The following is a 72089-nucleotide window of genomic DNA, read 5'->3' as shown; positions in this document are numbered from 1 at the left end:
AAGAAACCAAATGTAGCCTTTCATTCCAAGGCTAGCCAGAAGTTGGCTTTATCAAAGTGAATATTTGTTCTGCTTGCATCATCACCTCTTCCATAATAGGATTTTGACTGACAGATTTTTGCGGGAATATCCAAGAATATGACTGCTAACACACAGTTTTGTAATAGCAGGCTGCAATCAGGGTCTGAGTTCAGCTAGAGTCATCATTGTTTACGACTGTAAGCCAAAAGCATTGGAATCTTTATTTAAGAAGAGCTGAAGATTTTGTGGCATCCTTCTGGCAATGATAGTGCAACAGAGGTATATCTTCAAGACTGTGTTGGCAATCATGTCGTAACATTTGTGGTAGTGACTTGACAATGGAAAACCTTAGGGTGAATTTTCAGCTCATAAATAAAACAAAAAAGGACTCATACTTACACAATCATGGCTGTTGAACCTGGCCATCTGTATAATGTTCCCGCTTGCAATGGCATTCCTTAAGATGAGCAGTCCATCATTATGGAGCAAACACATAATTATGGTTACAGACTTGTTTTGACAATATTTCCATTATTGCAACCTGTTCCAGAATTTCTTTATGTAAGCTGGTCTCAGAAATTTCACAAGTGACATGTTTTGTAAACATATTCAGCTGTTACGCTATCTCAGAAATAAGGGTGTTCCAGCGTCATTTATTAGAGTTACTAGAAATGATATAAACCTGACTTTGCTTTACACTAGCAGCAATGCTAGTGCCTGAGTTCCAATGGACAGAAGACTTTTGATCTCAGTCATTTTGAGAATACAGGCAAATCTCTGAAAGACATTAAGACACTAATGCTGTCACTCAGTATTACCCAGGGTACTCAGTTCACTGCCTGCACTAGAGATAGACCATGCATAATTAATCAAGTTCATTATATATAGAAATATATACTTTTGAAGTGCAATACTTACTTCATTGTAGGAATAGAAATTAAATCTTTACATTGTTTTGAGGGGAAAATTCTTATTCCCTGTGAGATACAATAATTTTTTTTGTTCTGTTCTGGAATGAAAAATAAATAAATAAATAATGATCAAAACATCATGAAGACCTTTATAAATTTGTATAACATCATGTGAATGTTTTTCATAATGACTTACAGTAATTAAGAAATAAAATTTCAGTAGAAAAATAGCCCCAAGTACATTTTAAGAGATATTTATATATTTGTAATGTATTTTTTTTCTCTGGTTTAAGAGACATGTAAAGACTATTTGACATTGAGTTATGACTTAAGTATTTTGTTGGTACTTGCAAAGAGTGAGTCAGTCTTGATTTTCATAGAACCATAGAATGGTATGTGTTGAAAAGGACCTTAAAGACCACCTAGTTCCATTCCCCTGCCATGGGCAAGGATGCCACCCAATAGTTCAGGTTGCCCTGTCCACTCTCCTTTTTCCAGCTCCAAAGCATCAAAAGCATATGTAAAGGCTCTTATGGGGCTAAGGGGAGACTCCTCTTCCTGCTTTGATGCAGGTCCAGTCTCCTTTGTCTGTGAGTCAGTCAAGTCCATCAGCTCAGGGTTCAAAGCTAGGCTGTGACAGCACACAAAACCATGCATCAATCTCTCATTCAGATTCCTAGATAATACACTGCCTGGCAAGCTCCTGTTGCAACACGGCAACTTGCTTGAAAAGTTCATCCAGCTGATTGCCCTTGTACCCACAACACCTACCTCAGGCCCTAGGGGAACTTCCAGATTCCCTGCAACTGAGGACCCAGGCAGCTCTTTCAGTCCTCAGGAGGTCTGTTTGGGTGTAGGCATCTGTTTGGGGAGGTTGTGGCCTGTTTGGGTTTCAGCCTCAGCCTGGAAGCTGTGGCAGGTGGACACTGTTTTTGTTTCAGTAGAAGGCTGTCTTTTGTTGCTCCCAGAATAAAAGAAAGTGGCTTGCCTTTGCCTTCCCTACGTGCCTTCCATGTGCAAACTGCCATGCTACACCCTGGCTGACATGCCAACCCGTGAAGATATTCCAGACTCATGCAGTGGTGTTTTGACAATGCTAACATTCCTAGCAGCACTGCTAATATCAGCGTAATAGCTTCTTTTAATCACTTAGGTTAATAGTATTTATCTTTTATATATTAGCTTATGGATTTGATATACTATTTTCTCATTGTTAATCTAAACTTTTCATTGCATACATGCACATTAATGTACAAGAGAGCTGTGCCTGGGAGATACACATATTTTATATAAATATGTATGTGTCTCCATACTCTTGATCCCTTTCTTATATCCAAATAATTTTATACTTAAAAATTATTTATATTTTATTAAAGTTATATTTTAAAATCAGAAGCTACAGTCCTCCATCATCAAATAATTTAAGACTGTCTAGAAAAGCAATGCTTGAAGATAATCCACATGAATACAAGATAAGTAATTTAAAAGTCAGTGTATTAGCAGTTAGTGTTGTCTTTTTTCATAATAATCAAAAATGTATCTGTTTTATTTTTAGTAGTTTTTGTTGTGAATCTTACAACTTTCATTCATGAACTTCTGGATTGTGACACTTCAAGTCATTTCCTTATTGTACAGTAGGCCTCCGAACTGATTTCCTGGCTCAAAATTCTTGATTTTTATTTTTATTTTAATTAAATTGCTTTAGCAGTCATCAACGTTTTGGATGACAACCCAAGAAGTGTGGAATTCCAAATTTAAACACCTCCCTGATGGATCCAGGAGCCTCTTGCCAATCATAATGGCATTTTTCATAGCAGGGGAGAAATTTTTTTTCAGCAGGAACTAAAGATCTCAGCTTGTTTAGATCTGATTGTAACTCACAGCTAGTGATGTGGTTATATCAACTTGCCAAGCCATCACTTAACCTTTATCCTTTTCCAATAAAAATTCCAGCATTTATTGTTAACAAGCTACTCTCCTTTAATTAAAGATGGCCTTGCAGACAGCCTTTATGAAAGACAGGGCTATCCATTTAAATGCCTGAGGTTTCTGCTAGTAAAATATACTTACTTTTTGGCCTCTTTTCTGAGAAGCTATTACACTGATATTAGCAGTGCTGCTAGGAATGTTAGCATTGTCAAAACAAAACAAAACAAAACAAAACAAAACAAACAACAAAAAAAAACAGTTTTAAATAGTGTATAGTTTTGTACATGATTTTATTCAAATCAGGCAATGCTGAATACTGGCCACCAGAAATTTCTTTATGTCTTTCAGTTATTCGCTCTACCAGAAGTAGTGATCTGGGATATGACAAGGTGCTGGAATGGACCTTCACCTCTGTACAAATAGAAATTTACTTACTAACATATTGCATACACCTTTGCAAAATCCATTACTTAAAAACATAATAATAACTCAATAGAATGCATCTATATGAAATGATATGTAAGTATTTCTGATGTATTGAAATGTGTCACTCAGCTTGTGATATCTGTCTGGGAGTACACTGGCTCTTTTATTAGAAAACAAATAAGGTATTTTAAGTTCATTTAATTTTAAGGTCTTCTAATTTAAAATGGAAGACATTTTAAGACATTAAAGATACCTTTAAAGTTAAAAATAATCATTTTCATGCAACATTTTCTGAGCTAAAAATATCCTTTCCAAAGCTTTGATGAAGCAATTTGCCAGCTTATTGATTGATAGATTTTGACATGCAAGAATACAGTCATACAAAAATTGTAGTTATTATATGGCTTTCGTCATGTGATCCAATCTTACTCCTTCAGTTACCTAATACTGGAAACTATATAGCTATTGTTTTGTACTTATCTCAGGAGATCTTTGTGAGGATTCAATTACTGTCTATTGAGTTTTTGGAACATACAATCCCATTATCATTTCACCTAAATGCCCAATTCTTTGGTTTTGTTACTATTATAAAGATGGTCCTTTACCAGCTGTGTTGCTGTCACCCTTGCTGCTACATGCTCTGTATGATCTAGTACAGCTTTCCATGCTCATTGAAATGTTATAATGGGGTTATATACTTAGTACTCTTCTCTACAGACAAGAGAACAAACAAACAAACAAACAAACATAAAGAACACACAGAAAGCACAGAGTCAAATGGACAGTAAAGCAAAAGGGTAGAAGGAGGGTATCAGAAAAGATCAGAGAGGAAAGATCTTAAACTAGTTTACCTGCAAAAGAAAATGATACTGGAACTAAAACACAAGATTTAAAATATCCTTTGTCAACCTGCAGGAAGAACACTTTAATAGGATAATTATTTGTACATAACCTGGTTACAAAGTAATAGTGCTTTGGATTGCTCTTTATGTTTTAGTGATAAACTTACATAAAATATCCAAAGAACATCAAAATTTCAAAAGTATCTTCAAAAGAAAAGAAAACGTTAAGTGACATCAGAAACAGTCTGAGAGGGCAGGAAGGTGGAAAAGAACATTTTAGGACTGATTTCTGAGTAATTGGATTAGTAATTTGCAGAGCTCACCTGCAGAGTAGGACTTCACATCAAACTTAGAAGGGAATTTACAAGATAGAATATAAATGGCAAGCTTGTCCTCCTCGTAAGGATAGAGAAAAACAAGATGGCAGGTGTCTTACTTAAAGTCAGGACCCAGGATTATGGCTTTTTGTCAGTCTAACAATTTTTTAACTGGATACAACTGGGTATTTCCCTTAAGCTCATGAACAGGTGTGGCCCAAAGTATTTGTTTCAAAATATAAGAACTAGGTTTACATTTTGCAGATTATAAATTTTTTGTTTGTTTGTATGTTTTCCCTTCTTCTTTCCATGTAGTAGTAATAAGATAATTTCAAAACACCTGGCAGGCTTTCAGACGCTTATCTTCAGGGGCTGTCATCTTTCTTTTGTAGGAACCAACATCCTGAAAAAGGACCAAGCAGGTGAAGAGTTTGTTGAACACTCCTTTGCTAAACTGTCAGGATTTGTGTGGGACTGTCTGTCGAGGGAGAGACTTGATACAACATCCATTGCTGGTGTGAAGTGAACAAATGAGGATACGTCTTGGATCCAAAGGGACACACATGAGAGTGTGCTCAGAACAGGAACCCACCCAGCTGCTCTGCTCCTGCTCATTGTGTCTTCCCTTTTGCATGAATTTTTCTTCACTGTACTGCTTGAAGTGAGATTTGAATGGGCAAGTTTGGAAATGTGTTAGATCATCGAAGGAAAGATGCAAAACAGAATGCTTCCCACTGAAAGTTAAAATGAAGAAATTCATAAAATATATACTATGAAATCCACCCATTAATTCAGAAAAAAAAAAAAATAATAATAAAGTGTTTGTATATTTTAAAGGACACATGGAAAGAAATATAAAGGAGAAAAGGAAATCATGAGGTGTAGCCTCAATCAAAAATGGCATAGCTGAGTTTCATTGAAGATGCCTGGCCAAAGAAGATGACAGAACAAAAATTTCTGAAGTATTTCTGTAACGTGAAATTCTTCTGACTAGGACATTTTCAGAAGCATGACATCACACAATGCAGCCCTCTGTAGTCCTAGGGAGGAAAAGGGGCTTGCTCAGCCATGGCACCATTACACACCGCCTTGCGGTGTTCCATTACAAGAAAGAGTGGAAATTCATTAAAACACATGGTGGTCCAAAGTGTGCACAGAAGGCAGTCATAGAAGGAGCTACTTTTATTAGGAGTAAAATTTTCTGTGTAATATAATATTTCCCAGCATCACTACCAAGAGGGCAAGAAGAATCCAAATGGAAAATGTAACTGCATTCTGTGTGCCACATTTGTGTGCATGTGCACACACTCTCACTCATTACATGCATAGAAAATAGGGGAAAGAAGTTAACACATGGGAAATATAGTATTTAAAAGGCTTATTAGCAAGGGTTATTCAACATCTGTGGAAAAGTTGACAAACTCTGCAGTAATGGTTCTGTTTTATTAAAAGTTTGATTTTTTTTTCAAATTTGCAGGCTACTCTGGGCTTATATAACAGGAAAAAAAAAAAAAGCCATTGCATTATAGGGTATAAATATTTCAAAGCAAGGACTATAATAGAAGAAAAAGGATATAAATGGTTACTTCTTGATGCTACACATCTTACAGACTTCACTCACAACATATGTGTTTACATAGATGTCCATTCCCCACACATCAGTGAGATTTTTTCTCTCTCATTGCTTACAAGAAAGCAGAATGTTAATCATGCTTTTTGATACATGAATTTTAGCTTTACCTTTTTTATGAGTATACCTATACTGACAATTAAAAATCCTCCATAGTAAGATTTCTTGGCATTCATTCATCTGCTTTTCAATATAGCCCACAACCTCAAAGGCAAATAATTACCTTAAGCAGCAAATCACATAGTTTTAATGCAACTCGGGCACTGCTGGGAAGCAAATTTGGCAGCAAAATTATTTACTGTTTCATGAAGTCCCAGAAGATTCCCAGGTATATATGTGCTTCATTATTTATAAAACTTCTTTGACAGATTGGAATAGTTATGCAGTTTTCGGTAGGCTCAGGGTTGCTTTTGAGTTCATGTTTGCAAATCGGCAGTCTGGCCTTTGTTGGTAGATCTATGATGTTTTTTGTCCAGCATAAATATGATATTTAATGTGCACATTTTTATATACCAATGACTGTACTATTTTAGCAGATAGATTTTCTTTAGATTTTATCTTATTCAGCCATGCATCCCCTAATGCCATACTTTCCACCAAGACCATGTTTAAGACCATGTTGAGATAACTCTCTGTACTGAAATCTTTGTTACACAGGAGAGTTTAAAGCCAGTCATTAGTTAAAGCCCTGCAGAAATATTGCCTGGATATATGATATATTTCAAGTTCCTTATCTATAGAGCTTTGTCAGTGGAAGTGATTCTAACTCCTTTTGGTATGTTTCCGTTTTGCTGTCATCCTGAGGAAAAGGCCTTTTCTATTTGCTGGTGGCAAGGGCAGTGACGAGGCTGTGTGACTGCAAAGTACAATACAATTTTCAACAGTAGAGAGACTTGGTGTTTTTGGATCAGCAGAATGCAGAAGCCTTAAGGCTCTTCTTTCAGGCACTATCAGGAAAGCTAGAAGACAACTAAAATTCATGTGTTTTTTCTCCCAGCAAAGTTTAAAAAAAAAAGTTGTTGGTTCTAAAGTTCTTTTCTATAAGGACTCCATCCCATCTGACCATAAGACAATGAAATAGAGACTTTTCCATTAAGAGAGATGGAGCAGCTCTTGGGCATCATCCACATACGGAAGAAAACTATAAAGCAAACCCTAAAAGAGGTGGATCTTCACATTTTATAGTCTCCCGGTCTTGGATCTTTTCAAATAAGTCTTGAGATAAGGGTGGATGCTGCCCTAATCTAAATGAAGAGATGCAGAGATAAATGGAGAGATGTAACAATGCAAATATAACTGCCTCTTATGTTGTGGGTAAATGTATTGAATTAGAAATTTTCAATCCTTTGCACCCATTTTCATTTCATTTCATTTCATTTGCACCTACTTTCATTTATTTTTTTAAAAGTACTTTAAATATAAAATCTCTCTAAGAAATCTTGTTATATGATCAGCGGCTTCCCCTAGACCACATTGTCAGATATTCAGTTGATAAATTCTATTGCAGAAGGTCCTACTGTGTTCAGTTCATTATCCTGATTGCAGATATGACTCATAGTCATTTTTCAGAACCAGCTTTGCAATAAGGTTAAAATTCACAAAAAAATAAATTCTCAGATCATTTTTACATACTTCAAGCTCTAAAAAAAAAAAAAAAATAAATAAATAAATAAAATCCCAAAAAGTAGAATTTTAAAATATTTGAAGTATGAAAATACCTGTTAGCTGTCTTTGCAAACAAATATTTTTTTTTTTACTATTTGTGCAAAAAGTAACACTGTGACCATCAAAAATTGTGGAGTAAACTCTAGATGAGTGTCTAACTCTTTTAAGTTTAGATCTTTGTACCACAACTTAGGGGAACAGTAATTGATTTTCAGCCATCGAGCTCATTATGTCAGACTATCTCTTTCACAATTTTTTATTTTTTTTCCAAAAAGGTTTATATTTAACAGAGTGCATGAGTTTCTGACTGTGGAAAATCTTGGTGATTTGAAGAAAATGGGTGAAATTCTGATACCAGTGAAGTCAATTACAGATCTTATTTTGTGCTAAAATTGTTGACTGAGCCTTCTATTGGTGGCTTTCTTTGTCAAAATCATTTAAATACTTGATACAAAAAGGCTTCTTTGTTATACCAGATTGTCTTTCTGAATTGAAGATTATTTTTAACCTTCTGCCAGGATTCAGTTTTCAAGTTACAAGGCATACAAGCCATCTAAATGTAAAATTAATCAGCAAATGGCATGGTTAATTCCCTGCCCCAAGCCCTTGCCAGTGGAACTTTTATTGATATATTCATTGGTAACATTTATTTTCTGTATTTACTTGCCAGCACTTGGCTTTCCTGACTTCAAAGACAGAGGGGGAGAAGGATTTTCATGATTCTTTTCACAGAGCTGAGCACAGGAAATGGGGGATCAGTGCATTTTATCAACTTGGCGTCTGTGTCACTGTGGCACAAGGGGAGAAAGAAATGCCATGATATCTAAAACTGAAAGTCCTAGACAAGTAGATGAGCCAGGAAAGGATAACTAACAATTCATCCTAAAATGAACCCTTGCTTTTCATTATGATTGTGTTGAGGAGAGTTGAGAATTGAAGTTTGCTTTAAGACTCCAGACTGCAAACTGTTACAGCTGTGCATCTGGAGTCTGATTCGTCTTCCCCTGGAATCCGTGAAAGGAGTCTTGACATTGACCTTACTGGGCATAGGTTCCCTGTGTTCCTCAGTGTTGACATTTATCCTACTAATAAATAAACAAACAAATAAAGAAAGAAAACAGGATAAAAAGAATATTGCTAGAAATAGGTAAGTACCCTTCCCAAAAAAATGACACATCATGTTAAGGGAATATGAGACTATTTTAGCTACTGTGATTTTACTGTACTTCTGAAACAGAAAATACAGACAGTGTATGTGATGGTCTCTTATTCACATGATTTGACTTGTGTGATACCTACATTGTCCAAAATGCTTTAGGAACCCATATTAAATCTTCAAAATTATATTTAGACTTCTAAGAACCTAACTATGAAAAATGAAGTCAAGTTACCTCCACTGTTTGGGTAACTTGTAGTTGTAATTCTGTAATTTCTACTTTCTTAATTACTGTTGGTTTCGTCTCAAACACATTTAAGTTTTGATTTTTAGTCTAAATCACTTATCTAGTCTCCCTCAGCAGCAAATGAAGAAAGGCAAGAAAATCCATGGCCATGAAAGAGAACTTTAATATCAGAAAGCAAAATTATCTTCTGGAAATAAGTATCTTAGGTGACTGAGGGGGTTGCAGTGCTTACCTTCAACCAGACAGTTAACTTCTAGACAGCTAAAATTGGAGGACATGAAGTATATGTGTATATGAAACAACATACTTCAGAGTTGAGTGTACCCATTTCCTGTTTTTCAAGTGTTTTATATTACCCACGTTCAACTGTCTTTGACTAGAGCAATATATTTGCCTGAAGAGGCAAGCAAAGACATTCCAAAATATATCCTGAATAGCGCTTAGCACAAAGTCATTATTTCCTACTGTGAAATCCTGTATTTCTATGTGAATTCTAACTTTGATTAACACTGTTTTGACATGCTTATTCTTGGAAGACATTTATACTCTATTGGAAGTCAATCTTTAACCCTAAAGTGAAACTAGCTTGAGGATTCTTTTGTCATTTCTTAAGGGATGATATTAAGTAAGATTAATATACTTTTTCTTTGTCACTCAAGAAATGGGAAAAAGCAGGTATGGATAACACACACACAACAGTTTTTGATTTCTCATAAACATTTTTGACAGATTCCTTTACACATTCCTGAAAGAAATACCTTCATATTTAAATTCAAACCATAATTTAGCATGTCAGTTTTTAGCTAAACATTTAGTTCATGCAAAATAGATATCCTGAAGCAATCATCTTTTAGATTAGATTACTTTTATATTTTTCTTCATCTTAGACACTCCAAATGCTAATGTCTAATTCCCATAAATAATTTAATTCTTTTTCATATATTCTTAAGTTAAATTCACCTTATATTTTGAAGCAAGACTTTTTAATGCTGCTCAGTTTCTCTAACCTGAATATTGCCCTCCAGAATTGCATTTCCAAGGATCTGGTTTGCTTTCCTTCATTTCTGTTTCATTGATAAACTTACTTCAGAAATTTTTGCTCTTTTGACTTATGATTTTACACATCATCTCCCAGACACATTTAAGAAAGCTTTCATTATTATATAAATACAATAGACTTTGTATATATACACTACATATATATAACATATATATCATATATATAAATATAATGACTTTATATATTATATTATATATAGGAATTTATTTTATATTTATATATATAAATATATATATATATTTCAAAAATACAATATGTATTGTATAAATACAATAAATAATTAACTTGATACATAATATTAAGCTTCCAAAGTGGAATTATGGTTTTCAGTTGGCAAATTTATGTCTTACTGCAGAGAATTTTGCTATTTACTAGTTTAGTTCATTCTAATGATTGATAAAAATTTTAGAAATTCTCTGCAGAAGAACATGTCATCTCAGATGAGGGTAGTCTGTGTGCACATTGCTCTAAGGCTGCACTCTTGTGGATCCTTAAGGTCAACCTAATACTATCAACTGAGTATAAGAGTGAGAGAGTGATACTTTCACTTGTGAGAGTATCATTCTGCCTGGTCATCAAAAATCTTTCAGGATTGGTGGAAAGATAAATGTTAGAAGAAACCAGCCTCCCCCAGTGAAGTTTATTGCTTGAAAGACTTAATTGCTTCAAAGACTGAGTTGTCTGTTCCAAAGACAATCAAACCCATATTTCATACTTAGCCACCAAGCTAGAGAGAATAGAATGTATTCCCTTGCAGAAGTCAATTGAGGATTCACAAGATCACCTAGAAGGAATGTGACTGGTTAGTTTAATGCTTAAGGTTATTTTCTGGTAAGCAGAATCCCAGGCACAGGTGCTTTCCCCCAGCATTATGTATTGTGCAATGATCACTGCATGCAATGGTATTTCTCCTGTTACCATGCAGAAACAACTGTGCTTTTCTAGGCAATGTATGGGGAGCATAATGCTTAGCTCCATCTTCTTGGTTCCTCTATAGAAATTGCCTTTAGTAACAAGGAACAGCCATTATCCCATAATGACAAGGGCTTTCAACTAGATATTACCTGTTGGTTGCCCTGCTGAAATCATCTCAGACTGAAGGTAAGTCCATAAATGCTTAGGAATGTTTGGACACAGAGGGTGGTCTGGCATCATCACTGTGGGATACAGTACACAGCACTACACTGACTGAGTCCCATTGTCTCTCAGTAGTACAGTATACAGAGAAGGTGTAAGTCAGCCCTCCTTTTTACCAACCTCATTCATAGATGGGGTGAACTGGCTGTGGTAGGCTGCCCCCCACCAAAGGGGCACCAGCTACTCTCCTCCCATGTGTGCCCAGGGGCTTTGGGAGCACTTGTGTTTCCCAAGGTCAGGTAAACTCAGCTCCCTCTTGAGCAGGGTTGTGGCTTCACTGCTAACCATAGCCTTAACTCCTTGGCTCTGGACAGAAACTTCAATGTAGAGAGGTCAGGACTAAGCCAATCTGAACTTGAAACCAAGTATTTAAAAACTGAGGGGATGGAGAGTACAGGGGGAAGGGGGTTGAAATTACTGCTGTCATATAAATACATGAAACCCCATAAAAATATTTACAAGACACAGCTAATCTCAAGATAACATTTTTTGGCTCTTGTAAAACTGACTCATCAATATAATGGAGTGTATTTTTGGTTTCTTTATTTTAACTTTCTTTTTTACAGTTAATATTTACCAAGTCTCTGGGGCCTAAAATTACCTCACCCTTTTGCTTCAGGTCTACAGCTGCAGTTTCTTTCCTCACCATAGTAACGCCTGGAATGCAGCATTATGTTTCCTTTTCTGCTAGAAAAATAAAGGAAGCTGAAGTAGCAACTACCACCAAGAGACAGATAAATTTATAAATGACTTTATAAATGACTAATTAATAACTTAAAATTATGTTACCGGGTAGAATGTAGGTAACTTTTAGGTACTTTGATACCCCAACAGGTAATAAGTAAACTACAATACCTGGTGTATCTTGTAGTGTCCTTAGCATATATGTGTGTCTGGCTTTATCAGATCATCAGCAGCTAAGATTAATTTTTCAGAGTTAGTTAGGAGAAAAAACAGTTGTACTTTCAAAGAGTCCAGTGATTGTAGCATTTCCTTTACCTGAAAGTTTGAAATAAAAACTACAAGAGATCTTAATTTCATCTATTCAAGTTGAGCACCCAAATAGCAAGACACTGAAAATCTTGAATTCTTCTTGACAATCATAGAACTTTTTAATTTAAAGAATTCTTAAATAGAACAAAAGCTGAAAGCCTCTGAGCCAAGAATTATATCTTTTGAACCACGCCAAGAAATGAGGTAGAATAAGATGAAAAATCTTGTAGGCCCAAATTTGATAGGACTTGGCTTTGAAACAGCTTCTCTGATCTATCCTATTACAGTGCCATATGACTGGAAGGAACTATAAGCACTGATTATCTTCCAATAGTTACACAATGACATATTTTTTTTTTACTTCTGTTACTATATATGAAAATTACTGTACCCATAATGTCATATTATCTATTTCTGGGATAGAGGTTATTTTCATGCTTTGCAGTTGAATGCAGGAGTATAACTAGCTGCTGTTTTTCCTTTGGCAACTCTGACAAAGTTATTACTCAGTTATGAAGACAGAACTTGGACACATAGTGAGTGCTGATATCAGAGCATAGTACTATGGAAAACGAGATTTCTAGGAACATAAAATACTACTCATTATTTACCAAGTCTCAGAGTTTAACAAGGGACAATGACTTATTACTGTATTAGAGGATCTCTAGCTGTTATAATAGATTATTTTTATGAGGTTTGCTTGAAGGAAAATGGAGAAAATAGTATTATCTGTGACATTAGGCGGGCCATTTAAATCGGGCGCCACCGCCATTTCACAGACACTTGTCGAGGCAATCGGCTCCGGGGCAGACGCATTTTGCAGGCAGGGCTCATTTTTCCGGCACCGAGCCCACTCGAGAGAACCGCCAGGGCCCGGCAGCCCGCGCGAGGGAGGGGAACGAGGCGAGAACGAGGCGGAGGCAGAGCCAGCAGCGCCCCCTCCACGGCCGGTCAAAAGCTGCCCCCAGGGAGCGCGGCGACCAGGACGGGCAAACAGCGCGTGGCGCCTCAGAAGGGAGTGGCGCGGCAGTTGGCGCAGGCAGGGCGAGCAGGCAGGGCAGAGCGCGCCCCGCCGCCCATACGAACACCTCCTCTAACGGCGGTCTACGACTAGCTCAGCTGCGATGGTGTACACCAGGCACAGTGCGCTCTCCAGGAACTCTGTACACACCCAGACCGACTGCCCGCTCAAAACTGCGGCAGTTCAGGTCTCCGGGTGCAGGGACTGGCTGAGCCTGTTGCTGCCACCTGCGGGGGGCAGAGAGACTGTGTGCGTGAGGTGCGAGCAGGTGGACGACCTGATCCGCCTCATGGCAGAACTCTAGGAGGAGGTCGAGAGGTTGAGGGATATCAGGGAGTGTGAGTGGGAGATAGACTTGTGGAGCGACTCCCTGCGCGGCCTGAAGGACAGGTACCGGGTTGAGACACCCCAAATGGGCATGGACCCCCTGCCCTGTTGCTGTCGGGCAGTGGGAGGGGACCTAGGAGTTGAGGAGGAATGGAAACAGGTCCCTGCTCAACATCCCAGGCAATGCCCTCCCCCCTTACCAGTCCCCCCTTCCCAGGTGCCCCTACACAACAGGTTTGGAGCCCTGGAGCTTGAGAGACCAGTAGCTGAGGAAGAGGTAGAAAGTCTACCCAGGCGTATGCCTAGGGCGAGGAAGTCGACTCCAAGCCTCAGGACTGCCTGTTGCCTTCAGGGGGCAGTGGCGACCTGGTTCAGGAACGGCAAGGTGACCAACCCCAGGCCGCTCGGTCCATCAGCTCACACACACCAATGTGGTGGATGGCAAATGGCATTTATTGTCGAGTCACATGGTGTTATATACCCGAGGCCCATAGCGTCACTTCCGCTTGCTTACATCACAGTCCATCAAGGGAGGGGCTCCACCTTTCCGTACAGCACGACATCTTCCAGCTGCCAGACCCTAACTACCCACATTTCCCCCCTCCCTATGCACAACCAAATTAGCTAAAATATAGCAATCTTAAGATGTAGACATCATAACTTAAATAAAAAACATAAGGCACAATAACCAGGAGAAAACTAGGAGATAACTGGTAACCCTGAGTAAATACACTCTTAAAGTAGTTGTTGGTGTTCTACCAACATAATGTTAACTTTCTCTAACCAACTTTTAACAAACAGCACAAGCTTATTTAGTATACAAGATCCAAAGATAAGATCACATAAAGGCATCGCAGCCCCCCACCCACGGAGGCTGCTTCACTGTTGTCTGGATTCTGCCAGTGTGGAACTCTCAGGCTTAGACAGGACACTTGCTGACTTGCTGTCTTCTCTTGTCACTGAGGTATACAGATTACGGGGGTGTCCGATGATCCATTCCTGTGAACAGAAACTCAGTTTTCATTAGTTTTATTCTGAGTCGCGGTCGGGTCACTGCGCCGAACTGGCGCCAGCGCCCGATCCACCGTGATCTGGCAGATAGTAGGCGAGTTGATCATTGCTTGAGGCAGCATTTTCCACTGGAAGTTGGGGCGTTGCCTGTTTGGAGCTTCTCTGGCCACACGAGTTGCCATAACTTCATGGGCCCACAGGCCCTGGGCTTGCGCCTGGGGGGTGATCACTGTTGGGTCCACACCCACTAGCCGCTGCAGGCTAGAGCCATATAGTGGGTGATCCGCCCCAGTTACTTGGGCAGTTGTCTCATACAGTTGTCCTCCCATTCTTGTTTAAAAATGATCATCCCCCCGCCCCGTCAAAAATCAGTCTACAAGTTTGTTTTATATCGAACAGGAGCATATCGTCTCCCCCGAAAACACCATCTATGAGGGTGGAGACCATTGCAGAATGAAGCTCTTTATCCGTAGTGGCTTTAACAATCGCTTGTACATCCTTAGTGTTTATTGGTGAGTGAACCCTCTGCCCCCCATCTCTCACCCAGACCAGGAACGCTAGCATGGCCAATAGAGCCCAGTCGGTGCACGCAATCTTAATTTTCCTCCAATCCGTGAGAGGAATTTCTCCCCCTCGCGGTGCAGCTTTATTTTGGTTGGGGATATTTTTGCTATCTGTCCGCATTTCCTCCTCCTCCTCCGAATTTGAATCAGTATCTGATCCGGAGTCAGAGCTCGACTGACTGACTGGTCACCTCCGAGTTTCGGTACCCTCCCATCGAGTTCGGGCCCCGCCCACTACCCTTGGGGGTGGGCCGCTCCCCGCTCCGGCCCCACCAACTACCCCTGCGGGCGGGCCGCTCTCTCCCTCATGGCTCGCCCCGCCACCTTCTCGGTGAGGCATTTGCCCCACAAGAGCGTTTTTTTGGATGGCCGTTCCGATCGGCTCTCTGCCCCTCTCTCGCGCTTCTACCTCCTCCCTGGTCGCTCCCACAGCCGTTCTCTTTCTCCCATTTCCACGTGTTAGTAAAACCTAGCACTTCATCCCTGTTCCCGCCAGAGGCTTCTTCACCTGACTCTTCGTCTTCTAGTTTGGCGCCGTATTGGGGCGCACATGGCGGTGGTCTCTCCCAGATTTCCTCAGGCTCTGGTTCCCCACTGGCACCCCTGGCTTCCTCAGCTGAGCCACCCCAAAGCTTCCATAATTTTGATACGACCTTCACAAGGGTTTCCATCTTTCTTGTTGGTCCGGGAGGGTCCTCCCCGCCGGGCTGATCCCGCCGCTCTGGCCGCCATTCACCTGAATCCAGGAGTTTTCCCGGGTTTCGGCACCACTTGTTGCCTTCAGGGGGCAGTGGCGACCTGGTTCAGGAACGGCACGGCGACCAACCCCAGGCCACTCAGTCCGTCGGCTCACACACACCAATGTGGTGGATGGCAAATCGCGTTTATTGTCGAGTCACATGGTGTTATATACCCGAGGCCCATAGCGTCACTTCCGCTTGCTTACATCACAGACCACACGCTACTGTCCATCAAGGGAGGGGCTCCACCTTTCCGTACAGCACGACATCTTCCAGCCGCCAGACCCTAACTACCCACACTGCCTCCACCAGGACAGAAAGAAGGGTGATTGTTGTGGGCGACTCCCTTCTCAGGGGAACAGAGGGACCTATTTGTTGGCCTGACCCAACCCGTAGGGAAGTCTGCTGCCTCCCTGGGGCCAGGGTCAGGGACATTGCCAGAAAGCTTCCCAACCTGGTTCGCCCCTCTGACTATTATCCTCTTTTAATAGTCCAGGCTGGCAGTGATGACATTGGAGAGAAGCCTGAAGACTATCAAACAGGACTTTAGGGGACTGGGACGGTTAGTGGATGGAGTGGGAGTACAGGTGGTGTTTTCATCCATCCCTGTAGTGGCAGGGAGGTGTACAGAGAGGACATGGAAAGCCCACCTGATAAACACATGGCTCAGAGGCTGGTGCCACCACAGAAATTTGTTTTTTTTTTTGACCATGGGGCGCTTTACTCGGCACCCAGCCTGATGGCTGCAGACAGGTCCCTATCTCTAAGGGGAAAATGGATCCTGGGCCAGGAGCTGGCGGGGCTCATTGAGAGGGCTTTAAACTAGGTGAGAAGGGGGATCAGGCTGAAACAAGGCTTGTTAGAGCTGTGCCAGGGGTAACAATGGCAAGTCTGGGAGAGAAGGCAATGGCCCAACTGAAGTGCATCTACACTAATGCATGCAGCATGGGCAACAAACAGGAGGAGCTGGAAGCCATCGTGTGGCAGGCAGGCTACAACTTGGTTGCCATCATGGAAACGTGGTGGGACCACTCTCATGACTGGAGTGCTGCAATGTCTGGCTATAGGCTCTTCAGAAGGGACAGGCAGCACGGAAGGGGTGGTGGTGTGGCTCTCTATATCAGAGAGAGTTTTGATGTCGTAGAACTTGAGGCTGGGAATGATAAGGTTAAGTCCCTATGGGTTAGGATCAGCGGGAAGGCCAACAAGGGAAGCATCCTGGTGGGGGTCTGTTATAGACCGCTGAACCAGGATGAGGAGACTGATGAGGAGTTCTACAGGCAGCTGACAAAAGTTGTAAAATCGTCAGCGCTTGTTCTTGTGGGGGACTTCAACTTCCCAGATATATCCTGGAAGCACAACACAGCCCAAAGAAAGCAGTCAAAGAGGTTTCTGGAGAGCGTGGAAGATAGCTTCCTGACACAGCTGGTTAGTGAGCCTACCAGGGAGGATGCCCCGCTAGACCTTCTCTTCACAAACAGAGAAGGGCTGGTGGGAGATGTGGTGGTTGGAAACTGTCTTGGGCAGAGTGACCATGAAATGGTAGAGTTCTCCATTCTTGGAGAAGCCAGGAAGGGGACCAGTAAAACTGCTGTACTGGACTTCCGGAGGGCTGACTTTGAACTGTTCAGGACACTGGTTGGTAGAGTCCCTTGGGAGGCAGTTCTGAAGAGCAGAGGAGTCCAGGAAGGCTGGGCGCTCTTCAAGAAGCAAACCGTAATGGCGCAGGAGCCATCTGTCCCCACGTGCCCAAAGACAAGCCGGCGGGGAAGAAGATTGGCCTGGCTGAACAGAGAATTGTGGCTTGAGTTTCAGAGGAAAAAGAGGGCTTACAATCTTTGGAAAAGAGGGCAGGCTGCTCGGGAGGTCTATAAGGATGTTGCGAGGCAGTGCAGGGACAAAATTAGAAAGGCCAAAGCTCATCTGGAGCTCAATCTGGCTACTGCCATCAAAGGCAACAAAAATGTTTTTACAAATACATCAGTGCAAAACGGAGGACTAAGGAGAATCTCCAGCCATTACTAGATGGAGGGGGGAACTTAGTTATGAAAGATGAGGAAAAGGCAGAGGTGCTTAAGGCCTTCTTTGCCTCAGTCTTTACCGGCAAAACCAGTTGCTGTCTGGATACCCAGTACTCTGAACTTGTGGAAGGGGATGGGGAGCAGAATGTGTCCCTCACAATGCACAAGAAAATGGTTGGCGACCTGCTACGGCACTTGGATGTATGCAAGTCAATGGGGCCGGATGGGATCCACCCAAGGGTACTGAGATAACTGGCAGAGGAGTTGGCCAAGCCGCTTACCATCATTTATCAACAGTCCTGGCTATCGGGGGAGGTCCCAGTTGACTGATGGCTAGCAAATGTGACGCCCATCTACAAGAAGGGCTGGAGGGCAGACCCGGGAAACTATAGGCCTGTCAGTTTTGACCTCAGTGCCAGGGAAGCTCATGGAGCAGATTATCTTGAGTGTCATCACGCGGCACTTGCAGGGCAAGCAGGTGATCAGGCCCAGTCAGCATGGGTTTATGAAAGGCAGGTCCTGCTTGAGGAACCTGATCTCCTTCTATGACAAAGTGACGCGCTTGGTGGACGAGGGAAAGGGTATGGATGTGGTCTACCTTGACTGCAGCAAGGCTTTTGACACCATTTCCCACAGCATTCTCCTCTAGAAACTGTCTGCTTGTGGCTTGGACTGGCGTACGCCCAAAGAGTCATGGTGAATGTTGTCAAATCCAGTTGGAGGCTGGGCACTAGTGGCATTCCCCAGGGCTCGGTACTGGGGCCAGTCCTCTTTAATATTTTATCGATGATCTGGATGAGGGGATCGAGTGCACCCTCAGTAAGTTTGCAGATGACACCAAGTTAGGTGCGTGTGTCAATCTGCTCGAGGGTAGGAAGGCTCTGCAGGAGGATCTGGATAGGCTGGACCGATGGGCTGAGGTCAACTGTATGAAGTTCAACAAGGCTAAGTGCCGGGTCCTGCACCTGGGGCGCAGTAACCCCAAGTAGAGCTACAGGCTGGGAGATGAGTGGTTGGTAAGCTGCCAGGCATGGAAGGACCTGGGAGTATTGGTGGATAGTCAGGTGAATGTGAGCCAGCAGTGTGTTCAGGTGGCCAAGAAGGCCAACAGCATCCTGGCTTGTATAAGAAGCAGTGTGGCCAGCAGGTCTAGGGAAGTGATTGTCCCCCTGTACTCGGCTCTGGTGAGGCCGCACCTCGAGTACTGTGTTCAGTTTTGGGCCCCTTGCTACAAGAAGGACATTGAGGTGTTCGAAAGAGTCCAGAGTAGGGCGACAAGGCTGATGAGGGGTCTGGAGAACAAGTCCTGTGAGGAGTGGCTGAGGGAGTTGGGTTTGTTCAGCCTGGAGAAGAGGAGGCTCAGGGGCGACCTTATCGCTCTTTATAAGCACATTAAAGGAGGCTGTAGCGAGGTGAGGGTTTGTCTATTCTCCCACTTGCCTGGTAACAGGACGAGGGGGAATGGGCTAAAGTTGTGCCAGGGGTGTTTTAGGTTGGATGTTAGGAAGAACTTCTTTACTGAGAGGGTTGTGAGGCGTTTGAATGGGCTGCTCAGGGAAGTGGTGGAGTCACCATCCCTGGAGGTCTTTAAAAGATGTTTAGATGTTGAACTTAGCGATATGGTTTAGTGGAGGACTTGTTAGTATTAGGTCAGAGGTTGGACTCAATGATCTTGAGGTCTCTTCCAACCTAGACAATTCTGTGATTCTGTGATTGTTTCACCCCAGTTAGAACTGAGACTATACTTCTGCCCTCAGCATGCAACCAACAGCTTCCTGAACACTTCAAAGTGTTAGTGTCAGGTTGAAGAAGCTCTGCAAATGAGATCTGTATTTGGAGTGATCTAACTGTCTTTAATCACAACAGGTCAACCTCCTCAGTATGCAATGCATCAGAATAAACACATGCAACCAAGCTTTCATGGTACCTTGCTATTCTCCTTACCTGTTAGATGGATATTGCTGTCAATGAACAAAGGACATCTGCTCCTTTTGAAATAAAAGCAGTTCCTCTGCTTTTGAACCATTGTAAATTTCCAAACCAGTATATAAACTAAAATTGAAGTCAGGCTGGGCTAGAAATCACAGGAGTCCAAGATCTGATTCATTTTTTTTGACTCAAAGGCAGCAACATCTGTCAAAGGAGCAAGACAGACAGCTGCAGGCAGCAAGAGATTCTAGATTTAATTTACTACCTCATGTCTGTTACAGTCTTGTTTTTTTCTCGCTTTCTGGGCAGAGCCTGTCTTTGGCTTTGGCTTTGGTTTGCCTTAATCAAACCCAACTCCAAAAACACAAATTTCTCTCTATTAACAGCATAGTGATGGTAATTGTGGAGTAGTGGGGAAATGCATAATGGCTTGCTATGAAAATTCTGTACACGTTAGACACACTCTTTTCAATAAATATGTATCCCTTCAGCCATGCAAGGGATCATTCTGTTGGTATTCTTCAACTTATCCAACATGAAAGCTAGCATGGGAGATTGGATTCACAAAGCAGTTAACTAGATCTCAACATTTCATTGACAGAAAGAATACAAAGGAGTTGCTTTAGCACACCAATCTCCTTAACGTGTTATATTTTTATTCAGATGGCTGGGGCAGGAAGGAGAGGAAGGGAGAGTGAAGGCTCATATACTTACAGTGCTAAACCAGGACCTCACTCATAACATCAGCAGAGTAACCTCGCGCTTGCAAAATAAATAAATACATACATACATACATACATAATCAGAATGGGGTCAAGCGGAAGGTCTTTTTCAATTAATAATCTAAAAGTAATAAATGCCTCATTACATAAAGACAACTAAAAATGTAGAATCAATAAGGTGGAACAGCATTTACTGTCCCTACTGTTTAAGCATTGAACATTTACATACCCCTGCCAACAAATAAAAAGGTTAAGCAAGCACTGGTATCAAGTACTAAGTCAGCTAGATCAGATCACTGTTCTGTAATAAACATATCACATTGACCTTAATTACCTATGATGTCTACAGTAATTACCTATGATGTCTACAGTACTGCCAGCAAAAGCATAACTCAAGTCACTCCATAGCTTGCTTGCCAAAACTATTAAAGTATTTCTTCTGTATTATACCAAATTTTGGCCTGGGGAGGGAGGGTAGAGAAATCACACTATATGGAATGATGTATCTTATTTTAACACAATCCTGAGCTGTAACATTCTTATTTTGACATACAGCATATGATCATATTTCTACTGGAACTAAAAGGAAAAAAAAAAAAAAAAAAAAAAGCTATTCCTATTTCAATTCAAGCAGAAAGCAATTCATACTTTGTGGACATGTCTATAAATAGATATCAACTGACTGAAGCTTTGCCACATTTTATTATTCACCAGCTAATCCAGATCTTCAAAATTCCATACAATCATTCATCCCCATCACTCTTCTCTGTGGTGCTTTCTTACAATTAATTTGGATAAAAAACAAGGCAGATAATCAATAATTAATAATAATAATAATAATAATAATAATAATAATTCAGAGGAAATGGAAGAGCAAACACTGGAGTAATATGGAGCTGGGTAAAGCCACCAAGTTGCTAGAGACTTACACTGGACCATAGATTCTTCTCATCACAAGACACAAAGGATCTCCTATTTCTTAACTCCTCTCTTGCTGTTTGAAAAGCTCACTGCTAACTACTTAGTTAATCTCCTAGATTACATTCTCAGTCCTAAAATGGGTTCTTACAAGTTTCTTGTCTTGCTGACTAGTTATTGAATAGACAGCTTCTTCCTTTCACAAATCCCTCTTTTTACTGAGGCGTTTAGTTCATGAAAACTCACCACTGGAATAGGTCTGTGAAGCAAAACAGCTAACCCTGTTTCTCTGTATGGTCCACTTTACATTGGACTCTTATCTTTGTCCCTTGTGTCTCAGAATTATGATAGAGGCTTTGATTACATGACCATTTAGCACTAAGCAATGGCCAAATATTTATCTTACGGATTTGAGCTAACTAGGCCAGAAGCACAGACATGTTTCCTACACTGATTTCAGTAAGTTATCAGATTGCACAGGTAAATAGACATCCAGAAATTTCCCTATCAGAAAGTCCTATCTTAATTCATTTTCACAAGGGATCAAAGCTAAGAATGGTATGGCAAGAAAGTTGCGGAACTCTGGTGAGAGGAGATCAAGGAAGGTGCCTGATGTTGAAAAAGTCTCATCTCTGAATTTCCTCACCTCTTCTGGCTTACAGTATTTCATATATATTCATATATACGAACATATATGAATATATGAAATATTTCTAGCATTTGGGGCTCATCTTCCTTTTTAAAGAAGCAAAACAAGGAAAAACAAGCAGAAAGGTAGTAACTTTCTATGGATCCATCTCTAGTGGAACTACACATTTTCTGTTTAACCTGAAGCCTGTTTTTTCTTTTCTCCTCTTCCAGAATTATTCAATATAAATATAAATATCAGCATACTCAAGATAAATAAATATATGCAATTTCTAGTGTACCCTAGCTATAACTGAATTCAATGAGCATGGTACTGAACTTACCTAACCTGATACTAAATCCTTTGAAGGTGCAAGCTTTATGCCTTTGTCTAGCTATCATTTAAATATATATAAATATTTATTAAGCATAACAAGGCAAATTATAATAGTCTGTAGACAGCACAGAAAAATGCTGTTTGGTCCTTTCCCTGAGACTGGCTGGCAGGTCTCCTGCCTGGGATCAGGGAGGAGAAACAAGGATAGACTCTGTATCTTCACCTCTGCCATCTCTCCGTTGGTACAGTTTTGGGCAAGCTGCCTTCCAAAAACTAACAATAAATAAACATCAAATCCAGGTTTATCCTTAATAGCCAGACAACAGGAGAATCTTCTCATTCCTTCAGAAAGATAAAAAAGTGCTGAATACTCCTTGAGATAACAATGGAAGTAGAAAACAATAAGGCTCATTTACCACAGCAAAGCATGTCTCAAAGAGAACAGTAGAAAAGGATTAAAGTCTTTTTTGATATAAAGGAATTCAAATGTAACTAATTACATTATATCAATGGAAAATATGATCCTTTTGAAGGCAACTGAGCAGAATCTGATATGGAGAAAAGTACTATGCTTATGTACAGTACAATATCCAAGTAAAAGCTATTACAAATAAAGCAGCAAAATTCCAGCTGATGCAAAAAGCAGGAAACACTGGGTAGCAGAAAGTTAAGTACATGTCAATTGAAAGACCTTTCTTCAGACATTCATTCATACAGAAAGTCCTGAGGAAAGTTCAGAACAAGAGATCTCCATGTGAGTTGACAGGAAGGGGGAAAATGTACCTCTGCCTGGAAGTCATGTTGTCAGAGAGTGCAAAGAAGTACTATAAGAAGTAATAAAAGGAAGAAAAGTACAGAAGGGAAAGAAAGTTTATCTGAGTGAGAAATGGTATAAGTTACACTGTGCATACACTGGAGTTTAATCAATAGTATTAATCAATCCACTTGAATGAAATATGAATTTGAGTGAGCTCTCCTGTGAGACGTTATGAAGGGCAAGCCCCAACATAAACATACAAAAGAGCTAAGAGGAGAAGGACAACTTCAGTATAGTGAAAGGAACTGTTTAATCAGTTGGTTGCAGGCCAAAAACTCTTATCATGAAAGGTCAATCTTGAAATAGTAAAAAGGTAGCAGTTTGCAGATATTAATTCTGGAAGAGATTGGAATCCCACTATTTAATGCGCACAAACATTGCATGTATTCCTTCACCTATCAGAGCAAATGTGATCTTCTTGTATGCTTTTTGTCATCACTGAAGTGCAAGTACATGACAGCTTACAGGCAGACATGGCAATCAGACAGCACACAGCTGTCACAGAGATGTTGAAAGAATGATGCTCTACTTTACATAGAGCAGAGAGTATCTGATTTCCATATTGTGCACTTCAACCCTGTGCATTTCAGTCAAAAGGAGATGATCTATTACATATGTCACTGGACGTTTATTTATTTTATGTCCTTTACTGTGTTAATCACCAAGGGGCACATTGAGTGCTAATACCTTCTGCCAATGTATTCAGCATACAAATTCTTTAAGACTAAGAAGGCATAACCTGGATTTTCTGGTTAAATCTGCTAACCACTGAGTTTGTCTCTTGAGTCTCAAAATGTGTACTAGTTTTCTTAAAGACCCTAGCCTGGGAGTACGTAAGAAAGTGAAAATTTCACTAGGCTCATTTGTAATTCTAGGGGAAAAAAAAAAAAAAAAAAAAAAAAAAAAAAAAAAAAAAGTATATGTATACATATATATAGAGAGAGAGATGTTTAATTATTAGATACAAATAAGTTGTAAAGAGTCCAGTATACAGAGACAAATGAAAAGAAAAACAAAATGCACAAAATGCATTATGCTTTTTGTCTCAAAATTCTGAAGGGCTAATTTGGAAACTAGTAGCAAGCTTGTCATCTCAAGTTTGTTATCTCAACGATAAGGCAAAACAGAATTTTAAAATGATGGATTTTAGAGAAAACCTATAATTTTATTTGGGAAAAAATATGTTTCAAACTACTCTACTTCTACTTAATTTTTAGGGAACAAAATTACTTGCCCCTTGGATGGAAGGGTGCTCCTTTCCATCTAATGTAAATGTAACGTAAATGTAAATAATAATATAACATAATTATTTATCTCTTAGGATAGCTCAGTTTGGGGGGCTTTACCACATATTTGTGAGGAATCAGAAAATATACTTAAGCTGTGAAATGACCAAAGTAACAATTTCATCATTTCCGTGTCTTTTCCCTCATATTCCTAACCAGTAAATTCACACTTAGAAATTTCTGAAGAATCTAGTGAAAGCTTTCAGTGTTGACATGAAAGTAATAATGATAATCCATTAACAGTGCTGATCAGAGGAGGTTAGTTTGACATTTTTTTCCGTTATGTGTTATAGCCAAGCAATAGCTGAATATTTGGGACATTGTTGCTGTATCTCTAATTTTCCAAAAGTGTTTGCATGAATGACTGAAAAAAAGGAAACAAACAACAATGAAAAACAAAACAAAACAAAAAAATAAAAAAAGAAAAAAAGAAAAAAAAAGAAAAAATACACACTGCCCTTAGGTAGATAATTTATTCTTTCCTTTATGAAAGAATATCACCCCAAGTATTTGCTCTGGTATGTAGTCATTGATACATTTTTTCTTTCTGATGAAGAAAAGGATTAATAAATAAATAAATAAATAAATAAAATTAAGTCTGACATGCAGTGTTGCAAAGAAAAGCTTTGAAGTGGGAATTGACCATAGCTATACAACTGGCATCTACCTGGGCCTGCAGAACATACCTAATAGCAATGGCAAAATCAGAAATTGGGGCATCAGTTCTCAAGTTTTACTTCTGATGTGTTAATGCTTTTACTAACTATTTCAGTGCTTTTCATTTTACTAAAAGGAACAAAAGGTTCAGTAAGCATCAACCTGATAGAAGCATAAGATTATGAAGTGGGAAGAAAATGCAGAGGGCAGAACAAATAGTAAAATAGATGTTTTTATTTTCAAATTAAAGCAAAATTTAAGGCATCAGTATTTTGCATCAGATGGTGAAATTCCCGTCTGTCATTCAGTTAACACTGCTGTTTAGAAGAAGTTGGCACTTTCAGCATTCCCATGGATTTCTGGTCAAATCACACTGCTCATGAATATAAGATCCACACTAATTTTTCAATCAACTCTAATTAGAATACTTTTAATTTACAAGGATACTTTGAAGATGCAGAACCAAATTAACTTCAGACAAAGTAGGCTCCATTCCCTGAAGACACTGGAAATGTGCCTGGTTCTAATAAAGGTGAATATGATTCACTACATTTAAACCTTTATAAATGACAGTCTACTGATTCTGTTATTTAGCCATCACTCAGCAGACACTAGCATTCAAACATGCTAAAAGACAAGCAGAGCTTCATCAATAATGCCAGCAAGTGAGTTAAAAGTTCCACTGTTTGTTCACGCTGAAGGAAAGCCTCAAAGAATTCAATACAAATTATAGCTGAAGATTCCCATGGCTCACTCTCTCCTAGTGCCTAGCAACAAAAATATGGTGCTCCACATAGTTGCAGGGCTACTGTGCCAACACAGATAAAGGTTAAGGGGTAGGAGGGTTAAAGGAAGGATGTCAGTCATATTTTGGACGAAAAAATGACAGCAGTGGCTCACCAGAAAGTGTTATAGCTGACAGTCTCCATCGTTATCTTATTTCTTAGTATCACAGGCTGTAATTAGATTGCAGCTGATGTGCTGAGAAATATCTTTTCCACTATTTACAGAGATGAGGGATGTACTTACTCAAAACCTAGTCAGATTTCCAAATGATTCAACTCTCATGCTAATTACCCCAGATATTTTTCATAAAGACTGATAGGCTTCTAAACCAATACTTTTTCTAATTTGAGTAGATATTACTATTTCAATGTTTATATTTATCAGCTTGAATAAATAAGTAAATAAATAAAAGCATATAGGTGTCACTTGATAAGAAATAATGTACTTGTCTTGTGAAATCCTGAAACTGCTGAGGTACAACCAGAATTTCATTTTATGTGGTATGCTATTAGAAATTATTTGCTTGACTCAGAACTATAAACAGATACGTATTTTATGTTACAGATATCTAGAAGCTTAGTTAAGCTAAGACCACAGTCTCAGTAGTGGTCTTTATTCATTTACAGAAGTCACTTTTGCTAGCAAACTGTTTTTATTTATATGGATATAATGTCATACCTGAAGCAGCAGAAAAAGCTAGCACAAAACACCTCAAAAACCACTACATTACAAGAGATGAGATTTATAGTTCCAGGGTGAGCTCACATAAACACAATTACCATATGAACTGTCTGACATGCAGATAGCACTGCCTAGGGGTATTATCAAGGGTCTCCTTACCTTTTTTTATCATGTCCCATACTGTATCATGTCTCACAAATAATGAGACCGCAGCAATCCCTACAGAGCCATTGAGACAAGAAAATAATAGAAGCAGAAAGCATTGGGAAATCCTTTTTGTTAGCTATAAGTTTTGCAATTTGGCACAGACTTTACAAGCAATGATATAATGAATTTTGTACTTACATGATACATGATCTGAAAGGAAGTCCAAAAGTTAAGAGCATACATCTTTGGGGGGTCAGGTTGTGGTGGTTTTACAGACCCAACACACAGGTTTAAATTCCCAGGATTTTCAAGACATGAAGAGTGAGCAGCCTGACTACTGAAATACAAAACTTAACATTATCATCATGCATATCCATCAATTCTGTTTGTGAACCTATTTGGAATCACAAAAGTTAGAAGGAGAGCCATGGTGAGCATCTGGCATGTACTAGAGCAGTCAAGGCATCTTCAAAAGGACCATATTTTCTAGAGTTCATACCAACTAAGATGAGCTAGAATTGACTCTTTAAAAATACAATTCAGTCATTAAGTGACTAATTTAACAAAATATGTGGAGTCTGCTTATGCCCTTAAGAAGCACTGATTTTATTATTCCAAGTTTTGAACCATGAAGACTCAATATATCAGACCAGCTATTCAATGGATTGAAGTTGGCACATGCAAATTTGTACCAGCTGAGTGGTTGTTCCAGTACATGTAGCTTTAGATCTGTGAGTTGCTATTCATCTCTCAAGCGATATTTAATGCTCCCTTAAGTCACTAGGAACTGAAGACACACATTCAGTGCAGGACCTCACTTCCACTCAGTAACTCACCAGGGCATTCTGTACTTAACAGTACTATTTGAACGTCTGCATAAGCAATTTATTCCATATAGTCAGTTAATTATCAGGGTGGAAATCACTTTATATTGCAAAAGGTCATTGTGTATATGAGTTAAGCCCTAATTAAAGAAATCCCACACATTTCAACTGCCTACATTTGTCTTCTCAGTAAATGGCCAAAGTCCACATTTGGACCTATGTGGACTTTGTATTTGTGGACTTTTTGTTTATTGGTCTAAGTAACTGCATAGGAAAAAGGAACAAATCTGGGGAAGTTCTGACATAGAATAGTCTTACCTTCTCATGTATTTTTTTTTTTTACTGGCTACTCTACTAAAGTCATAACATGTTGCATATCTGCCCAGTCTGTCTCTCATCTTGATTGAGTCAATCGTCTCTCATCTGCCTTTGAGTATGAACATGAGAGATCACATCTTGCCTCAGGAACCACTTTTAGTGCTTTTTCTATCTCCTCTTCTACAGATATCATGAAAGGTGCAAAAAAAACATACCAGAAACTCACATGTAAAATCTTTTCTCACTACCTTTTGACAAAAACCTCTTGAGGACACCTTACATGGATTACATATACTTGTGTAATTGGTGAACAATTATAAGTTCTTTGTTTAAGATGACTGCATTTTGTGCATAGTCTTTTATGAATAACTTTCCTTCTCTAGCTTGCTGAGAGGGATCCCACAGAAATTGACATGAGGGATTTAAATTAACTCCAAATCAAAATTTTGCAAAATCTTCTGACTGATCAGACAATATTTAATGTGGTGTTGGAAAAAATAAATAAGTAAATAAATAGATAGATAAATAAATAAATAAATAATACATTTTGCTGAGAAAATTAAAATGCTTGGGGGAAAACAAGTGTTTTGAGAGTTTCCAACCAGAATGCTATTTAATTTTTTGTTTTAGTAAAAACATCTTTTTTTCAAAATTTCAAAATATATCTTTTCTCCAGGTTGCATTTAGGCAAGACAATTCAGTAAAGTACACTGAAATCAAAGAAGATATGTACGATGTGATATATTTTTTGGTCCCTGAAAATCTCCCATCTTTACTTGAAATCTGAATTTACACTAAAATCAGAAAGTAAACCTCGTGTTTTTGTAGACTGAAACTGAACCCAGAGCTGTCCATAAATCATATCAAGCACTGATCTAGGAATTCAACTCCAAATCCTAATTGAATCCAAACTTCTTTAAATAAAACAGCTTGATTGGATTAATCTTTAACATTAAGGAAGTCATTGTTTCTCTGTTTACTCAGTGAAACAGTAATATGGTGATACCACACTCCTGGAAGACTCACCACCTATGCAACTAACAAGAAGGGATACAACAGATGAGAACATCTGCTGTTTCTGAGTTCTTAGTGTTGGAGAGAAAGAACTGGAGCTCCTAATATATAAAATCATAAATACTATAATTATGAACTTACTTAACTCTATCCATTTTGAAGGCAAATAACATCCAACTGAAGCTTTAAAATTCCACATGATTCAAATACAATATTTTGTTAGTTACATCAATATTATTGGCAAAGTCAGCTGCTTGCTGATCAGGGTGATAAGGAATGTCTCTGCATTTGTTTTTGACAATAAATTAGAATGTAAATAAAGAGAAGTCTTGCAGAATGCATTCCTGAGTAAATAAAATAAAATCACTTGCAATGTAAGGAAAAGCACCCGCAGGACTAGGACTACTATGGAAATACACCAATGAACAGAAGCAGAGATCACAGAAATGATAGAGATGCCTCAACAACATAGACTGCTTTACATAGGTCACACTGGGAACATATAGGAGCAGGTGTCAGCTCTAGGGAACCCTAAAGAAAGGTAGGATGCCTGCAAGGTGTGTGTCTGTGGGGGTGTGTGAGTTGCAAGTGCCCAAGTTCTATGGCTCTTCTGGGGTTGGTACTGGGTGGTAGAACCACTTGGCTGCTAGGCCTAAAATAATACTTCTCTTATTCACTGGAAATATGACATGATTTTTAATGTAACATTTATATTTCAGCAATGCCTGAAGGCAGAACTTAAGCCTGACTGCAGAAGGGCACTGAACAAAACATGTAAAAAGTGGCCTTGTCTCAGGAAGCAAAAAGTGTATTAAAGTTTCCTGTTCTCCTTGGATAATATTCTGAGGAATGACAAATAGCAATATGATCAAAATGTTGTTTATTTAAAAGTTCCCTCTGAATCCAGTCAAACTATTTACAACATTCCAGTCCACCACAATTATAACCTATTTTTCAAAGAATCATCACAGAACCACAACCCTTTCAGCATATATGTAACCCATCCAAACATATGCAAACAGAAATGTGTACTAGAGTGGAATAAATCCCCCTGTAAAGCTCCCTGTATTATCACTGGAACAAGAATTTATTCAAATGCTATGAGATTGTAACCCTACCTCTAAAATTTTCTTAACTAAATTAGATATCAAAGTCTCTAGCTTGTTTCTAACAGCTATGTGGTAGCATATGAAAGCAAAACACCAGCCCCTACTTAAGTCAAAATTCAACTTCAAAAGTCTGCTAAAATTAAGCTTTTGTTCCTAGGCTGCTTCTTTGGCTGCTCCTTCTATCCAGCCCTGAACATTTCTAGAGCCCTGGTTGTCTTTCTTAAGTTTAATCCAATCCTCACGGAGACTCAGAGGAGCCAGTGACTCCTTCCTCCCCTCCATTCTCTAGCAACTGTTCTAACACATACAAGAGCTGAACTACACCAAATGCAAGCCGTTGACAAAACTTCTTTTATACCTAAATATAAGTTAACTGCTCCATGGAATGCATAGATGCCATCGTGATGGGCACTTTGCAAATATGTTAAGCCAGAGTAATTTGCAGTATAAAAATGTTAACTATATTTGTCTCAGCTGGATTAACTGTACTGAGAAAGATATAGCTGTCGCCCTCTTGCATGTCTTCTCTCTTTCCTGAGTGGTTAGGCATAAAGCTTCATCAATGCTGTATGCGGCTGTAAAATATTGAGTAGAAATAAAAACTAATGTGCACGGTGTCCTTCATGCTTGTAGCAGCCTTATGTCAGCATGGTGCATGTTCCCCCTTATCCTCTCACATCCTAGCAGAGGACAAAAACGATTTTTTGTGAAGTGTTTATATTAAATAAAGTTCTGTGGTTATCATCAAAGAATGATATAATTGAGCTCCATTGGTTATACACAGCCTTGGATTTTACAATTTTGCAGTGAAATATCTGAAAGATAAAAATCTTGGTCAAAAGTCAAGTGCTTGTTCCTGTTTATAGAATTTCTTTTATTTTTTTGCCTAGAGGTTTATCTTGAACAATAATTCTGCATTCAAGGTCTGATGTGTCTGTTCTATATGTAATCTCATTATCTTCCTAACAGAGAGAGTAGGAATGTAAATATGAGTGATCTATGTTTTTTGACTTTAAAATAATGGATTTTGTCACTTATGTTTCTGAACTGTCTTGAATCTAACCCAGCATGTAGTGAACTTTACAATAGAAGTCAACCTGTTGAAAACCTTGTACAGTATTATGAGATCCAACTCCCAGAAACTCAGTTCATCTAGTCAGTAGGCTGCTTTTGAAAGGAAGGTGGCATGCCTTTAAAGGCTAAGCATGTAGAAGTTTAATTCCTTAGTCTATGGGAACAAGTTCTATATGGAGCTTTCTCTTCATATAACTGTTCCCTCTAGTAGGATCCTCCTCAGCATTGAGTAAGCCAGACATACATTTCTACCTGCCTGGTAGAAATTTACTTGAAGATTACTTGAAGATTACTTGAAGGTAACCTGTCTTTACTAGGTGGATAGTAGATGAAACTATATTTACTTATATATATGTTTGCATACCAGGAAAAAAAAAAAAAAAAAAGTCTCCAAAGTACCAGTGTCATGGTGTCATGGTTGCAGAGTCATGGATGCAGTGTCCAGCATCCAAATGACCAGCTTCTATGGTGTCCTCCTGCTGTAAATCATGAAAATAATGGAAAATATTTCTGAATTACATCATTTAGCTAATACTAGAATCCTGGCCTACTGATTTCCATGAACTATAGCAACTGAAAGTATTCCCCTTGTGAAGAAGTCATTTCATTCTTGATTCATCTTTTTCTCAGAATATTATTGTTCAAATCAAGTAAATGTCCCAATGTACTGGGTTGATTACAAGGAAAGAACTGTGTTTCATCCCAAGCTCTTGTGCAAATATTTCTTCAGTTAACACATCTCTCAATTCCCTGTAGAATTAGATCATTGTACCTCTAATATTTCACAAGAATTTGCTGCTGGTTTGATAAATTGAAAAGATGGCATCCTCCCTACTACAAAGTCTTTTGCCCAACAAAAGAAAAAAAAAAAAAAAAAAAACAACAACAAAAAAAACTGTAATAAATTAATAAGTATAAAGTACAGCTTCCTTAGACAGATTCCAAGAATTTTATATGCTGTTGTAATTTAATCCTTAGAAAACCATAGGATATTAAATGAACTAAACTGTCTTAGCCAGAAATCTCTGATTTGGGCTGCTCTTTGATGTTTATATCTGGAAGTCTTTGATGTCTTAAAATTGTTTCAGAAATTAGAAAAAAAGTCCTGACTTCGTAAATCATTTTGTGATTACATAAATAACAATATGATGATGAATGGCACAGAGTTTACAAAAAAGAATCATTTCTCTGAATATTAAGTTAATCAAAAAGCCAAGACTGTCTACTATGAGCTGCTAGTGCCTTAAAGATCCTTTGGCATTCCAGATGCACAATGAAACAAAAATAGTGTAGCCTTATTATGAGCACCTTTCCACATCTGCAATCCCGTTATACAATAAAGTCTTGTTCTTTTATAGCAAGATTTCACCGGTTCTTTTTTTCTTCTTTTTTTACTATTAATTTGAAACATGTGGGCAGAGTGTAATCCAGTAAGCCATAGGCATTTCATATCAGAGCTTTCATACAATCACATGTAACGTTAACCATCTGGTTGGAAGGATAGATAGAACTTGTTTTATATCAATAGACTGTGAATGATAGCAAGGAGCAGAAATAGTAGAGTTTAAATGAATATTATATATATATTCACATGTATTAACATAATACTGGTAATATTCACTTGAACATGGGCCCATTCATAGAGTAAACTATTTTTGTTGCTAAATAAAATAGTGGTCACCATGCCATAAGGTTTGTTGTATTTGCAACACTTTGAAAATATAGCATTGTCTGTAACTGGATGCAAATGATACATATGAAACATAAAAGAGAATAACTGGTATGTGTATACATGTACAAAAAGAAAGATTGCTGTCAACCCCATATTCTTCTGATTGGTAAATAAATGCCATTTTGAAATTCCACAAAACTACTGAGTAGGTTGACAATTAAAAGATAATAATTTAAAAACCAGATGTCTGTTTTTATTTTGAGCAAAGAAAAAGCATTATCTCTGAAAACACATTCATTTATTGTTTATTTTCAAAGTGAACTTCAAAATTAAATTACAGAGTTTGGAAGGAAAAAAATTAAATTGACATCTGAAAGAAATAGAATCTATTTATAATTTTACCTTTTTGATGTTAAAAGATATTCTAGAGTAAAGCCTTCAGGATATAAATTCTTCTCAGACTTACAGGAAAGGAATGCAATTTTTTAAGATGGATAATCCTGTATCATGGTTTTATAAAAACCTGATAAAAAATCAAGAGTTCATGCATCTAAAAGATTAAAATCAACAACCAATGCAAACACTTAAAATTATTTACAGCCCTGTGAAAACCAAACTGCATACATGTGAAATATTCTCTCTGTTGTAAAAACTGAAAATCATTCTGGAATTTTGTATATAACGAAGCAGAGAGGAAAATATATGACTCTCGTTATCTTTGCCTGTACAGTACAAATTAGTTAGTTTCCACTGTATTTTCAGGTAACATATCATCTAATCATTAAGAATATTCTGTGTTGATGTTTTCCTTTATTGTAGCATTCCAGATGTTCTCTGTTCTCTACAAGTTACTGAATGAGAAGAAAATCTAAGGTGAGGATCAGATCACAGAAAATATATTCTGGCTAGTTGAATAGTTTAGAAAAGAAGTCATTAAAAGAAGTACTATCCTTCAGATCACTTTTTTAGATTGTTAGTAGTCTGATGGATTGATTGCTTTTTCTTTCTTTGTTTGTTGTTTGATTGCTTGTTTTTTTTTGGTTTTTTTTTTTTTGGTTTTTTTTTGTGTGTTTGTTTGTTTGTTTTTTAGTAGGAAACATTCTATACAGTCCCCTGCCCTTTACATTCATTAGTTTATTTTAAAGAAGAATGGAAGCCATGAGCCAGAAAATCATTTCAGCACTTGGTAACACATTCTTAGAACACTGGAAGTGAATGGCACTACCTATACAGGGGTATCTATGAACACTGTGTGTTTTATTTTTTCAGATGTCATGACCATAAATACAATTAAGATATTATATTGGCCATCTATACTAAATAAATTCTCCAAATAATTTTTCAGAACCTGGAGAAATAAGTCATATCCTCTCCTGATGGAAGGAAGTGTGCTCTTCTCAAAGGAAAAAGATATCTTAATTCAGAAATCTGGATTCCAAGAATCACACAGTTATTGAAAAGTTGTTTGTAGGGGACTTTTGGAGGTCTCTCACACACCAAGTGGGCTTTTACCAGCACTAAATCACGTCAGACATTGCTTTGTGCTCTCCTGACAATGAAACCTTCAGGAGTAAATACTTCCTATCCTCTTCTGGGCAATCTTTTCCAGTGCTGACACAATTAAGAAGCACTTGTCTTTTCATCTTTACATCCCCTCCCTTGTAATAGTTGCAGGTTGCTAGGTTGCTAATAGATTAGTCACTTCTTTGTCAGACTAAACGACCTCTCTTCATCATCATCTTCAAAGTGTCACTGAATCTGTCAGGTACTTTGGACCTCCAAACTGAGATTTGTATTCCTTTTACAGCCTCATCAGTGCCAAGCAGAGAACAACAATAACTTCATTTTGTCTACTCCTTCACAAAACCTTACATAGTAAGGTTTAGCTTATTTACAATAAGAGTACACTACTGGTTTATATTCTACCTGGAATCCATCTCTAGCCCAAGTTCTTTTCAGGGGGCTTCACTCAGCCAGTCATTTCCCAGCCTGATTTTCCCTGACTGATACATGAGGTTATTCTGTCCCATGTTGTATTGGTTTTATGGGGCAAGAGCTTGGTAGCAGGGGGACTGCAGGTGTAGCCTTTGTGAGCAGAGCCCAGCAGCTGCCCCATGCCAGGTCAGAGCCAGTTCTGGACAGCTCCAAAAAGGGTCCTGCCACTGGCCAGAGCTGAGCCAGTGAACAACAGTGGTTGGGCCTCTGGGAGAGCAGATTTAAGGAAGGAAAAAACAAAAAAACAAACAAACAAAAAAAAAACTGCTGTGCAACAGTAGCTGGGAGAGAGGAGTGAGAACCACAGCCCTGCCACCACCAAAGCCAGTGCAGAAGGAGGTGCTCCAGGCACACAGCAGCAGTTCCCCTGCAGCCTGTGGAGACACCCCTTGTGGAGCAGGCTGCAGCCCGTGGAGGAGGCCCCGGGCCAGAACTGCAGCCCGTGGAGAGGAGCCCACACAGGAGGTCTGGGGGGAGCTGCTGCCCATGGGAGAACCGTGCTGGAGCAGTTTGCTTCTGACAGATGGACCCCATGGTATGGAGCCATGTGGGAGCAGTTCTTGAGGAGCTCCTGCCTGTGGGTAGCCCCTACTGGCTCACTTAGGGAAGGATGGCATCCTGTGGGAGGAACTCTACATGGAGCAGGGGCAGAGTGGCCATGAAGGAGCAGCACAGATGAAGTGTCTCGGACTGACCGCAGCCCCCATTCCCTGTTCCCCTGCACCATTCAGAGTGAGGAGGGAGAAGAAGGTGGTGACATTTAAATATGGTGGTAGAGCCAATTTACAGTGCATCTAAGATTTTTTTTTTTTTCCCAGCCCATGCTTTCTCAGCTTCCACGAGGAATCCTGTGAGGGATTTAGCACTTTTGTGCTAGAAAGCTTCCTGAAGACCAAATATCTATTGCTTTCCTCCTGACAACTCAACATGCCGTTATATGATCGAAGGCAATCAAGCTGATCAAGCATGTTTTGTCCTTGCTAAATCTGTGTTATTTCTGATTGTTTCTGTGTGTTTGGAGACATATTCCAAGGAGGAGTGCTTTATGATATTTATGATCATAAAGATACAATCTTTTTGATTAGGGACTAATTACTTTGGCCTGTAATTCTCCAAGTCCTCCTCTCACTTCTCTTAAAGATAGGCATAAAGCTACCCTTTTTCTAGTTTCTTTCCAGAAAACCAAAGAATTTTTCAGACAGAGCAGCCTGGGACTCACTTCAGCCTGCTCTTTCAGTGTCCTTGGGTCATAACATATGGCCAGTGCGAAATTATCCTGAAGCCATTGTCACTGTAAAGAGCACTAAGTTAAATATATCTCTTAGTAAACTTATGCAACTGCCCAGATCTACAGTTGTTTATACGCAATGATTAATTTTATTTTAACTATTGATAAGACAAGGATGTGAATATTAAAAGACTATTAATTAGAACACTTCATTCTCACAACTTCTTTAATAAAATATCAGTGGTATGCATTTCTTTGAATAGTAAACCAAATAACATTAATGCTTTCAAAAATACAGAATGAAATTAAAAATTAATGTGATTAAAAATATTTTGAAGAAATAAATTAAACCTAATACTTAACAGAAAGTGAAAAAAAAAAAAAAAAAGACAAATGATGTGATTGCTTCAGAATGCATTAAAAACTCCCTTTCAACATAGGCTTAGAGGAATGAGTAAAGAAATCCTGGAAAAAAGTCTCTCATAGCAATAAAGACTAAACCAAAACCACCATGGCTAATCTTTAACATCCTAGGACACTCCCTTTGAATTAATACTGTGTACTACTGTACGTCAAGGGTTTAATTCAGAATGCTGATTTTATACCCAAGCTAAATAAAATGGGATTTATGTGTCCTTTTTTTCTGAAAAGCCAAAAAGAAAATAGATTTCTACAATTATTCAATCTTTCTGGAGTTAAAGTGAAAAGGGATTGTTCCATTCCTAACTTATTATCTCTGGATCTGGTCTCACAAATGAGATAATCCCAGTGAGGTTTAGCTTTGAAAGCAAACGTGAATGATTTGATTTCATTGAGTGTGTGAGTCAGTATTACCTAGCAATTAAAGAATTATGCTAGTAGTCCAGAGATAGTGGGCTTGTTCTTAGCTTCGCAACTAATGTATTTTGGTAATCCGATGCAAATAAATGAACCCACTTCTTTTCAGTTTACTCCTGCATAACGTGACACACTTAAGGGTTTTGCAGGTGTATTAAGTACATGCCTGTACATGTAGTTTAGAATTCTCTGTGAGGTGTTTGAATGGAAGCCAATATGAAAAGACAGAGTAACAATAATATTAGTCTCTACAGCTATGCTTACTCCAGTGCTAGCAAAACATGGCATAGTCGGGACACTGTATCTACATGATTCTAGAGTTACATCTATGGGTAACAATAAAAGCAGGTCCTTTTTAAAATACTTACATAATTGTGCTTATGGTCTGAGGGCAATTTTAAATATAAGGATAAAGTTGTATCTCTTGCTCTGATTCACCAGGTCCTTTGTGTAATGAATTGACGCTCTTGTTCCCCATAGTTAGTCTGAGGAAATTCCCTAACGTGGGATGAGACAGAATTCTCTGAAGTTGGGCAAATATGGAGTAAAAGATGGTATGGAAGGGAGAAGAGGACATAAAGAAATAGTGTAAAGAAAATAGACTTGTACTACAGTATGATTCTTCATTCCTCATTGTCTAGCCTAGAACATCCACTGGGTTGCATATTTTATTTACAATTTACTTTTAAAAAATACTGCATATGTTTTTATTTACTATAAGCAACACTGCCATAGTTGCCACAACTTTTAGGTTCAGCCTGCCTCCACTGCACAAAATTTGGAATTTGATAAATTCAATTCCATGAGATGAGGGCTTAATATTTGTGTGATAAACCTCTGAGAACTAACCCCAGCTCCTTTCTAAATCTCCAGACCTTCTGGTGCTCTGGGAAGCATTCATTTTAGGGATGCAGTGAGAGAAACACTTTACCTCCACAAAAGCAATATCTGACCTTCTTCTTTGATAGCCAGGGCCAGGCTATCAAGGTATGAACATACCCAGCTTCTCCTTATTTAGTCACAAAAGCTTCCCACATATTCATGGTAATTCCTAAATCATAACTACTGATAAGCATCAAACTCCACAGCATACTAAAACTTCGGTTTTGTCACTACATAAAATACACAAAAATAGAAGGAAGGGTAATGAGTGATGCAATGTCTTGAGGAGGAGAGACTGCTTTAGTGTGGCTGTTCAAAAAAATACCAATATATTGATTCATTGTGGGTTCTAATAGCCCCCAAATTTATTATTTTATTTTACCCCATAGTAACAAAATTATAGTCTTATTAGCTGTGTTTTAGAAGGCAGACTCTGTAACACAATTGTATGTGTTTCTTTGCTGAATGTACAATGTGATTGGGTACCTGAAAATTATATGTTTTGTTGAATTCTAAGGGAAATAAAAAAAAAAAAAAAGGAGACTCAAATAATGTTTAAAAGGCTTCTTTACCTTCTAGTTGCTGAGCCTGTAAAAAAGATCTGTATAGTTAACACCAGTTTAAATAATTACAATACATGATTATTACTAATAATATCATGAATTGTTAAGATCAGTTACTTTGACCTTAATGATATCTTTTTATTCTGTAATGCAGTCAAAATTATTGTGCTCAGATAAAAGTTATTGGGAAATATATTGTTTTCTTCACCCTTCAAAATTCTGAAAATCAAATATATTTTTAGAGCAATCTACATTTAAATATCTCATTGAAAACCTGACATTATAGAAAATACTACTGATTATAAGCCTTCAAATATTCTAGCTTGTTTATACATTTGGATTATAGTAGCCTGATTCTTTAAAAATTCTGCCCATGCTTGGGCTCACTGCTAAGTGAAGTTACTGGAGCTCTGAGCTGTCGTGCCAGAGCAAGATCTGGGGATGGATAACACTAACTGCAAAGGATAACACTAACTACATTTAACAGGAAAGAGAAGAACAAACAAACAAAATGTGAGAAATAGAAATTTGAGAAAAAGACAGCTGAACCTAAACAGATGAATGGGAAGTTGACCCAGGAGGTAAGACTCAGGGGAACTGGGACAAATGTACTGAGTCCAAGAAGTGGGGTATGGAATGAAGATATTTTAAGAGAGAAAGAGAGAAGAGATAGGACAAGGTAACAAATTATTAAAAAAAAAAAAAAAAAAAAAAAAAAAAAAAAAAAAAAAAAAAAAAAGAGAGAGACAGAGAGAGACAGAGAGAGACAGAGAGAGACAGAGGAGAGAGACAGGACATTCATTGATAAAAGTAGACTGGAGGGGATAAATGAGGTTGGACCAAGTTTGTCAGAAATTACAAGTGTTGATAGATCATGTTTTCCTTTGTAGAAAGGAACAAATTGTCTTCTCCTCAGTAGTCCTTTGCTGCCGTCTAATATCTGTAAAGTCTTCTGACAGTCATCTTCCTTCAAGTCCTAATAGCAGAGGATAACATTTGTCTTCATAGGCTTAGAGACAGCAAGTAGCACAATGGATCTAAAGATTTCACCCCTGCCACATGTGGGCATGATATGATATCACAGAGCACAGGATGAAAGCTTTCATTTTGCAGTTTACTTTTTAAATATCTGATGAATAACAGGAAAAATGTTTTTAAAAATAATAATAATAATTTAAAAGAGTATTCCTGACTAGCAAAGTAACGAATTACATATCCTTAGGAGAATATAAAAACCAGAATCTAGCAATGCAGTAACTGATTCAGAGACTTGGCAGAGGGGACCCATTCTTTAGACATGAGTTTTAGTGTAAGCCTCCTTGTTAGCTGCAGTAGATGCACCTGAGGATTATAACGGGTGAGCTGTTAATCTCTGTTCAGATTAAAAAAAAAAAAAAAAAAAAAAAAAAAAAGCATATTCTACCTTCTACCTGGAATTTGTGCTATCAGTATCACAAGATCAAAAGCTGAGTAGTTCAAAAAGAAAAAAAATGTCTCATTTGACTCATTTGACCCATTTGACCCATTTGACCCTCACTAAATAAGAATGTAATCTACAGATACATTTTTGGTAACAAATCTTAATTCACCATCATACATAGAATTTTTCTGTTGACACATAAAGTCTGTCAGCAACTATGGATCTCAGCATGGTATTTCCCTGCATTCTACAATTTTTGAGATATGGAAGAGAAAAAAGCATTAATTAATGGCTCTTGTCCACACTTTCATAATGATTAAACTAATGAAATATATTAACAATTTGGAAAACATCCAAAGTCCTAGGTAAACAATACACATTTTTATTGCATTCCATTTTCCACAAACAATATTTATACAGTAAAATCAAGATGAAAGAGGTTGTGTTTAAATAACATTACATTTTTCATGTCCACTGTTAAAAAGCCAAATTAGGGATGACAATCCAACCTTAATGCACGTCCTGTCCTCAGTCCTTCCCACCCCCAAGGTTATGATTAAGGAGTAAAGTGTCATTCATAAAACCTTGCAAGCATGATGAATTGTTTCAGATCCTAACCACAGCTATTCATTTCATTTGTCTATGATTTACCCAAAATTGCCTTTTCAAACTTTTTCTTCATCATTTCGTATCTGGAAATAGCAGCAGCTACTCCTTTAAAATCTTCAGATGATGTGTAATACAACTGTAAATAGAAATTAATGCACTTTACTGGCAGAGTGTTCATAGTTTTACTAGGTTTCACACAAAACATTGAGTTTTACTTTCCTGTTCCAGGGAGAAATGATGTTACTGAATGTCTTTTTTTTTTTTTTTTTTTTTTTTTTAAGGGAGAGACAAGTCATGAAATCCCATCTTTGTAAGTGTATGTTTGTATTCAAATTGGAGTCCTATTAAAGACAGGCTGTGACATGGTAATACATTCAAGCAATCAGTTACAGGTATGATCAGTGCCTAAAATTACTTCTGGGACCAGATTTCTCTAGCTTCTCTGGATATATTATGTTTTGAAGAACAGAACCAGTCCCTATGCCAGACTCATATTAATTCACATACTTTTGAGAAGAACTTACTTACTGTATCATCAATGTAAGGAATAAAGTTAATTCTTACACTGCAAACAGGGTATGGTATTTGGTTGCAGAAAAAAAGGTTGCAGAAAATTCTTCCAGACTCAAATTCTGGGCAAATATATCCAGTTGCCTTTGTCTGCACACTCTGGATATGTACATTACTGATTTCTTGTTTAGTATTTGTTCATAGACTCCTAAATCTAGAGCCAAGATTCATCCTGCAGGACTGAAGGTATCCAAGTTACAAGCCAGTATCCCTAAGCTCTTTAGACAGTCTGTCTTGGAAGATAATAGGAAGAGACTAGCAAGTGGACTGTGGAATCCACTACAGATACTCACATCCCTGCAGGAGTTAGTGACTCCAGGATAAATCAATATCTGGGTAAGAGCAAACAGTTAGGTAATATGACTCCATTTATAGTATCCATTGCAGTTTTCTTAACAGATAGAGTCAATTCTTTCAGGATGAGATATGAACAAGTCAAAGGAAAATAATTTTGTGTTCATACATTTTACCTGTACCCAATGTATGGTTGAAAGGCTTTCCCAGCTGTTTCAACCATCAAGGCCCTTCTTCCTCTGGCCTACATTAACTTCAATTCTGACTTCAGCAGTCTTCCTCCTCTCCAGTTTTGTTACAAGTCACTCAAAACTGTACTGACCAATTCAACAAATACATTTTTTAAGCCTTCTTCAGCTTCACAACTGACTCAAATATAGACTCTTTGAATGTATACACTATCACAGCCCAATGTTCCCTGCCTCTGTGATTTCATATTGCATTGAAACATCAAAGGTCTCCTTTACCCTTCTGGTGATACTACATTCAATCACATTGTGCTCTGCTTTCACCTGAATGCCACTACACTCTTCCATTATGAAAACAACCAGTCTTCAGCTACCTTTACTTAAATGTATCCTTTCTGTATTAATTCTTCAGTGGTCTCCTCACTTGCTTCCTCTCCACCACATATTGAGCAAGTGTCAAGCTAAGATATTTTACAAACTCTGTTCATTCACATTCAAGTTTGTCCTGTCTTCACATATATACTCCACTGATCTGGTCCAGTCTGCCAGAGATGCAAACTGTGAGCTCAAAAGGGCAGGAAATGTCTTTTGCTCTGGGGTAATGAAGTCCTGATCCATTACCATAATTTTAAAGATTAACAACAAGATCAGACAGCTGCAATATCAGTAAGTTGAAAGAGAGATTCAACCTGCTACATACTACATCTGTTTCTGTTAATCAGGCCACAGCTTGAGAATGATAGCAACTGTCTGGCTATTAATGGGTCAATTAAAGTAGAGAAGATTTGTACCATTTTACCAGAAAAGTGTATAGATACTGTTTCAGCTCGATATCTAGCTTTTTGTGGTTTCTAGAGCATCTTCCAGCATCTTCTTTGCTGAGTCATGTTTGTTGGACAGTAACACCTTAATTCAACGTCCAAGGATTCATACTGACTTCCAATAAATTTTCTAGTAAAATACAGGTCTGTATTGTTAAAACCTATAACATGTCCATCAGTAATGCTAAATCATCAGAGTGGCTGTCTTTTCATGTATGATAATGTGAAAAATGATTATCACAGGCACTCAGAATCCAGAGTTAAAACAAATAAAACTATTTTCATAGAGGCACACTGAATTAAAATGCACATTTTCATAATTTCTGCCAGCACAAAGGGCATTGGATTTGTTATATAGGGAGGTATATTAAAAGATTTAGATTTTCAAAGTTTAGCATAATTGGTGTGGGCGTAAGGAGATATATATGTCTTCTGATAGGGCTAATAGATCAGACGAGCTATTTATTATTTTTTGCGTCTTGATCCCAATCTTCATGATCATCTAGAATCATATTACAGACATTTCTGAAGAAAAACAATTATGTAAATAGTTGCAGAGAGGCTTGAAGGTGTAGCCATCAGTGCTTAGTATTGGTATGTATCTTGTGAGCAAAAAAAAAAATGTGACAAAAAGTGAAATGAAAAGGTACGATCTAAATTGAAAAGGTATGACATCTAAAACACTGATCTAAGTACCTAATTTGGTCTGAAAACTGTCCTAGAATTATTACAAATCATAGTTAATTGAGTTAATTATGAATAATTTGCAAACATTATTAAAAGAGAAAATTCAATATTTTAATAAAGGTAAGGGGAGAAAAACAGGAAACAAAACAGCAAGAGGAAAAAATAAATAAAATAAAATAAAATAAAATAAAATAAAATAAAATAAAATAAAATAAAATAAAATAAAATAAAATAAAATAAAATAAAATAAAATAAAATAAAATAAAATAAAAAAGCAGATTGACAAGAGGAGTCACCTTTGCTAAAAGTCTTCATTTGCTGCTACAACGTTCCATCTGGTTGTAATCCTGGCTTTAGTGCTTCCTTTAAGGATCCAGAGGCAGGTACACCCCCTCTAAATCTTTTATGTCGTATTTTACATCGCTTTGCACAGCAATACTGACTCAGCAACCTTCTCCCTTTACTTTCTCGCTTCTCGTTTCAGTTTTCTTTGTAGTTTGTCTCCTGCAACAGTGTGAAACTAGAGATGTGAGCAGGAGTGTCTTTCTGAAAAGACCCTAGGGAAGGGCTGCTCTATCTTCCTCTAAAAGACAGTTTCTCACATAACGAGAAATTCATGTAAAGATTGACACAGAGCTGATGATTTCACATTTGACTCTTCATTTGTTTCATTATCTGAAGTATTTGTATTTCCCCGATAACTTTGCACCTTGTGGTCACACACTTCTGCTAGTATATGCTCTTAATTTATACCTCCATGTCTTCAAACAAAATGCTTGCCACCTCAATTAAAGGGAGCTCAAATAAGTTACATCCCTTTGCAGGTCGATTATATATATATATAATATTTTTTTTTCTATGCAGCCTTTTCGCTTAACAGTTAGCATTTAGAGCTCTCCAAATTAACGTTATCTAAGGATGCTCTCAAGTAAACATTTTTCCTAGCAGATGCTTTACAGCTCCCTTTTAATTAATTCACCGGGTGAAAGATATGCCTGATAGATAAGCACATCTCCGTTTGCTAAGAAACCTTACTAAGAATACATGTAGAAGCAGTCTTCCTGCAATTTGCCTCTCTCCTTAGCCCTGGGCATGCCATTACACTCGTCCAGCAGTCACCACGCCTAGCAGCGGTGACGGTGGCGGTGTGATCAGAGGAGGAGAGGCTCGCACTGGCCCCCAAAACAGTTGGGGAAGGACGGTGCCCCCCCGAGGGGCTGCGTTACCTGTGCTGCCGCGGCCGCCGCCGGCCGGGCGCGCCTCCCCGGAGCTGTCCAATGTATCCGGGCTGCTCCGCGTCGCTCCGCAACGCTCCGCATCGCTCCCCATCGCCTGCCGGCCAGAGCACACGGAGCTGGCAGGGAGGTTGGGGGGTCGTTACGGCGGCACCTTTCCCAGGGAAAACAAACAAACAAACAAAAAAGGATATTTGGGATGCTCGCCGCGGTGTAAACGACGGCGGATCCTGGTCTGCCATCGGCAATGTTTGCGGTCCTGTAGGCAAACAGAAAGGGTTTTGGCGGAGGTTGATCCTTCGGCAGCCCCCACCCCTCTGCTTTCATCTGATGGGCTTTGAAATCCCCTTAGAAATTAGAAACTATTTTCTAATTATTTCTAATTAACTAATTTCACTCTAAAGTGAGAGTGGCAACAATGCATGACAGGGCTTACGAAGGCAGGGCAAGAGTAACGAGCAGCACCTCCTAAACGCGCGGTGCACACAGATCGTGTGCCAAGGAAAATCGATCCAGTTCAACCTGGGTGCGCCTAACCCTGCCAGGCTGTTTGCTTGGAGATAGTCTGTGATGTGGTGGGGTAAAGATACAACCCCTAACCTCTCCCAGCTTCCCAAGACAAAAAAAGCAAACCAATCCCCCACGTCCGTCCCCAAGGAAACCCTGATCAAAGAAAGGTATTAGGCGGTGCCGGGTGTGCGGGTGTGTTGATGTGCATTTCACGGTATTTTGCGCCGTGTATCCAGCGTTATCAGGGCGTGGAGTCAGGTTGATTCATCCGTGCACCGCCGGTGACCGGGACGGCTCTGCGAGGGGTGTGGGTGAGAGCAGCCGCTGCCCTGAATAGGAGCAGCTTATCCTCGTCTCCTGGGCAGAAGGAAGGGGTTTCAAAGCGAATGCTTTGAGATCGCCCGAACCGAAATGAGCTTTACGAAGCAGCCTTTTAGTGCCACGCTGGAAAGATGTTTGAACTCTAGTTGAAGGGGATTTAGGGGGAATGGAGAGGACGATGCCAACAGTTACTACCGGGAATGCAATATCGGGTCCCCTACAATGCTTACTTAGGCTAATGGAGGTCCTGTCATTCAGCTCCCATTGCGCTGGGATACAGGGTAAACATTCCCCGGTGACCCTCTGCATGCAGGTCCCCTCTTCGGGACATCATTAAAAGCATACATGCACTTGCCTGACATCAATTGTCCGGCCGGCTCTCAGGGCTCAGAGATCCCGACAGAAAGCAGGAAAGCAAGCCCAGTGGAGACCCGGCTCTGCTGCTGCGGGCTTTAAAGAGGCTGAAAATCGTTTGGTTGCGGGTGTGTGAGAAGAGACAAAAGTGCTCAGCAGGTAAGAGCGGAGGGTTTTGCCAAGAAGGAACTGTCCTTGATCGCTGTGACAGGATTGACTCGCTGGGGACTCCTCTCTCGGGAGCATCCACGCGTCCCCGAGGGGGCTGCCTGTCTCCTCTCATCAGCATCACGGAGAGAAATTTTACAGCCGCTCTTTCTAGCCCTGCTAATCCTGTTATCCGGGGGGTTATAAATATTAACGCCGCTGGGGCTGGGGATGGGGGACCAGATTAAGCCCTGTCTGAAGTAAGATGTCAGCCAGCCTCTTCCCAACCCACCAGCGCCCGGGGCTGCACGGCAGAGCCCCGCAAGTGCCCTGCCCGGAGGGGCTGCTGGGCGCCTCGGTGCTGGACATCGTGGCCGACTTCTCCCTGGGAACCCCTCACGGTCTCCCCCGGGCCGGGCCGAGCCTGGGGCTCTGCGAGGTCACCTCCAGGTCCCCGTTCGGGGACAGAGCCCTGTCCCTGCGGGAGGGAATGGCCCGGGGACTGCCCCTGGCTGCTTTCGGAGGTGGAGGTCCCGAAGACGAGGAAGAGGAGGAGGAAGAGGAGAGGATGCGGAGCGCTTCCCTCCTGGACAGACCCAGGAGAAAGCGAGTTATCACCTACGCCCAGCGCCAGGCTGCCAACATACGGGAGAGGAAGAGGATGTTCAACCTCAACGAGGCGTTTGATCGGCTGAGGAAGAAGGTGCCCACTTTCGCCTACGAGAAGAGGCTCTCCCGTATAGAGACCTTGCGCCTGGCCATAGTGTACATCTCCTTCATGACCGAGCTCCTGGACGGCTGCGGCAAGCAGGAGGCGAGCTAGGGAGAGCTGGGGACCGGCGGGACAGGGTTGGGGGCCGGCCACCACCCCCCAGTGGCGCTTGGAGCCGTGCCCGGGCACCCTGCACCGCAGCCAGGGCCGTGCAGGCGTGGGGCACAGACCGAGCAGTGCCTGGGGAGCGGGGGAAGAGGAGGGGCAGAGGGCTTCCCTGTGTGTAGATTTGCTAATATATACCATTTTTGTAAAGGGAAGAAAAAAAAAAAAAAAAAAAAAAAGTCTGGGGCTTTTTGGTTGTTGTTGCTTCGCCTGCTTGCTTTAAATTTTTGCAATGTGGCAATGTGCCGCCTTCGAGGCCGGGTCGGACGGGGCACCAGAGATTCTCCAGCCCGCGGACTGGCTCTCCAGCAGTTGCTGGCCCAGCCAGGGACTAGGAAACCCCCTCTCTGTGTATTTATTTATTTTTAATAAACACAAACCAACTCCCTTTTCTCTGAAATCCAGCCTGCCGAGCCCATGCCGTGTGTCACAGGGCGAGTAAAGCGGAACATCTGCTCGGAACCGCTCGGTGTCACGATTCTCTCCCAGGGATCAGCTTTGCCCTGCTTGTGGGCGGCCAGTGCCGGCACTCGCACCCAGCACGATGCAGTGCGGGCGGGGTGTGGTGTTTGTGCCCTCCGAAGAGAGAAAAATAAAGCACGGAAGCATGTAGGCTTTGATTTCGGGAATGTCACTCAGAGGCTTCCCCCCCTCGCTGGATTTTCCTTTTTTGTTTGTTTGTTTGTTTTTGATTTGTTTGTTTTTGTTTCGTTTGTTTCATTTTGTTGTTTGTTGTTGTTGCTCCTAAGGGCCCACAAGTTTCGTTGCAAAATAAAATAAAATAAAATAAAATAAAATAAAATAAAATAAAATAAAATAAAATAAAATAAAATAAAATAAAATAAAATAAAATAAAATAAAATAAAATAAAATAAAATAAAATAAAAAATAATGCTGAAAAGAATAAGGCAGAGGAGGGGGAAGCCCAGGCCGGCCGTACCACGGGGATGGGGATGAAAAGGGCTCCACCGCAGGGCCCCACCTAAGGGAAGGGGCTAGGAGCTCCCTTTCCTAGGGGCCTGGAGCTGGGTCGGTTTTTTATCTGACTGGAGCCCTCTCCGGTTCCTCCTGGTGTGTCTCGGTCACCCTCCCCTTCCCTAGTCCATCCTGCACTGAAATTAGGAGTAAATGGGCAGCGGACCTGCGAGCACTTTTGAGGACAGCTTTTATCTCCACTATATGAATTTGTGGTATTAGTGAAATCAAGATTTTCAGACTTGTATGTCTAAGATCTAAATGCCACCCTCTGATTTCTTCTCTCCTGATTTTGTCAGCTGCTGTTGTGATTCTTCTTTTTCTTGTTTCTTTCACTTCAGTATTATTATAATGAGTGATCTAATATCCTGTTTTAATACTGCAATATTATTTCTCTTCTCACTTACTTCCCTGAATCCCTTTTCCACTTGTTTTCATTGACCTCCATGACTCCACACATTGCATCTGTTTTCTAGTTGTCAGAATGCTTTTTTCCAAGAAGCAGTTGGATAGTTAATGCAGCTGGATTCTCTCTAGAAACTGGGGTGTTTCACCTCTTCAGATGTTTTTTTGCTAAAAATAAAATGAGAAAAGGAACTAGGAATGAGCAGTGTTCCAAAATCAACAACTGTTCACATGACCAAGATGCATTTTACTGTTACTGCTGTGTCAAGCAAAATGATGAAGACAAATTATTTAAGGATAATGAAATGTGCAATTCAATATTCACTTCTTATCACTATTTCTCCATCATCTCCATACAACTATGCTTTCCACAGCATGATTATGTATCTTTCCATATTTTTTCTTGCTCAAGTCACTGGATAAAATTAGAACTCTGTAGCACACAGAGCCTTTAAGAGATTCACAATGTAAACATGCTTGTAACAAGTAATTCAAAAATTATTGTTTTCTCTTCTTGTTTTAATAACAAAACATTGGAATTTGTTCAAGATCCAAGCTTTTCTATGCTTTTGTTAAAGACTAAAGAAAAGCAGAAAGAAAATGTTACATTTTATTTTTGAATACAAATCAAAACCTGGATCCTGCATTATGAATGCTTATTTCGAATAGATTACCAGAAACTTTGCAGCAGTAACACAGAACAGTAGTAACATTCATATATGAACCACCGATTCTTAGAATAATATTTAAAATTAAAAATGCATTCGTGGTACAAGACAGTGAAGACTATATGCAAACAGCACAAAGTACCAAGACAGGTTTTGTATTGTGTTAGGGACTTCAGAGCAACCTCTTGACTGCATATTGATGTATAGGAGCTGAGAAGCTGATGAAGGGGCTTTAATTTTTTTTGTTTCATGCCTTTCCAAAGCAGGGACAGATTGACCAGAATGGTAGTCTTGGTGCAATTTGTTCTTACCACACCTGTGCTAAAACTAAAGCGTACCCTTATATACTCAGTGAAACATCAGGAAACTGTACAGACCCATCAGCTTGCCCACGTGGATGTGCTGAAGTCCTGGAAACTGTCTGCTAAGAATATGAACATGTTTTGGAAATATTGCAGACAAGTTTCTCGCTGGAGTGTGATCCTGTCTCACTGAAATAACGGGACTGTGGGGTCCATTCTCCCTTCATCCTCGTCTTAATCCAAGATAGATGCCTCAGATTCTGTGGAGTCACAGGGCAATAAAACAGCATGTCAGGCTTGGGAAGCCAGTGAAATCCTGGCCCCAGTGATGTGAGTGCAGAACTGCTGCTAACATCAGCAAGGCTTGGATTTCACCCACTGTATTTAAAGGACTTTCCTTGCTCAGAAGCACTGCTGCCACCAATGCCGAAGCCAATCACAGGCCTTGATCTCCCCGGAGCACCATGCCATTATCACCGCATTAAGAACAAAAACTGACAGCGTCAATTACTTCTGGGAAAAGATAATAAGGGGTTTTCTAAAGTCTTAAAGCTGTTTGATCATAGCCCATTTTTAGATCCTGTTCTGAGACGGGTTTGTTTATATTCTCTTTGCCCACTGAAGGCTGCCTTATGGCAGAAAGTTGAGTTCCCTTGTAGCTATCACATTACGATTAGTATTCAGACATGTAAACCAGAAAATAAGTCTAAATGAAATCATATTTGAGAGACATTTCCAAGCTTTCTAAGAGAAGTAAAAATAATCAAATGATTTTGCAATCTATAGTCTTGTTTTACAGCTGCTCAACCTGAAAGTAGGTTTAAGCAAATTAGTGCTGGAAATGGAACAAAATATTATGATAGCACTACAAACTCCTGCATCCACGTTCTGACCAGCTACTATGGCCCCAATGTGTTTATTATCGCATTTGTCAGCGTTTCCATTATAAACACTCTAGTGTGGAGGGTTTATAACTCAACTATAAAAATTCCCTCCAGGATGAAACTTGATAAGTGAAGTCTTAGTCCAACAACACTTCTTTTCCTTTACAAACTTTAAAATAAATTAGTTTTTGAAGTCATGGGGGTTCTAAGCAAAAATAGTGGAAAAGAGTTTTTGATTTATTTTTCTTCTCTTTCACATCAGTGGTGCATCTCAAAGAGATTTTCTATTAAACCCTTTTGGTCTCTTTGATGAACTTGGAACTTTTGGACTTTTTTTAAATTAAAAATAGCCATGATGTTTTAAATATAGCTACTCTGCATGCTGAATCCCCATTTTTCATAAGACTCTGTTGTTTTCACTAGGCTTGAATACAACTAATCTGCAACAATGATAGCCACACTTATTACATATATACTGTAACAATTAAAAGAACAGATAGGTATGTTGATTATAATCTTTTTGTAGTACAATAAGACTTGTTCTAAAAATAATTAAAAATGCTAAACAATCAGTTCAGAGTACTTTCTCTTAATCTTTACTGTGAAAGAGCAAGCTTGTTTGAGATATTTAAATGAATATCCATCACAATTGTATACCCAGAGTAAAAGAACTGAATAAAAATGCTCAAGTGTAATTCCTTAAAAATTTATCTGTTCAAGGAATGCATCTCAGATATATATTTTTTTAATTTCTTTAATTTCATTTAGATCTCACTTTTTCTCCATTCTACCCTAGATTAAGGGACAAGCTTTGGTCTGGTGATATATTATTAATATAAATATTAAACCCCTGCAATTTCTTGCAGCCATCATTCCATGGATCACCAGTCACAGCCCAGTTCCCTATACATTTGAAATTCCTGTTCCTTCAAAGAAGTCAAAGTAAGGAATCAATCCTGTAATCTTTACTTTTGAGTAGTGTAGTGTCAATTTTCACATGAATCTACACTTGTAAGATCTGTAATGTAATCAAATGTTTATATACATTACATTACGTTACTGTTTATATTTCCCACAAGGGCTTCAGTGCTGTAACTGTGACTCAGAGCATCTTCTCCCACACCATGGAGTTTTGAATGCTTCCCATGTAGAGTTGTTGTAATGCAGAAGGACAAGCTTCCCTATTGTTACCTGGAGCTTTAATTCATGCCAAAGTGATCAGGCACACTGAGGTGCTTGGCCTGTTTATGCTTTTGGCTCACCTCTGCCATAATTTCAAAAGGAAAACTTAAAAGCCTCTGTTGATTTAACTGTTTCTTTAGCTCTGAAAGCAGAAGAAAGGTAATAATTGTCCATGTTAATTCCAGTTACGTCTTGTCTTGCTCCAAGCCTTGCTCCAAGTTCAAGGAAAAGCAGAGCATTTTATGATTTCTTCATATTACAATTTCATGATTTTCAGCAAAGAAGAAATCTGGAGGGACTTTAACATAAATAAATGAACTAAGAGAAGGCGGAGTAGTTATGAATGAACTAGGAGAAGGCAGAGATGTTGATACTTTTTTTTTTTCCTAGTATTATTTACCTACTATAAAATCTTTAACATTTCTAATGAATTCTGACTATTGAAACTTACCCTGTTATCAAAGGACAGAGTTGTGAATATAGCACAAAGCATACAGTAATAATTATTCCACATCAAATGCCATTCAGTGCTTGAACATCTTGGGTTCAGGTGGGAGGGATGATCTCTCTAGTCTGGATAAAAGGTTGCTTAACAAAGGATTTACAGAACAATCTATTCTTTAGGAACATTTACTTATTGCATGACAAAGATGAGATACAATATTAAGGTCCTGATTTCTCATAAATCACTGTTGAAACTAAGGGAATTAAAAGTTTTGACCTAAGGCCACAGCCATTATTTTGGTCTCTGATAGTGAAGTGAAGGTGTGCAGCTATGCTAGACCTCTTCTCTTCAGCAGTGAGTAGTGATTGTGGTGCATTTACTGCTCATAACCAGTATTTCTGGAAAACTGTAGTGCATTTTACATTGTTCTGAATTTTCTTCCTAAGCCTATCCATCTGTGGAAATCTGTGTGCAAAGTTGCCATTGAACAGAATGAGAAAATGCACTGGACCTCAAGGTGTCTCTAGGTAAAATGCCAGTTGCTAGAAGCACCCAACCTCAATAAACACAATGCATGATTAGAAGTATAAGGAGGAGTTTCAACATAGAAAATGTGCAGAAACTTGCAATTAAGGGAATACCCAACAAAGCCTTGATGTCCCTCTTCGACCCCAGGGCTGGTGGTCCTTCATATTTGTCTTCCACCTATCCACTGTTCTGCTGCTCTCTATATTCATGAACAGAGGGTTCTTGAAACACACAAAAAAGTCTTCTTTAAAACACATTTATTTGAAAAATGAATATAAAACCCGATAGAGCTAGATCTAGCCACAGCACATCAGATTTCATGTTGCAACGGCGTGCTGCATTTTCTATGAAAGCTGGCGCCAGTGATCACATTTTGCCATTCAGTCCACTCCGTGTGGTTGTATATTTTCTTAATGAGGATCTGAAACCAGCCCCCTTCACTTAACTGACAGTCTGCCAGAATTATGCCATCTTTCCAAATGCAGAGATCATATGATCCATCTGTTGTCTGCAGCCATGCAGGGGAAACACTCTCCAAAGAGAAATGTGGGTTGGCCCCAAACGTATGTAATTATCCAAAGGCTGAAGTGTTTCAGATGTTTCAAGGTGCTCTTAGACCTGATCTTGGTCATCTAAGCTCCTCTGAAGTCTTTTAGAATAATGTATATAACTAAGCCATTGAGTTGGCAGGAAATTTTTGGAGTAAAGGAATAATTTAAAAATTATTCTTGAATAACTTTGAGCTGAATCAGAGATTTAGGACTCAATAATATCATCTGGGACTTTTGGGAGTGCTTACTCTTTTAAATAGTTCACATTTTTGTTCTTAATATTATCACATATTAAAACAAAAAGCAAAGAGAATTCAGTGAATATACAGAAAGATGTTTTAATCAGATTTTAATGACATGCCAAGACCCTACAGTAACTCTGCAGCATCCTTGACTCTAATAACTCTGCAAAACTACCAGATGCAAGAGAAGTTGTAGAATGATGAATAGTCACGGACAAAAATAAATAAATGAATAAATAAATAAATAAAATAAAAAGGTGATTGAGAGACTGTGAAATGAAAGGCTATCTCCAATCTTTCCCTGCCTTACTTGAAGACGCGTGGAATTCATTTTGTACTACATCTGAGCCAGTTTAAATTTTCTTTGCAGATATCATGAATGTTGCCAAATATGATTAAACTGATAGATTAGGTCCTCATCTGGTGCCACCTCCTTGACATACAGAACCCAAATTTTAATCATCAGCAAATGGCGCTTTCACCAAAATACTGATAACTGTGCTTGAAATAGTAAACCAAGACTTGGTAAGATGGAACAGAGACCAATAGACAATCCTATTGCTGCAAACACCTTTCCCAGCCTCAAGGTATTAAATTTGGAGAGATGCACAAGTCCATTACTTTATTCTGTCAACCATACATGGATTCACAACAGCTTAAGTCAATTCTCACCATTATATATTCCACACATCCAGGAACTGAATTATTACAGCATCCCCTCTCAAATCATAAATGCCTTACCTACAGGCTGAACCACGTTATACTCTAGAAGTTTTGTGATGTTAACAGCATGAAGTTTACCCACAGAGAGAAAAAAGTTCTGCCAAACCTATGTTGTGAACATATGGTATTTGTCATATTTTAAATATGCAAGTACATTTCCTCCAAAATAGAGATTTCTCATATTCTCTGAGTGGTAAAAGCATGAATCTTTGATGTCCCATTGTCCAAATCCTTTGATGAATCCAGTACATTAGCCAAGTCTTTGACTAGAGAGGATTTTGGAATATAAGGTCAGTTATTTTGCCTCCAAGCTGAAAAGATTTACCGTGTAGCTGAGAATAGTGCAGAAAGTGAAAAGTTCTAATGACATGTCTTTCAACCCTACTTCCCCTCCCAAATCACAGTTCCCTAGAAGGTATGGGTCATTAGCATTATTTATTGTGAGAGTTTCTGGAATTCTTCCATACCACACAAGCGCCCAATATCACCCCAAAGATGCAGTGTGACCTCAGGGAAGAAGAAAGGAGGCTTTATGACCAAAGCTTTTTCTTTTGCTGAAAACATCCAATGACACATTTTCAAATGACAGGAAGTCTGTATGGAGACTGGTAATGCTTGCCTTGAAGAGGTATGGTGGAAGTGCTTAGCAGCACCATAGAGGTTTCCTAATCACTGAAAATCTAGGGCAAACAGGCTACATTTTCAGTGGTTTCTTTCCACTCTGTCTAATGATACTGCTACCTGTATGGCACTACTCTTCTGCCTCTGTATTGCAGATAGGTTGTTGTTATGTTATACACTGTCTGACATGCCACGGGTGTTAGTGGTGAGCCACTAATTCTTTTGCTTCAGTTTTGGTGTCCTTGCAGTAGCATTTAATCCTATGTGGATGTGACATACCATGTTCAAATGCTCTTGAGCAAAGTTTAATGGCAACTTCATGTTGTATAATATTTTTCCAACCTCTGTGACATAAGGAGCAATGGATTTTTTTTTCCTTCAATGAACAGTTTGGGAGGGGTATGCATGAAGAATTGCAACATATTTGACAACTACAAGGAATGGTAAAGCATCTTCTATCTCTTCGTAACAGTACTGCTTGCTGTTGACCTACACTAGGTCAGTGTGAATACAAAGAGATGTTTATTGTAGTGACAGCTGAATGACTATATCATCTTCTTCCCTACTATCCATGTCTCTTTGAGTTGGCCCCATACCTTTGATGTGAGTAAGTATTAAGTACCTCCTTCTTTCAATATGCATCTGATTTACACTTAAAAACTTAATTTCCCAACAGTGTACCTAATCTTTAAACATGGATTTTTTCTTCTTTTTCTGGATAAAAGTTGCTACCCACAATGAAGCCTGTGAGGAAATGGTAAGGCTTAGACAGTTAGCCTGCCAGCTACACTAACAAATCAAATAGTTTGACATCTATACCAGACTATTAGTTCCTGCAATGAACTGACAACATGAAACCATAGATGGAAGAATTTGGTGTTGCTAAATTTTACCTGCCAAATTGGAGTCTGTGTTGTCCTCTCAGAAGAGACAACCCATTCTGGGATGAGTCTTCAAGAAGAATGTGGCAGCTGTTTCGCTTTGTACAGCAACATGACACAGTGTTATAGGAAAGAAAACACAGAGAATTATCTAGGTTGATTGAAATTAAGCCAAATGACAGTGTGCTATACCACAGCCACTCAAATACATACGTTGAATATAGATAAGGTTGTAGTTACCCATAATGGAATCTGGCCAGAAGACAGCTTCATGTGTCTTTCCAAGACACTAACGGATTTCCACTGGCCAAAAGTTTAACATGTTGGCTGATAATAGCTAGGTTGAAGGCCATGTGGGGATAACCAAAATAGATCATAAGTGACACTGTAGATAGTATACGGCTGTAAGCGACCGCAATGTACTTAATCAAACTTCTATCTCTTTGAAAGGAATGACGACCATTTTATTGTCGTGCATCAAGTAATCTCCATTCAGAAAAAAAAATAAAAAATAAATAAAATAAAAAATCTGGAGGTATGCATCATTCAGAGTACCCAAACATCTGATACAATGGCTAAAGGGAAACAGTGTGGTAAAGACTGTGAGGCTGTAGTCTGTTTTTATATTTGCTTTCCTCTTCTTCTTTTTCATTTTTTTTTTTCAAATAAAGACTGTGTACTATGTATCGTTGTAGAGAAAAGGATTAACATCTGAAGTTGTAAATGCCACTGAAAAGTAAGAAATTTCATGTTATATTCCTTGCACATCTTCTGATTTGAAATCAATTATATGTGTTGTCACCAAGAGTTGCATTAGGCCATTTGCAAAGAATAACATTAGATCAGACATTACAAAATGTCATAAACTGCTTGAGTATGAACTGGGACATGAACATATTTTAAAGTCACGAGAATTTGTTGAAATGAAGTTTTTGCTCTGTCTTTGAAAATCTGGGACAAGTCTTACTGTTTAAGGTCCACCACATATATGTACCACTGAGCTCAAAACATCTTTGCACTTAAAAGGTCAACATATTTAACAACATTTCTACCATGCAACAAAATACGGGTGTTCTGAAGACTGAAAACAGATTACAACTTGCATAGAAAGAACTATTTTTAAATCACTGAAAATTCACTAAATTCAGCTAAATATTAAAGAAAATTTTTTCACTTTACTCCAAAAGTAACCAGTCTTAAGTATTTATTTTTATTCAACAGTAATCTCAGGCTGGATTTGTTTTCATTTCTATTTTATTTAAAGTTTAATTGATACATTTTAGGGCTTGATCTAAAGCCCACTGAAACACTCCCTTTGACATCAAAGGGTTTTGGAGCAAGTCCTTAATGAACGCAGGCATAAATGTTTTAAAAGGAGAAATGAATACTTCAGTGCTTCCGAGATTAACTATTTTTAGTGCTGCAAGGTCAGATAGTACACTTTGTCATGAGAATATGTTTGGTATAGTTTTCAAGACAGAAGCAGAAGCAATATGGTATTTTACAATACAGCATAGATACAAATCCAGATGCTTGTTTAGTGGTCAGAGTACGTAGACAAACACATGGATGCCTGCATACATACATACATATGAACAGTGTGCATGTGTTAATTTACATTAATATTAATAACCCATGGACTCTTCTGGACAACTGCCCTAAAAGTCCAGTAACTTGTGCTCAGTAATTTTATGTCAGTAATTTGTGCTCTAGAGCAGCTTCCTTGTGTGACCTATTATATGGCATTGGGTCAGTGATTAAAACCAGGGTATGGATCTATGAATAGATCAACAGTGAGCAAGGTGCCCTCAAAAATCACCGTCCTGTTTTCCCGAGGCTGGTGAATAAGATTGGGGCTCTAAATGGTGTACAGCAGATCTTTAGGTATCATAGCAGACAGCCATTAGCACAAAATAAATACATTAAAAATATATAAATACCTTTCCATTTAGAAAGAAATATGTAGGCTTTTTTCCACCATTTTTTCCACTTTTGTCTTCTCTGAGAGGAATACCTGACAGAGAAAAAATAAAGCCCTGTTCTCTCAAAAAGTCCTCTATCTAGGTGTCCTTAGAGACAAGATAACTGTGGAAAGAATGAGATGAGTGCTCATTTCTGTGAACATTTCCCATCCAGGCTCTTCTTCACTGCTCAGCCACACTCAGCTTGTGTGGTCCTACAGTGGGAGGAAGAGGAGGTGGATGGGTTCCAATTTCCAGACCTGGCATTCAATCAGGCTACCTATCAAAATAATAATAATAGAATAAAAAGTATGCATTTGCCTAGAAGAGCATATATGTATGTTAGGATGACCTTCCAGCCTTGAAGGCCTTTTCCTTCATACCAGGCCTTGCTGTCAACCTCAAAGGAGAGGTGTAAGGAAGAGCCTTACACTAATAAATTACAATAATGCATTACACTAATGAATTCTTGCAGTGTCTTCTGTGTCGTGGTTGTTTCTTACATGATCTTTTTTCTTCATCTTCTCTGAGATCTCAAGAGTAGCTGTAAGTCTAAAGCAGACCACACTGAGTAGGGAGCACAGAGGATCATTCCACAGGGTGCAGATGTGGCTAACTTCAGCATAGCCCACTTCCATGCTGAAATTCTGGCTCTGGGACTCTGCCAGCTGCAGGAAGAGTCTGAGCATACCCCTAGGAAGGAGACTTAGTGGAATGCCTTATCCATCATCAGTGCCCAGGGTACACCCTCCCCCACCTTGGAAGAAAAAACAGAGTTTGTGGCTAAAAAGGCCTGAAGTTTTATGGAGCTTCCATGAGCCAAGTGTATTGAAAGATTGAAGATAGAGATTTGAGTAATGTGTGGGAGCAGGAAGAATACAAAAAAATATATATTTACATAGATCAGAAAAGATGGAAGAGATGGAAAAGCATTTTTTTAAAAAATCAAAGGAGCTGAAATAGCAAATAAACTCCATTATTAATATAAATAACTATTATCCCCTGGAGTGCAGATAAGCTTGTTTTACTAAGCAGTCTTTTCAGATTTAGACATGAAACCACATAAACAAGACCCAGAGCCATAATTAGGTGCAGAGCTCCATCACAGCACCAAATATGTTGATCTCTTGGGATGGGAAGGACTCGTCTTCTCTGTGGTGCAGGATAGGCCTTCCACCAAGGTGCTCACTCCCTCCTTAAGGAGCAGGAGCCATGCATTATTTCTGGAGCCGAGTAAAACATACGTAGATAAAAGATTTTATATTAGAAAACATATGGCAAACAATTGCAGAGCTCGGGTCATCGGGACACCTGCCTCCTGTGCGGGCTTGTGTGCTTGCTACCAGGGCACAGGTTTTGCTTGGCGTTGCAGGGAGGCGGTGGCAGAGTGGAAGGGCCGATGCGGAGCGAAGCGGAGCCCCCGCGCGGAGCGGCGCAGCGCTGCCGGCCGCCGGCACAGCCCCGGCCCGGGGTCGCGCTCGGGCGCGGGGCCGGGGGCGCGCTGGAGGTGCTCGGAGCCCCACAGGGCTTCTCTGCAGGGAAAATAAAAAGCAGCCCCCCGGATAGGAGGCCTCTAGGGGTTTTGACTGAGTCACCGCATCGCAGCTAGAGATTAAGGTTTAAAAAATAAATAATAATAATAATAATAAAAAAAATCATTGTGGTCATTTTGACGATGAAAAGGCTTCGCTGAATGATTCCGAGAAACCCTTCTTCTCTTTTCCAGAGCTTGCAGACGAAGCGAGCGGCAGAGCTTCGGGTAGGAGCACACCCGTAGGAAGTCTCCGTGTGTCCGGAGGGGCCGTGTGCCCACCTTGCACGCCCCCAGCCCCAACCCCGGCTCTGGCTGAGCGATAAAAGAAAGGGGGGGGCTGTCTACGGCGGAACCCCCGAAGGAATCCGTGCCAAAGCAAACGGGGAACGGCCAGGCACCCCCCCTACACCCACACCCACGAGTGTCAGGGGTGGACGCGGCGTGGTACACGGCCTGAAGGGACAGGGATCGGGACAGGGACGGGGACGGGGATGGGGACGGGCGGGGAATCGTGCCCTCCGGTGGCCGCCGGCCGCACAGCCCCGCTGGCTGCGCCCACCCTGCCGGGCCCAGGTAGCCAGGCTGCAGGCACGGCCCCGGGGCGGGCGGCTGCCCCGGTCAGGGACACGGGGTGGATGGAGGAAGCCAGTCCCGCTCTGCAGGGCTTTGGGTTCTTCTTGCCCCTGTGCTGCTCTCGGCACAAGTTGGTGGCAGGGCACGGGGAGAGCTCCCAGGTCATTCACTCGATCACACTGCAGCATGGAGAGTTGCTGGGTGCTCTCTTGTTCCTTCTGAAGGGACTGAGTCTCAACCAGTCTTTCACTAGCATCTGTAGGAATTAAAATCCTTGGCCATGGAAATTAGTGGGGAAGCTGCACTTTAGTGGGCTTTGAGACAGCTCCTGATGAGGTTCCATGAGTATGCAGCCAGGCAGCCTGTCCTGAGCACATACACATAACAGTTACATTGCTGAATAACCTGGGAAGCCCCCACCAGTGCAAGATCAGGGTATTTTGCCATAGTGAACAGAGCTAAATTACAACATGTGTACGTGCAGGCCATGTGCCTAACACTGAACAGCCTGTTGCAACCCAGTTGTAATTTGCACACATGCAACGTAATGCACATTGTGCTTGTAACCACCACACATACTTCTTAAACTATGCATACATTAGTTCTTAAACTTCCCCATTGATTTATAATCAGGGAAACAAAATAAGAGCTTTTATTCATTCTTATTCAAAAATCAAAGAAAGACACAAACTCATGGCCCGCTTCCCTTGAAAGCAAAGATGTTTCTGCTTGGCTGGGGCAGGGCTTGCTCATCCCAGCCTGAGAATATCCCAGCAGCTGATGGCTCCTACACAAGCATGGAGATATTGTTAGGGGAAAGCTATCCAAGTGTCTCCCTATGATCAGCCATGCAAACTTCGCTTCCAAAGATAGATGATCAAGACCACAAGGAGCATCAAAGCCTAGCTCATTCAGTCCCTTTGCTAAGGCCATTCCTCATTGCACATTCCTAGGAGCTTGTCCTTTATTCAGCTTTGTGTTCACACCACAGCTGTAATCTGGGTTATTGTAGTTACTGTACGTTACTGCACTGGTAACAAAATGTTTTCTGGGTTTCTTCATGTCCTGACTGTGCCCTGTGTAAGGGCTGATCCAACAGCACACATTTTCCTGATCCGGGGAGGCCTGCACAGGTGGGCAGATGCTGTCCTAGAAGGGCCCTGGAAAAGTTCTGGAGTTGCTTGCAGTTTTGCTTGCCACCTCCAAAGAGTGAAGCAGGGATGAGAGCCTGCCCAGGGTGCCAGGTGAGTCCTCACATGCCTCACGTGCCACAAGACATGCCTCTGCATAGCAGAGAACAGGACACACCACCCTCACCCCATGCTCCAGAGCAGACTGTCGATCAACCTTAATGGCTTTTGGAGGTTCAAAGCAGATAGTTTAGCACTGTTTAAATACACAACATTTACTATTTTAATGCAGAATACAAAATCCCCAACCCCATCCCCATCAGAAGCTGTGCATTTCAAATTAAACCAGAGCTGAAATGGCTTTCTTTAAGCAATGTACAGTCCCAGCTCCCCTTCCCTCCCGACACACAGGTATACATGCACACTGCAACAGACCAGCTGTATGTGCACACACCCCCACAAATGCACTTAAACACACACAGATCCTTGGTGTATTCTTCTAACCAGTGCTGATTGCTTTTGCTGCAGTTGCAGTTAAGAGTAACCGACCCTAAACTCTACCATCTGCCATGCTCATCTCCTCTCCCTCCAAGAACAGCTGCCCTCTGTACCCCATGTGCATTTTCTGTGTTTTCTTGCCTTCCAATGTGGAAAAATAGAGTTTGTTTAGGCTTCTCATGTATCGTTCTCTCCATCTTTCCTTTCTTCTTCTGCACACCCTTCCTCTGGCCAGTGGGGAGCAGGTGGTGTCCTGCGTCCCACTCAAAGTTCAGCTGACCCAGCAAACCCTCAGGAGACACTATTCCTCCTTTCAGGCAAGGGATTTCTAAGGGATTTCTTCCACCAGTTTTGCCAATGTGGGGCTTCACTGCCCAGGCATGGCCTCAGCATCCTGTTCCCTGCAAGCTAACAGGTACCTGTATGTGGATTCGCACTGATGTTTTTTCCTGTAAGAAGAAAGGGAGAGAGAGAGAGAGAGAGAGAGAAAGGAAGGAAGGAAGGAAGGAAGGAAGGAAGGAAGGAAGGAAGGAAGGAAGGAAGGAAGGAAGGGAGGGAGGGAGGGAGGGAGGGAGGGAACTCCAGAGCTGCTTGTGGATGCTCACCTTTGTTCTGTGATGCCACCATTCAACATCCTGGAGAAGCACCAGGGCTCTGGCCGCAGAAAAAAATGTAGTGACAGGGAGGTGGAGGAGAGGCAGCTCTTTTACCTTGTGGGGGGCAGGTATTGCCAGCAAAAGGGAACCCCCAGAGTTTCCCAGACAGGCTGTGGTGTCCAGGTGATGGCAGAGGCCTGTTGGTCACAGCACCCATGCCAAGGACAAGCCCAGCCTCGGGGAATTTGTGCCCACTCTGCGGCTCTGCATGCTGCTGTGCCTGCCCTCCACGCTGTTTTTCCTCCTATTTCCCCAAAGAGCAGGGTTAGGGCAGGCCGCTATGTGCTCGCTTCTCCGACTGGAAGAGCGGTGCAGGAAAGCCGCCCTCCGGGCAGCGGGGAGGCAGCCCCTGACCGCGCCGGGTGGCGCCGGGCGCTGAAGTGCGGAGCGGGAGGGGACAGGGGCCATCTCCTGGGCCGAGCCGGGCCAAGCCGGAGCCGCAGCCCCTCGGCGGTTCCTGCTCCGTGGTCCTCACAGCGCCCGGGGGGCTCTGGAGGTACCTGCCCCTAGCAGACAGCTATTTCCCCCCCCGATCAGATGCCAGCGCTTTTAAAGAAGCCTCGTCTTTTTCTCCGTTTTTTCATCCCTGGGATTTCCCCCGCTGTTATTTTGTTCGCCCTCTCTTCCCTCTCACCCCAAAGGCACTGCCCGCTGTCCCCACGCCGGGGCTGCCCGGAGGAGCGGTGCCGGTGCAGGGCCGGTGCCGCAGGCGTGAGGTGCCCCGGGAGGGAGCAGCAGAAGTGCATCGCCCCTTTTATTGACGGCTGGCAATTTCTGGCTTTCTCTTCCAGGCTTTCCCCGTTTGAATCTGAGCTGCTGTTAAAAAGACACACCACCTGCTCGGGGCTGCCAGCGAGCGGGGACGGAGGCACAAAGGCGGGGGATGGGAAGAAACAGCTTTGGCTACAAACACAGAAGATAATTAAAAATAAATAAGCTCGGTTCCCAGGAAGTGCCGGCCTCTGGTGCCTTCAGGGAGGGCAAATTGAAGCGTGCGGCCAGCGGGCAACGAGGGCGGGCAGAGAGACTCTGTACACCCTCCTTCCCGTCTGCCGTGCCCGGCTGGGGCTGCAGGGATGCGGATCCTCCCGGCTTTCTCTTTAAAGACGAGCTCGAGGACTAAGGCGTATGCACGAAGCCAGTGCTCAGTTCCCCCGCTGCTTCCACCTCTGAAGATGGCTTTCTCCGAGCGCAGTCCTACCGCTTGCCAGGACCAGGCTGTCCCATTCCCTCTACCCAGCCCAAAAACGTGAGGCTGCCTCGGATAGCCGGACCCCGGGTGGGCTCGGAGCCGGGAGCGCGGGGTGTGCGAGAGGGGGGCAGGATTAGGATGTGTCTGGATGCTTCTCCTTCCTCCCTCTCGCTGCAAGTCGTGCCCGCTGCAGCGGAGGAAGTCCGAGAGATGCGGGCAGCCCCCGGCCGCCCCGGGGCAGCCGCCCCCTCGGCAGCCCCCGCCACGATGTGCACGGGTACTCCCCTTATCTCCCCCACCCCAACACGGCCTCAGCACCCCCCCAAAAACCCGAGTGAGAACCAAGGGAGCCGGAGGGAGAAACCGCGGAGAGGGAAGCCGAGAATGGGGCTGGGGTAAGGATGGATGTGTGTCGCGGGGGGGGTGGGGTGGGGGGGGGGGTGAGGCCAGATCACTTGTGAATGGCTTGAAAAAAATTAATTGGGGGAGGGCGGGGAGGGGGGGAAGCGGAAACTTTCCTATAAAACTCAGCAAAAGTCCCTCCTCTCCACGTCAGGCCAATGACACTGCTGCCCCCAAACTTTCCGCCAGCAGGAGCTATAAGAACCTCCAAGTCTTCAACTTTCTCCCAATCCCAGACACCTCGAAGGGGCTCCAAGGAGGGATCGGGAGGGATTTTTTGATTTTTTTTTTAATTTTTTGGTTGGCGTGCGTGTTATTTTTTTTTTCTCCTCTTGGATCCCGATGCCATCCCCCCTCCCCCCAAAGTGAGGTCCTCCCTCCCTCCCTCCCTCCTCCTCCTTCTCCTCGCAGGCCAGCGAAGCAGCCGACCAAGGGGGAGCTGGCGGGTTAGGTGCCCCCCTCTCCTCCCTGCCCTCCCCCCCCTTCCCGGCCCGCTTCTCGCGTCTCCCCCCCAGAGATGATGCAGCAGGACGAGTCGAACTCGCCAGTCTCCCCCGCCGACGACAGCTTGAGCAACAGCGAAGAGGAGCCGGACCGGCAGCAGCTGCCCAACGCCAAGAGAGGGGGGCGCAAGCGGCGCTCCAGCCGCCGCAGCGCCGTCGGGGCCGCGGACGAGCCGTGCAGCCCGGCGCAAGGCAAGCGGGGCAAGAAGTGCGGGGCAGCCGGGGGCGGCGGGGGCGGCGGCGGCAGCAGCAGCGGCGGCGGCAGCCCCCAGTCGTACGAGGAGCTGCAGACCCAGCGGGTCATGGCCAACGTGCGGGAGCGGCAGCGCACGCAGTCGCTGAACGAGGCGTTCGCCGCCCTGCGGAAGATCATCCCCACGCTGCCCTCGGACAAGCTGAGCAAGATCCAGACCCTCAAGCTGGCGGCCAGGTACATCGACTTCCTCTACCAGGTCCTACAGAGCGATGAGCTGGACTCCAAGATGGCAAGCTGCAGCTATGTGGCCCACGAGCGGCTCAGCTACGCCTTCTCGGTGTGGAGGATGGAGGGCGCCTGGTCCATGTCCGCATCCCACTAGCAGGCGGCGTCCCCCACCCGCATCCCCCCGGCAGGAGCCCTAGGTAAGGCAGGGACCCCGAAAATGGGGGAATTAAAGGGGGTGACTGCGCCGTGGGCCGGCCACGCGTGGCGAGATATTGAACCTCCTCTCCTGGCTTCCAGGCCGGCTGCAAGCAGGGCCGCTGGAGCCGCGGAGACGCCCCCTGCACCCCCCCCCATGTCCCCCCACCCACCCGCCGCCCGTCCCCGGGGGCGCTCCGCGGGGCCCACGCGTGTCGGGGCGCTGCCGGCGGGGGTGGACTGCGGTCGCGGGTGTGGGGCCGGATGGGGCCGGCCTGGAGAGGTCCCTTCCTCACCAACCGCTGCGAACGGAGCCGGCGGGGCTTGCCGGGCCGCTTGTCGGCCCGTGTTTCGAAGGGAATCCGCGGGCAGGCTCCCCCGGAGTGTCTGCCCGGCGGGGACACCCGCTTCGCCCTCCTTCTGCCGAGCACAGAGCGAGTGTTCACGGAGCCAGGCCGGCGGAGGTACTGCTGGGTCTATCTTGCATGTCAGTAACGAGTTTTCCGCCCTCTCTGGGTTTTTGCAGATGACATTGTTCCCACAGAAGGAGAAAATGGACAATCTAGAGACTCTGAAGTTGGATACCTTTTTGTTGTTGTTGTTCTTGTCTAAAAAAAATAATAATTGTACCAAGGATTTCTTGGAAATTAGAAGAGCAATATCCAAATTGAAAGCAGGGCGTGGGGAGCACTTAAGGAAAGAGAAAGAGACAAGGGCTTTGGACAGTGACTGCACGTTGGGCGTCGGTACAATCCACACATCTCTGCATTCTGATATAAGTCTGACTCGTTCGATTTTATTTTATTTTTTAATTTTGACGAAGAATGTTGGAATTTATCTTTTTTTTTTTTTTTTTTTTGCATGCATTCCCAAGAGGTCGTGCCTATGAGCCACTGATGAAAGGAAATACATTATTGTGGACTTTCTTCATTCTTGAATGAAACCAACCAACCAAAAATATCCCTGTAGAGATGAAAACTTTTTTTTTTTTTTTTTTTTTTTTTTTTTTTTTTTAGGGGGGAATAAGCTGGGCTCAAGCTGTTATATACCCGGTTCCTAACTTTTTTATTATTATTATTTTTCCTCTGAGAAAAAAATAAACATTTTATTTATTTATTGATGACCCATGTTAAAATGCAAATAGATCCGGTGTCTAAATGCATTCCTATTTTTATGATTGTTTTGTAAATATCATTGTATATTATTTTTCTGCAATAAATAAATATGATTGAAATTTTAATAACCTTAAAGTTTGGTCTCTCTGAGAACTCGAGGTTGGAACTGGAGATAAATACCTGCTTGTTGAGCTGTAAAGACACCCAAGAGAGAGGGGGCACTAGTACAAACAAACCAGGCGAAAAACGCAAATAAACGCGCTACTGACAGACACAGGCACGTTATTTATTGAGACAGCTTTATTATTCTGCGCTGAGGCTCGCTGGACTTGGGGGCACGGTGTCCTCCCTCCTCTGTCCCTCTCTCCTGGCTGTCTGTCTGTCTCTCCTGGCTCTGTCCCTCTCGCCCTATACCCTCCACCCCCAGTGCTGAGGGAGCCGAGCTCCCCGGGCCCCCGGCGTTTTTGCTGATAACCCTTAAGAAGAGGCATCCGTTTTAAACAGGGATTCGGACAGCCACAGGCAAAGAGAGAGAAAGCGAGTCTGAAACAGGGAAGTGTCTAGCGAGTGGGGTTTTCCGGTGGAAGTGATGTTTGACTGCTCTGCTCTCCAGGGTTTTATATAATATATAGACTAGAGATCGCATTTGCGTTGTGCGAAGCACGGAGGACACGCTAACCCGCCCTCTTCTCCTTTTCTACACGCAGGGCGCATGTTGCCTCTCTTTCTTCTCACCATACCTTCCTCAGGGTCCCAGCATGCGGCGAGACCCCCGTTGTAAGAGAGAGGAAACCTCCAGATCTGAGGGCTCGGGAGGAAGGTGAAAAGGGAAGTTGCTCTAACCAAAAAATAAAATAAAATAAAATCCCACCCCTGACCTTTAAACAGGACAGCTGATTCAGTTTCTGCTGTCGCTTCCTCATCCCTTCGCTTCGTAGTCTCTCCATGCCGGTTCCCCTTGCCTCCTGCCCCTCCGCGCCTGCGGAGGCTCCGCGGGTGCGCAGGGGCGCCCGGTCCCGGGGCTGAGCAGAGTCCCGGCGGTGCCAGGGCCTCTGCCGCCGGGCTTCACCCAGTGTCTAGGGTAAATAGGATGGGGTGTTTTTGCAAAACAGAGCCTGTTTGCATAGCCCAGGTTGAGTTGACTTTATTGCCTGCGTGTTTTTGTTTCCATATCCCCATATTACCGCCTATTGCTGACATAACGGTATTATGAATTTAATATCGTGCATATTTTAGGCCAGTGCGCAATGTTTACAGTAGAGAGCCCGCAGCGCTTGTTTGCACTGCCGGATTAGCGAGGACTTGGAAATTGGATGGGGACCCTGGTGGTCGCGGCCCTCCACGCCAGAGAGGAAGGGAAGCGGGGCGAGCCCCCGGGGGGGCGCTGCCCTCCCCACCGCCCCGGCCCCCGCTGCCCCTCGCCCAGCGCCTCCCGAAAAACCCCGCTGAGCTGCGCCCTGGCTGCCGAACAGGAGGTAATGCCTTGTCCGCGGGAATCAGACTGCAGCAAGAGCAAGGGGCAAGGGGAGCCGACTCTGGGTTTGGGGGCTGCTAAGGTGTGGGCTGGTTTCCCTTGTTCCTTTTGGGGGGACAAATCGCACCGGGGAAAGCGAGGGGTGGCTGCAAGGTTTGGAGGGAAAGACGTCGGGGAAGAAACGAGCTGAGCTGCTTGATGTTGAGGGGAAGTCGCGTTTTGGGGACGGGGATACCTGCGAAATATAACCGAGGAATCAAGTGCGTTTTAAAAGCCACGGGCCAAGCTCTGCTCGCCCTTCGAAGCGGGCCGAGAAATCCGGAGCAACTCCGCTTGGTGAACTCAAACCCGATTGACTCTGTCGCAACCAGCGCTTCTGGCCCAGCCTGTGCTCGCCCTCACCGGCCAGCTGAAACACCCGGGTGAGAAAAAGGCCCAACTCCTGCCCGTGGGGCCCATGCGGGTCTCCCCGCACCATCACTGGGTCCCCCCAGCCGGGTCCCTGCGGGCTCCAGAGCCCTCCCCGTGCAGCCCCGCCGTCGCTGTCCTTTCCCGGCTGCGAAACGCTACCTCGGCTTCATTAAAAAATCATAAAGAGGAGATAATCCTGATTTAAAAATACAAATGTGACCTTTCCTGCGTTGGGACTGGGCACTGCAGAGGCCCGGTGCTCCCAGGGTTTAAGCCAAATGCGATTAAGTCAGAGTCGGGTTTACCGAAGGGGAAAAAAAAAAAAATATATATATATATATATATATATGTATATGTATATAAATTTGTCTTCTGGGAATTTGAAACCCTCGTGCAGTCAGAAAACTAACTCTGCCCGTGGAAGCCCTGATTGATTTTACTTCTTCCTCCGAAGCATCAGCCCCACCTGGTTCCCCGCGACTAATGAAACCCTCTCGGAGAAGAAATGCGGGGCCAGGCAGCTCCCTCGCTGCCCCAACACGGCCCCGGCCGCTCCACCGAAGCCGGCGGAGCCCAACCGCGGACCTTGCGCTGGTGCGGAGCCCGGCCGAACCCCGCGGAGCGGGGCCGCGGCGGGTGCTGGGCGCTGCGCATCCTGCGGGGCGGCGGGCGGGGGGCGCCGGCCGCGGGCCCTCGCACATTCCTCGGTTTGGCAGGGGCCGCCCCGCTGCTTTCTCCAGGCCGGTATCGGGTTCCTCCCAGGCGTATGATTTCACTTGAAGTCCTGCCCAGGAGCCCTTCAAAGTGCGCGCTTGTCCCCCTCTCGCATGATGTCAGGCGGTTTGCCCTGCATCTGTAATTTTAAGCAAAACAAACAAAACGCGCGGTGGGGAAGGTAGGGGAGGGGGGGGGGATGGGGGGGGGGGGGCACGAAAATAACGGAAACGCCAGGGGAAGAGCCGGGGGAGAGGGGCTCACCTGCGGCGGGCACCTGCCACCTGCGGCCGGCCACGGCGGGGTCGGCGCCCCCGGGAGCGGCTGTTGGGGAAGGGGCTCCTCTACCAGAGCCAGAACCCCCCAGAAGCCCCCTGTTTGGCTTCCCCCGGCTCGGGGGCTACCTCTGCCCTGCTCACACGGCGCTGCCTTCACCTGCCCCGCCGAAAATTGGCATCTTCGGGTGCTGGAGAGGGAGAGCCCGGGCCTCCCCACCGGGGGATCCGGGTGGCTAAGGCGCAAAACGAGGCTCAGGCACCCGCACGCCACCGGGACTTGTTTTATTTGCTGCACAACATAACCTGCCCGCAGTAAACATGGCACAGGATGTATTTTACATTAACTTCTGCACCAGCTTCTTTCGGCTTCAGTCCACTTAATGTTCTTGGCAAATCAAAGCACGTGTCCTTTGAAGAAGGTGTGTAATTGGAGTTTAAGGCATGTATGGAATTCCCAGATGTCTATAAAATAAGAAGGAGCATTTGGCAGGTCACTTGAAGGTGGAGCAGGTTAAAATCACTTGTACAAAAGTCCCCCTTTTCTTTTTTTTTTTTTTTTTTTTTTTTAAAAAAAAAGCAAAGAGACGGCCATTTATAAAGTGATCAAGATTGCGGGCTTTACAGAGCGGGGACAATAAAGCTCCGGAAACATAACGATAATGATAACACCCGTCCAAAAATGTAAAGCAAAAAGCAAAACAAAAAGCATAACAAAACAAAATATTCAGGTCGGGAGGAACGCCGCCGTCCTTTCAGCAATTCCCGGTCTCAGCCCACTTAGGAGCCTCCAGCCCCTGTTATTTAGGTAGCCTTCTTGCCAGGGATAGCCACTACGTCCCTGCTACTTTCACAAGGAGGTGGCATTAAATTTACAGGAACTTTAGGAAAATTCTCTTGTGCCCTGTATGGACACGGGCAACAGAGGACGCGTTTCACTCCAAAATTATCCTGACACGGAAACCAACTCGACTTTAATGATAACAGTAGCAGTTAATAAGGGCTGAAATAATAACGGAATCGGGTTTGGACAATTAGGGGCTCACCATCTAACTTTACCAGTGTTCGTGCAAAGTCTCAGCTCGAGCAAGACCGCGGCTTTACTTGGGGGCTGCTGCAAATCCTGCCCGCTGCAACGCAGAAATCCCGACGCGCAATGTTGCGGTGGGACAGACCGGCTGTGCCCTACAAATGCGGGGAAACCTGGAGCTGGGACGGGGAGGTGGGGTGGTTACGATGCTCTCAGGAAGGGTCGGGGTCGCCCCATCACGTTTAGGGTTGCTTTGTTCTGTTTGGGACGAACGAGGCAGAGTCCTCCTGACAAGCAGTCAAAAGAGGAGCAATCCACACCGCCGCAGCCGTGGGGGAAAGGGGAGCTTCAGAGGGGAAGGGATTTTGACATGTGAAAAGTTAAGCAGGTACCTGAAGGAGGTTTATTTTGACCAGATGTTAGAGCTTTTATGAAAATGTCACGTGAAGGGAACAGATGTACAACTTGCAAATGGAGCCCCGCCTTGTAAATACTGGGAAGAGAAGGGCTCTCAGAAAATCAAGCATAAATCTCTCATGCCATTTTATATATGTGTGTATTTATGCATATATGCAGAGTATGTGGGTTCTGTTTAGATCGACATTTTTAATAGTTTGTTTGTTTGGTGAAAAGGAAACGGTCCTTCCTTCCTTCCTTCCTTCCTTCCTTCCTTCCTTCCTTCCTTCCTTCCTTCCTTCCTTCCTTCTTTCCTTCCTTCCTTCCTTCCTTCCTTCCTTCCTTCCTTCCCTCTCTCTCTCTTTCTCTCTCTCTTTTTTTTTCTCTCTCTCTCTCTTTCTCTCCTTCTTTCTCTCTCTCTCTTTCTCTCCTTCTTTCTCTCTCTCTCTTTCTCTCTTTCTTTCCCCCTCTCTCTTTATTTCTCTCTCCTTTTTATTCTTCTTCTGCCCCCCAACCCTTTCCTTCTTTCCTGTCCATCGACCCCCCTCTTTTAGTCTCGGGGCCGTTTGATCCCACGGAAAGTATCGGATCTCTGCTGGGAGGAGAAACTGAGACTAATCAATTGCCTTCTTTTTGAAGGCGGGTAGCGACTGCTTGGAGCAGTGAAGGCGAGCCTGCCCCGAGCCCCTCCGGCTCTGCCCGTGGTCCCGGTCCCGCACCCGGAGCGGGGCGCAAGGATCGGGGATCGGGGCACAGGGAGCGGCAGCGCCGCGGCTTTCTGGGAACCGAGAAACTGTCCTCAGCTGGGCTCGCTCAGCTCTTCTGTCCTCTGCGTACGGTTACCGCTATAGCCCCGGAGGTCTCCTGGTATTACAGTTTGAAAGCTCGGCGGTGCCCGCGGTTACCGCTGTCGCTGCAGGGCGGCAGGTAGGGGGGCAGTGCCCCTGCAAGCCACCAGCCTACAGGAAGCGCAGGGCACCCAGACGCAGCCACCGCCACGAAAAAGGGCACGGGCTGGAGCGGGGGGGAGGCTGGGGGTTCTCGGACTTCTCAAGGCACCTGCCTGGGTTCTGGGCTTTTTGCTCCCAAGGCATTTCGATGAGCTGCAAATATGCCCTGCTTGTTTCTGCGAGTGTATTTATACAAGCGGGTGTCTAGCTACGTTTTCATATTTATTTCTGAATGGTGGTGGAGGCTTTAACAACAGGTATCTGCTTTAAATAATACGCAAGTTCTCACTGAACTTCGCCAGACAGAAATTAATTCAGCCTTTTTAAAAATTAATTTAATTTAATTTAATTTAATTTAATTTTAATGCAAACGTTTTCAAAGGCAAAAGAGCTGACATTATGCACACTAGTTTTGAGAATGACAATGCAGGCTTATATAATGCGGATAACTAGATTGAGGTGCTACAGTCTATAGCATCAGTCTAAAAATCCCTAGGGATTCTTAATCTAGTTTTATTCTCTTTGACTTCCAAACACGTGAGCTTGTAAAGACTTTTAAAGTGAATGTAAATAAAAGTTTGTTGTTGTCTTAAATAAAAGACTAACTGGAGTTCCCTTTTTTCTTTCTTACCCATCAATGCGAGAAATGATGGATTCAGCTGATAGCACAATTTTCAGCAAAAGCCGATTTATTCTGCAGTCTATAATATAATGTAGAAAAATACGGGAGAATGGTTTCTACATTTGTCTCAGAATTCGAGAAAGAGTATGGCTTTTCTTCGCGTGTGAAAGTGTACATGTTCTGGACACACAGACACTCACAAACATATGCATGCATGCACACACACTCACTTCTGAACCCTGGAGCTATCAAACATGTTTAGTGACTGAGTGAGATGCTGTCTACAGAGGGGTTGTTGATGTAGAAGCCAAATTAGTGTTAATTTCAAACAGGCGGCTAATTCCTCCATGGAACCTCAGCACTTTCAAAGTGCTTTGCTGAGTTTCATATTTAATTACTTGCGATGGAAAATATATCCATTTCCCAAATAGACTAGCTAATTAATTTTCTTCTTTCTTTCTTTCTTTCTTTCTTTCTTTCTTTCTTTCTTTCTTTCTTTCTTTCTTTCTTTCTTTCTTTCTTTCTCTCTCTCTCTCTCTCTCTCTCTTTCTTTCTTTCTTTCTTTCTTTCTTTCTTTCTTTCTTTCTTTCTTTCTTTCTTTCTTTCTTTCTTTCTTTCTTTCTTTCTTTCTTTCTTTCTTTCTTTCTCTCTTTTTCTTGTCTCTCTCTTTATCATTTTTCTTTTTCTTTTTCTTTTTTTCCCTTTCATTTCTTTATTTTCTTTTTATTTCTTTTATTTTTTTTTTTTCTCTTTCCTGTTCTTTCTCTCTCTCTCTTTCTGTTCTCCCTCCTTCCTCTCCTCCCTCCCCTCTTTTCCACCCTCTCACTTTCTCTCTCTTTCTCCCTCTCCAAGCATCCTGGAACACCTTTCAACTTCAAGGTTTTTGCACCAATATAAACCAGATCCAGAACAGACTCCCTTCCCCCTTCCTCAGATCTGAACTTAAAACATATATCATAGATCAGTTTTCATCCAGCGAATTTAGGCATAGTCCTCGACCTGTATTTTCAAAGAGATTCTGGGCTGGAGTCTGCAATATTTAATCCAGTCAGCTATTAAATGTCCTCCGGCTTGAATCAAGAATTTAAACAGGCATCTGTGCTGAGGATAATGACAGTTAAAGCGGTTTGGAGCATAGCGTGTGTGGCAGAGAG

At 41.9% G+C, this 72089-nt stretch overlaps 2 protein-coding genes across 3 annotated transcripts; both read left to right on the top strand.

Moving 5' to 3' along the window:
- Positions 1–45861: 45861 nt before the first annotated feature.
- FERD3L (Fer3 like bHLH transcription factor) lies at positions 45862–46419 on the top strand (the record flags this gene model as incomplete). Its single annotated transcript, XM_084511808.1, has 1 exon — positions 45862–46419. The coding sequence occupies one exon, from the start codon at positions 45862–45864 to the stop codon at positions 46417–46419; it is 558 nt and encodes a 185-aa protein (XP_084367934.1).
- Positions 46420–62390: 15971 nt separating this feature from the next.
- On the top strand, positions 62391–65175 carry TWIST1 (twist family bHLH transcription factor 1). Of its 2 annotated transcripts, none has more exons than XM_084511048.1 (3): positions 62391–62819; positions 63342–63950; positions 64823–65175. In XM_084511048.1, the coding sequence occupies exons 1-2, from the start codon at positions 62573–62575 to the stop codon at positions 63905–63907; spliced, it is 813 nt and encodes a 270-aa protein (XP_084367174.1). In that variant the 5' UTR covers positions 62391–62572; the 3' UTR covers positions 63908–63950; positions 64823–65175. The 2 variants fall into 2 exon arrangements, with proteins under 2 accessions (XP_084367174.1, XP_084367173.1); XM_084511047.1 differs by having other exon boundaries at positions 64475–65175.
- Positions 65176–72089: the final 6914 nt, after the last annotated feature.

This window comes from Aythya ferina (assembly GCF_964211825.1).
Source record: "Aythya ferina genome assembly, chromosome: 2".
NCBI lineage: Eukaryota > Metazoa > Chordata > Aves > Anseriformes > Anatidae > Aythya > Aythya ferina.
This window is presented reverse-complemented; position numbering and strand designations above follow the sequence as displayed.

Coding starts and splice junctions, on each gene's coding strand:
- TWIST1 (XM_084511048.1), top strand. CDS start 62,573: ATGCTTCTCCTTCCTCCCTCTCGCTGCAAGTCGTGCCCGCTGCAGCGG. Junction 62,820..63,341: donor AAGCCGAGAATGGGGCTGGG/GTAAGGATGGAT, acceptor TCTCCCCCCCAG/AGATGATGCAGCAGGACGAG.